Here is a 72089-nt window from a genome sequence, read left to right as displayed (position 1 = left end):
TACAATAATGTTATTGAATGACCTCACTAAAGTATAATAGGTACAATTGAAAATCGACATGTACATGTCATATTCTTATGATTTTCATGCTACACATTTCATGATGAATCTATGTCATTTAGTTATGTCACTATTAGTAATCATTGATGGATTTAGTTATGATTTATATAACGAAAATCATTATGGTTTTATTTACTGGCATAACTAATGGACGAGATTATTTGGATATGTTTGAGGTACATAATGGTAAATTTTGAGCTCATAAAGTCTAACACGTGTGTAAAGTTACATACGTGGCTAGTTGGAGATTGTTAGAATTTTGAGTCACAAATGTAACATTTAATGTATTAGGGCCATTATTTAATTAGTCAAAATTATAATGGTCTGATTAATATTAACTATATGGCTAATGACATATATGTCATGAAATGCAATTGTGTAGATACCATAAGTCAATATCTTAATTTGATGAGGGGGGAAAGTAGAATATTGAAAACTGAGTAGTAACCCTAAGGGAGTTACTTATATGGATTATGGTCCTTATTTGTAGATTAACGATCAATACGGTGTATTATATTTTCTCTTTTCATCCCCATCAAAAAAGAATCAAGAAACCCTAAGTCACTCTACAAATCGGAATATCACATACCTACAAATCTTTAGTGATTTCAATGGCAAACTCAGATATGTTTCCGCTTTCATTCTCATCTTGTATTTGGGTATGGTTTCATAGGATATGAGTTCATAGGATATAGACTCATAAGGATTCTTGTTCTTGATTTATATATGAGTAGAGATATATAATATAAATAGCATACCTAACAGATTGTTCTTCCCGTTCTTAGGGATGAAAAGCCACTCTTAGAAAATCTGAAATTGTCTTTCTAAAATTCGGAAGTATACTTTCGTATGCACCTATACCAAATTCATTCATAAGTGAGTCACACCCTCATTTTACTAAAAAAATGTGGAATTGAATTTCTGGACTAAAATTTAAAAATGCACTTCCAGAATAAATATTTATGTTTGTCTTGCTGTGTATTTTTTTTCCTTCACATGATATTTGTTTGTCTTACTTTTATTTGATTATTGCACACCTTTTGCTTGAATGTACTAATATTTTATGTATTCACTTTACTTCTTAAAGTAAAAGAGATAAACACGAGATCATTTTTGTACACATTCGTTTGTATAATTAATCTCTCCCGAATTATACTGAGAAAAATGAAAACCCAAAAAAATGAAAAATTCCCAACCCCCATTTAACTCTCTTTCATTATTTCAATAAAGTCTTTGTTTGAATGATATACATATTCTCCAATGCAACAACATTTTGATTTATTGCTAATAAAACCAATTTGAAATTCTATGAGAATAGTTATGCAAGCTATTTGTTGCAAGAATATTGATCCAGACTTCGAATTCTAATTCAATAGACCTTGTGATGAAAAAGCTTCTTTAATATTTCCACTATCAAAGAAAAAATTAAGGCAAACTTAAAATAGGTTATGACAAATTATCTGAAGAATCTAAACATAAAAAGTATGTTGAAAATGACTTGTAAACAATTTCATAAACTTATGAGACTTCTACATTATAAGAGATAAGAAAAGAACAAGCTCCTTTTATTTGAAAACAAATGTGAAATGTGAGAGTAAGAAATAAATAGAACCCATCTTACATTAAAAGAGTCAAAAAATTATGAGACTTGGAAGATAAAAAACAAGTAGCAAGCTTATTCTATATGCTTAGTAAAAACTAAAATAAACCTAAAACAAATAGTTTTCATCACCTAACATTGCTCTCAAAACAGTTTCTTTCTGTAAACCAATTCTCCTTAGAAAGAACCGTGCATCTGTTCTTAATTGTTGCGAGGAGTCGAGGCTTCGGATGGACTATTTGATGAGTCACTGGTGAGGGAACCGTTGCCACCATCGTTCTCAGAGACCACTGGTATCTTCACAGCGGCTGCTCTTTCCATCTCTTTCTCGAGTTCTTCCTCTTTACGCAATGCAGTAAACTGTGTATCCAATGACTTGGCTGCTCCTAACCAGGCAAGAACAATCACTAGAAGCACACCTCCCAGGTATGGAGTTGAATTGGCGAGTGATCCGAAAGTTAGGATCATGAATTGTTGGATAAGGGCGCCTCCGGATTTTCCCAATGGGTTGCAAACAACATCAATAGCTGCTTTGCCTTTGACCTGCACCAAAGGAATGCAAAGTATGTTTCAATGAACTCTTAATGATAGCATATACATAAGCACTTATATAAGTATGTTTTGTTTTGTTATGTTCTTCTACCAAACACTACCCAAATATATGTGCATGTTTGACGGCGAGTTTGGCAAAACCACGGTAGTACCGTAATTTTGTTGAAATTCCAAAATGAAAGTTTTAACAAAATCACATTGGCACATCATAGCCTGTTAAAAAAACGCCAAACCAAACCGAACTGAAGTTAAAATAACCGAACCGTTATGTTTGGTTATTGAACCAAACCATATTGCACAAACAATTCTAGAACCGAGCCAAATGACCAAAAAAACAAACCGAAACTGAAAAAGAAAAATGCTAAACACAAGTTTAAAAAATTGTATTAAAAAAATTTGAAAAAAGGTATAAGGGTTTGTTTTTTTAAGAAATGGTTCGATTCGGACAAACTGTCTTCTAATGGTTTGGTACCGTTCAGAATTCTGAACCGGTATACCAAACCAATAATTTTGGTTCGGTTCGGTCTAGGTAAATTTAAACGGTTCAGTTCAGTTCATGACGTTTTTCTATAGGCAAGTTCAGCTCGGTTTTCTGACTGAACTGTACCATGAACAGCCAGCCCTAAACCCTAATCATGATTCTGTTAAACTTGGTGTCAGCTCAAATATGCAATAAGTAAGTATGACAGTAGTAATAAAGAAATCCAAACCTTGGTATCCTCATCCAAGGGAATGTAAGCCATTTCTTTGCAGGGATCGAACAAGCTGTACTTAGCACTCTTGCTAAAGATGTTTTGCAAGGCACCGACATAAACAGCTGCTAGCAGTGGAGTCATTCCAAGTGATGCAAGACCGGGTGCAATTGGACCTCCAAACAATATGAGAGAGAAGAAACCGACTCCGGTTAGAAGCAAGACGGTAGGTGTGATCTTGGCAGCAACTCCCCAACCATATTTGTCAAATATATATTGACTTAGAAGCATCATTATGAACGTGGCAATTCCAGTTGCAGTCGAGAAGTCACCCATGAAAGAAGAGTACTCGTTGGGGCTAGGAAACTGCAGTTTGCAAAGATTTGTGTGAAAAAACAGAAGAAAAAGCCCCGCAGAGAATGGCATAGCGAGTCTTAAGACCAAAACTAAGAACAAGATTAACTTTTTGGTATATTACCTGAGCTTTGAGCTTAGACTTCCATGTAACCTCGACAAGATTGATACTGATTCCGTAAGCAACCACTAAAGTGGCAAGATCTCTGATGTATCTTGAAGACACCAAGAATTTCAAGCTCTCCATTGTTCCCATTTTGGGCTTCTTCTGTAAAAGCGAATAGCAATGTAAAATGTTAGTTAATAGGTTTCAGAAGGTTTATTTTATATAAGATTGCAGAAAATAGCTGGTACCTTCTTCTTCACGCTACGTTCTGGAAGAGGGACGAAATTATTCGTCCACCAGTACAGGCCACAGATTGCAAATCCCATGAGCACAACTATGCTCATCATTCCCTTTAGAGAGATGGCCCAACCATCAACACCGGGACCTAAATTCTTCCTCATATTAGAAAAGTACTTCACAGTACGACCAGAGAAAATAAGAGCTACATTGGCACCAAGTCCAAACAGTGGGTAGAATCGTTTTGCTTCGTCAATGGTAGTTATCTACGCAAAACAACAAGGGTATTAGGTTTACCAAGAACAAACTCATGAAAATAATATCCATTATTTGCTTAATGTTTATAACGATTCAATAATGGATTTATTTTATCATGCTGATTGAACAAGGAAGATGAAAATTGGAAAGCATAAAATGGATTCCACCTTCAGACTATAATTATAATCATCAAAGAGTTGATGCATAGTATTGTTATAAAACAAGCATCTAATAGCCAGCAGTAGTGCTTTACTAGCATCACAGGGACTTCACAACTGTCAATTTTGAAAGTTTTGAGCCTGGAATCAAGATTATTATATCTATCGTGACTGAAAGCAATGAAGCACTAGCAAAGACACCTTATATTGGACTTTACACCAACGCATATAATGACTCAAAGCAATGAAGCACTGGCAAAGACATACATTGGACTTGACACCAACGCGTATAATGACTCAAAGCTATGAAGCACTGGCAAATACACATACATTGGACTTGACACCAACGTGTATAATGACTCAAAGCAATGAAGCACTGGCAAAGACACTGACATTCAACTTGACACCAATGTGTATAATGACTCAAATCAATGAAGCACTGGCAAAGACACTGACATTGAACTTGACACCAACGTGTATAATGACTCAAAGCAATGAAGCACTGGCAAAGACACCGACATTGGACTTGACACCAACGGGTATAATGACTCAAAGCAATGAACACCGACACGTATAATGACTCAAAGTTATGAAGAACTATAACTGGAAAAGACAGACATTGGACTCAACACGAACGCGTAAGCACCAATAACAATTTGAGAAAATGGAGGCGATTGAATATAACCCCACACGTGCAAGTTTCGTACGAGTATCGGACACTTGATGCATCTTCAACCTGAAGTATCAGGGCTACATAGCTACAATGATTTATATGTTGTACACAAAGTAAAGAAATAATGACTATATTATGCTAGTAAAATAACAACAGCAGCAGGAGCAACAACAACAACAACCAAACCTTATACCAAAAGCACATGATCAAATCAAAAATAAATTAATGAAATAAAAAAAAAATACCTGATTAGCAAAACCCCAAAAGAGCACAGAAACAACCACACTCCCCCACAATTCAGCCATGACATAGAACAAACAGAAACTCCAAATTCTGATAATTGCAAGAGGACCAAGAAACCTAGGACCAAGAACACTAAGAAGCTTGTCTGCAAAAGCCTCAGGGTGAATATAGTTGCTAAGAGGATACAAAACAAAACCAAAAGCCCCAAAGAAAGCAATAAAAGGGAGAATCACAGTGTAAAAAAGTGCCTGTTTTGACAAAACATTAGACAACTTTGTATACAACAACATAAACCCAATAGCCATAGGAAGATTCACCCATGTTTTCAAAAACGGTATAATCTCAGCACTACTCCCCTTTGCAGTAACAACCAAAACATCCTTAGTATCCCTCAAAATCGTATAATTAAAAAGGATGCAAAAGAACATCAACCCTAAAGGTAAAATCTTTTTCATTGTATCAACCTCAATCCCCAAAATTTTAGGTTTTTTCTCAACCTCAGCCTCCCCAAAAACTGGTTGTTGTCCATCAGAAGCAGCAGCCGCCTCTGCTTTACAGATGAACAAATTCCTCTCGTTTTGACCAAAACCATTAACTTTTGGTGAAAACGAATTGAGTTTTGAAAACCCATTTGAACTGAGAGAAGAACCAACAAGGGTTTGGGGTTTAAGTGATAAAAATCTATGCTTTAAGCCATTGGGTTGAACCAAAGCCCTTGTTTTAGGGTTTGCAGGGAGGGAGAGAAGCCCTCTGGTTTGAAGAACAGCCACCATGTCTCTCCTCTCTTAGAAATTCCTTCAAGAAAAACCAATGAATTCGAATGGAGAATTTATCAAGAAGAGAACATGAAAGAGAGGAAGAATTTGAGATAGAAAGATAAGGTGGTGGCTCAAGAATGAAACTTTGAAATATCTATTGCTTTTATATTCTTGGAGAAGGAATCAAAATCTCCAAGGGTTTATTGAAGAACACAAAAAATAATTAAAATAATTTTTTTTTATAACTTTTTTAAGAAAAAGTAATTAAATTATTTTATTATGTGGGCATTTCGAACATTGAATTTAAACATGCATTCAACAATAAGAAAAGGTTAAAGCAATCTATTTGCTGTAAAAACAATGTAACAATGAATTTAGCATATGTTTCTATTAGTTATATATTGGAAAGTCAAATTTATCAACTTAATTAATAAATTATTATTTATGAAAATATTTTAAAAATAAATAAATATATTATAAATTTTTTATTAACTTTTTCCAATAAAAATTCTATAAAAATAATATATAAATCAGCTTTATTTTAGACGACAAAACTAATACTCTTAAAAATTATATTTAAATATAATTCTGAAAAACACATTATTTACCATTTTTTATGAGATAAAATATCATCTAATATATAAATTTGAAGTGTATAGTTATGTTATTTAACTATGAATACTTATTTAGATCTTTTAAAAAATTATTATATATTATTTAAAATTATTAAGTGAAATATTAAATAATTTTGAAATTTATAAAACCGTAAATTTTATATATTATTTTTAGTTTGAATGATATTATTATAAAAGTCAATGTTTATAAAAAAAAGTTTAGTAATTATTTCAAAATTTTAGATTAAATCAATGTAATGTTACGTATTAAGTGCGTGTCGTTTGATAGATTCAAAATATTCTTTTGGTAATTACATTATTGTTTTGTACTATTTTCTAATTTAAATGATGGTTTCTTTTATCAAAAAATTTACCGACGATTTATTAATAAAATTTTATCTTTCAATCATAAATTTCTAAGTTTTAAATTAATTAAATAAAAATACTGAAAATTAATTGTAATAATTTTTTGATAATGTATTTTATATTAAAATGTATTTTTAAATAATTCTTTTGAAATTTTATTTATGCATATTTAAATATATTAAGGAGATAAATTGAGAAACTATCAAAAAAAAATTATGAGTAAGATTAAATACATGAATTTGTTTAGAGATTATGAGTCCATATCATTTAGGCCACCAACCTATTGTTGGTTGGTGGATTCAAAAAATAAATGTTAACAACTCAAATATAGTCAAAACTATTATTATTATTATTCTAAAATACTATCATTTAATTATGAAACAAATTTTCAAGTAAAACTAAATAAAAATATATATTAATTTAAAAAAAATTATTATATTAAAAAATATATAATATGAGGAATTATGAAAGGGAGGACGGTGAATGAAATGGGTAGGTGTAATGAAAAAGTGCATATAAAAAGAACCAATAATAGTAGTGATATTTTTGGATTGATTTGACAAAATATAGAAATATTGTTCTTTTCCAATATAATGACGAATATACCCCTTAGACATTTGTCTTTGTTTCTACGTTCACGCATCACAATGTAAAATCTGATAGATACACGAGCGATTCAAAACGTTGGAACGTGAACTGCTGATAAAAAATTGCATGTAACCAACCATATGGCAATTTGCCTCCTCACTGCCACTCCTTTGCAAGTTGTCACTAACAAAAAGAACAATTTCAGCATTACCACCATGCAACATGCAACCTCTTTTCGTTTTGTTACCACTGTGGTAATTAAGTAATGTACTAGTATTAATTGTTGTTTTAAACACATTAATTAGTAGTAGTATTATGTTATTAAACATTGGAGTTTTTAATGTCAAAAGACTTAGAGCTAGGGAGGGTTAAGATTGTATTTAAATTCAAAACTAAATCTAAATCCTCTTTTATAAGTAGATTCTTTTATTGGAAACTCAAACTCATTTAACTATATCTTGTAGTTGGTCATCCTCAAATTCTACTTGTTTTTTTATGATAATTTAAGGGTAAAGGGTTGAAAGATTCTCTCATATTGAAATTTGATTTTGTCTACAACTTTTATGACATTCATATTTTTTTATAGAAAATTTTCACTCTTTTATATATATATATATATATATATATATATATATATATATATATATATATATATATATATATATATATATATATATATATATATATATATATATATATATATATATATATATATATATATATATATATATATATATATATATATATATATATATATATATATATATTATATTTAAATAAATAAATGTCATGAGAAAGGTAAAGAATTTATATCAAATTGTCATGTCCGAGGTAATATCTCAACCGCGCTTTTGATTTGAAAAAATTCAATTCGGTGCATAATATTGGATTTTCTTTTGGTTAAGGGAATACACATAAGGGCATGAATGATCTTCGATTAAAATTAGAGAATTTAAAAATCAAAATTGATATATTAGTGTCATTTGTATTTTGTTGGATCTTCATATCTTGATCGAACGGTCAATGATGTTTGCAATACGCGAGTGTGTGTTTTTCTGAACTTAACGAATCCAATCTGACTTTAACGAATCCAATTTGTTCACAATGCATTTAATGGGATATGCATTTACACATTTAGTGCATCAATAACCATTTGATCAAGATAGGATAGTTCAAAATCAAGTTTAACATATTACATCATAAAATAAAATAAAAAATGTGTATTTCGTTTTATTAGTCTATCTTTATCATACAATCAGCAGTATCTCAAATGCATAAAAATGTATCTTTTTCGACTTTAGAGATTTCAATTCTGGCACCCTAAAGATAAGGGAATACACATTCAGAACATCAATGATTGTTCGATTAATATTAAATTATTCAAAATAAAACTTGATATACTATATAAAAGAAAGTCATAATTAGTCACCAAGTCCATTAACTTAATTTAATGTTCTGTTTTAGTTCCTTGACTAAAAAACGTTATAAGTTAGTTCCTTAACTTCACATTGGTTATCCTATTGGGTCCTTTCCATCAATTTCTGGCAAAAAAATATTAAGTTCTGGTGACGTGACATGACAGAAAGGTCATTGGTATAAATCTCAGTCAGCATGTGTAGTTAAAAACTGATAGGCTGTTTAAACTGCGGAGGTTTTATTTGGGGGATTTTTAACCTCCGAAAACAAAACCCCCATAATTTAAACAGCGCATCAGATTTGTACCAATGACCTTATTGTCATGCCACGTCACTAGAACTTAACGTTTTTTTGCCACAAATTGATGGAAGGGACCAAATAGGATAACATAAATAAAGTTAAGAGACTAACTTGTAACGTTTTTTAGTTAAGGGACTAAAGAGACACATTAAATTAAATGAAGGGACTAAAACATGCATTAAACCTAAAAAAAAATATAAATATTTTTGTTGGATAGATCAAATTCACAGTGATATCTCAAATGTGTGCTTCCTCCAAGTTCAAACAACCAATTCCATTTAATAAATTGTTAGCAAATTGATTTGCCCGTGCTAGTTTAACAAGCATAAAATGATTATTTTTTTGGTCAAATGATATTTTTAAAATTAGAATTATTAATTAATATTTTATTTCAATGAGAAGAAAAAAGAGAAATTATAACTAAATATTTTAATATTTTATTTCAGTGAGAAAAAGAAAAGGAGAAATTATAACTAAATATTTTAATTAAGGTTCACTCATTTTGTCTGCTCCATTGAACTCAAGTATAAATACAATTACAAGAGAGTTTAGGTACACAATCTCTAATCTCCATTCTCAATATGATTATCTTGAACTCAAAACTGACTTAGGTGTAGAAGTGTTAACCATGCAGGCACCCTTCTAGGTCCAACACACCGGAGATTAGCAACGAAAGTTCACGATCAACGTCTCTGATACAAGATACCATATGATCGTAATCTTTGGTCCAAGAAATTGTATCACTGAGTCGCCTACAAAGCTTCGCTCCACCTTAGCTTCTGCAATCTCTCCATTCCTAGTTCCGCAACAAAATAGTGGCACCGTCTATGAGAATTAACTTTTAATTCCTATATTTTCCATGAGAATCATGTTCGCTTCATGTCACCGATTCTAGACCAAATCAACCTTCAATTCATGCATTTTCCATTTTCATCATTCACGACTTCTTTAGATATGAGAATCAAGAACGTTTTAACGCGAACACTGGGACTTGTTGCATCAAATTCGGTTAGCTACCATATTCGCTTCAGTTTTTCGCTGTCAAGATCTCTAGTTTCCTTAAAAGTTTTTCAAAATAACGAAAGAAATATTCTAAAATCCAGATTTTAGGTTGAATCATGGACCAAAGACAATTTTTGTGATAGTCGAACCGAAGACTCGCGATCCACCATTCAACCTGATTGTGCCCATACTCCTCAGCGTTGTTGGGGAGATTACGGGACAGTGTTAGAAAAATATTGCAAGTTCATAGTTAATGGATCATGGATATCACAAGTTTATAGTTAATATCGGACGCCGATCCAATACTATGGTGCATCTTGCGAAGGCTACAAGATTTCCAATTGATGCACCGAGATCTCCTCCAACCAGACCAAAGAGTAGAGGTTCGTCAAGCATACATGTCATACCCCAAATTTTGCCCTACCTATTTTCATTTCACCTGGCTCATGCCCCATGATTCATCTGCACACATCTACTATAATAATTCATTTTCATGTAACATCATTGGTTCAAAAGTTTCCTATTACTTATGATACAAGATATTGGGTTATGCCAAGGATGCTATCAATCTTCTTGGATTAGGGTTTTGATGGTGTGTACTTATGAAGCAAGCTTGTGGATCCATTGTGCTACGGTTTACCTTTAGTATTCAGTTTTCTTGGCTTAAGTTTTGGGATTCTTAATTTTGGTCAAGGCACTTTGATTGTGTTGGAATACATCATGAGCAAAAGAAATTGGGAGTCATTTTCACAAGTTTGACTTTTGGTCAACAAAGTCAGTCATGGAAGGTTGACTTTTTGTTGACCAATTTCTTATGAGGTTTTTACATGGCTAGCTATGGATGTGCCATTGCTTTCTTGATTAAGGCATTTCAATTCAAATTTCAAAGATTCAAAATTCCAAAATATTCAAATTATGTAAAGGGAGGGATATGTTATTTCTTAAGGAACAAGTTATGTACAAGGCCAAAATCCATGTTCAAAATCACAAGAATATATTACAAAGGGTTACAAATGCAAATTATACAAAAATCCTAAGTTTAACCTAAGGTTGACTTTTGGTCAACTATTTATTTTTTGTCAACTGTTGACTTTTGGTCAAACAGTTGACCAAAGTTAAACTGAACCATAAGACTACTTTTTTCTTCATCCTTATGATCTGTCATTTGTGGCTCCAAATCTTTGTCATTTTCATGTTCAAGATTCACTATGCCAAGCTTTATGACCAAAGTTCATCCAAGCATTCATGTCATGCCATGACTTAGACTTTGTGTTTTCATCATGCCAAACTTGCAACAACCCTACAAAACCTAAACAACATTCGCATTTGAAGCTAGCGGAAATATACCCGAACGTATCGCACGCTCGAACATACAACAGAATCGCTATCAAACTTTATTTATCCCCAAAGGGAAGGGAAAACATCGATAAAACCCATGGAAAAGAGATATACTGGGTAAGGAAGTTGGTTATGCAAGGGGAATGTATTAGCACCCCAAACATACATGGTACTCCATGAGAACCATTTTGATTGTTCTCACTTGAATAGGTGTGTCATACCCCAATTTTGTCTGGGCCATTCTAAATTTTCATAAATTCGATTTTAATTTCAATTTGCATCAGTTGAATAGCATAACATGCATTTCATCGTGAATAATACCTAAAATATCAGTCGGAATAAACTCTCGAAAATACAGACAAATTGGTTAAATCATTCCTCAAGTACGCGCAAAATCAGCAGGTAAAAAGTTTCAAAGTCAAGCTTGCAGACGTCAGTATTATTAATCTACGGTTCACGTAGTTTAACCGGGTGTGCTCGTTATATTTTTCGACGACTTTTTCAGTCGCATTTTGACCCGCCTGAGCCTTTTAACCGGTCAAGAATTATTTCAAATTTAAAAAAAAATGCTGTATTTTTTCAATAAGTTTATTTCACATTAATCATTGTGGTATAGTTATTTTATTCTTTCGGACATTTTTGCGCCCGATTTTTATTCATTTTTATTCCATTTATTTTTATTTTTTAGTCAAAATAATTGGAGAGATTATTTAGAATTAATCACACTTTTAATTTGGATTTTGATTATGACATTCATTTTTAAATAATTTTTGAAGCTCCACTATTTAATTCAATTAATTAAAGGTAAAAAATCCAAAAAGGGTAGAAACTTATCTCTCATTCTTTTACTGCCAGCTAGCGCTAGGTCATTGTGGGTTGCTAAATTCCTGATTTAATCCCTCCCATGAGGGACACATGTTTATTTTATATGGGAAAATGGTCTTTAGAGCTTAAAATTCCACTTTACAACTATTGACAGTTGTTAGTGATAAGGAGAGTCTACAAAAACCTCTCTCTGACTCTCAACAGACAAATAAAAAAGGGAAAAAAGATTTAAAAAAAAGGATAGTAAAGAGGATCTTCTTCTTTGAAAAGGAGGCGGCCTTTACGTTTTGAAAGGAGAGAGAAAGCTTCTCTCTGCTCTCACAAAAAACACGACACCCTTATCTCCTTCACTCACCACCATTCCTCTCACCTTGCTGTCTTCCCCTCAACATTGCTCATAACCCTTACAATCGCGATTCACACCGGCAAAAACTTTCTGCCTCACATCCCTCCTCCTTCCTTAAACATCTCCGAACAACCATTCGTCGTCATCTCCTTCATCTTCTGTCACAAATCGGCGACGACACCGTCTACATCGTCGTCGCTCCGACCCTAATCGCTTCACCTTCTTTGTTCCCTTCATACTCACCTCCATAAAATCACCTTCGCACGCCTTCACCCAACAACAACACATCTCCTCACCACCGCGATTTCCCCTCCGTTTCACCCTTAAATCGCGATAACCTCAACAATCCTCCATTCGTGTTTCCACCATCTTCTTCAACGCCACTCACAAACGCAACGACCTCGATCAATCGTATTCGTCCACTTTCAACCCAACCTCTGAAACCATTATACCACACCAAATAAACCATTTCATCCCCTTCTAATATCGGCGGCGGATCCCCCAATCCTCTCTCTATCCTCAAGCTTGTCCTTATCATGTCTGCAAGCAAAAACGTTCTTGCTATAGGTTTCACTTGAAGTTGATATAGGCATTATTGTTAAGTGACATGGAAAGTCGGTTTACACCAAGCGCGCAAACAAATAATGATGTGCAGTTAGCCAACAAGGTTGATGTTGGATTTCTTTGTGACCCTTAGCAAGATTTTGAAAGAGTTAAGAATCTAGAATGGCTTTTAGGAAGGGACCCGCACCATACAAGCTAGAGGTACCAACTTATTGATCAGTTGAAGACCTTGAGTTGCTCACGAGATACACGTCCATTCAACTCAGCTTCAACAACGCGATAACAACGAGTAGCTTCGGTAACGCTCAATACCCAATTGATTCTTTCTGTTTCCATTCTGCTATGATTCTAGTTATGCATCGCATTTTATTTCTGATAATTTCGGTATCATTCTGTTCAAACTATTGTTGGTTGTTTTGGATTTTTTTAAAATTATGTTGGATTATACAACCGTTTTGAATATTGGAAGATGTGTTTGCGTTGTGTTCGTCAATTTATTGTTGTTTGTTGGTTGGATCTGGTTTTGATTTGGTTCGTTCGTCAACTCATGTCGTTGATGGGCTCGGTCAGTTTCGATTAGGTTGTTATTCAATTGATTTGTGCTTGTTTTTTTGAATATTCGTTCATGGTAATTTTTCTTTTTATATTTGTGATGGTAAACAAATTACATATCTTTGAAGAAAACCCTTAAAAATGAGATGAGTTTTGTTTGTTTTAACATAGAGAAAGATAACTCTCTGTTCTTCATGATAGCACGTTGGAAGAGGAGAAGAGAAATTATTCTCTTATATTTTTCCACTACATGCCACATGTCGATTGCTAATTGGAACAAAAAATAAGTTGCATAGTCCAACTTTTCACCAGCATGAGCGCTTTCCCCACCCTTATTAGCTTCTTTATTTATTTATTTTATTATTATTACTTTTATGAACATTATATGGATTTTTGTTAAGTGATAGGTTTTTGTCACTTAGGATTGGATCCATTAATCATTATAAATAGTATAAATGATGTATATAATATTGGTTTGTTGTTGTTTTTTAAAATCGGGATTGCAATCCGCGGATTCGGTAATTTCATGCCGACACGTCGCCAAAATTTCAATAAATTAATAGAACATTCACCGCGTATGATCTTGCGAATGACATTAATCATGTTGTCATTTCGTACAAACCGGTTTTGAGCATATCAATTCAATCAATTAAATCGACATCGTCATTTACTTCTTTCTCTTTTAATTATAGTTAATTAATTAATTATGATTAATTAATTTTAATTAATTTAATTATTTAATTCACTTAAATAATTTTGATAGTTAATCTTAATTAATTCAATTAATCAATTTAACCGAGGTTTAATCAATTAATTTTGATAATTAATCTTAATTAACTCAATTAATCAATTTAACCGAGGTTTAATCAATTAATTTTGATAATTAAATATTGATTGATTTCTTCCACTATCATTTCATAATACAAACTCGATTCTATTCAATTTCATCATCAATCCCAAACCACTTTAAACCACTAAAATCACACAATTCTCGATTCAATGTTGAGCCTGTTGGTTCTATGTGTTGGCATCAATTTTGGTAGAACTTAGAGTTATCACAAGTTCAATGTCATAACCGGTGCAAGTGGAAGCAAGGATGAATCTGAGGAGGTTGCATCCGTTGGAAGGGTCTGAAGGGACCCCCCTTGGGGACTATCACATCAACTTGTACAAGCACAATGACCCCAACCCGACGGTGGATACAGAGGCTAATCATGCCAACGATATTTAGATTGTTCCATCATTTTCATTTGTAATCTTTCTTATTTGTCAAGCACTATTCATCTGTAAAACTTGTTTGTTTTTTAATGATATTAATAATGAAATGAATATGCATGTTTCGAATCAATCCATTTGTGTTCACTCATACTCTATTCATCTGTATCAAACTCTTGTTTAAGAAAATATCAATGGGAGAATGATGAAATCAAAATACACGAAAATAATATATGTATGCTTTTGAATAAAACCTTTCTGACGATATAAGACACTATTTCAATTCCTAAACATTGAAGGTATAAGGAAGATAATCTCTAGTTAACCCCTTTGAGCCTAGGAGTATGAGTTTCTTTCTGTATGAAAAACCCTCAAACTTAACCAGGGGAAAGGCAATCTTTAGTTGGTTTGACCATGCGTTCAATTTTTTATAAAAAAAATGAGTATCCCATTTGAGATCAACCACATCTAATCCCTCATGTGAGGTCGAGAATCACAAATCCACAATGATTGTCCCTTACCAACAGAAGAAATGCGGCAGTCACAACCCCTTCAACAAATCAAACGAACAAATGTCACATGCCTTGTTCCAAAAAAATGAGAAATTCAAAATCAACAAAAAAATAAAAGAGAAAGTCCGCTAAGTTGAAAACTTTAAAATAAGTGACTTAGGCAAAAATTAGGCCATCTCGATGGACTGCAAACTCGGAAAAACCAGTCTAGGTAAAAATTAGGGAAAATAAAAGGAACAAAGATGAATCAAAAGAAAAAGTCCTCAGCAAGAACAAATGTGTGTGACTACAAAAAAATGAGGGTAATTGTCACTTCAAAAACTGCATTGGTTCCTTAACCATCATTTCTACTATTAAAAATCTTTTTGGAAAATGAACATTTATGTCGAACTAGTTGAATGTAGGCCTGGAGAACATTAAGGGGGATGGGTGGGTTAAAATAAATTTTGAGCTATGAATCCTTATCTTTTTGAAATAGTGAACCAGGCCATGTTACGACCCTCAAAAGACCTAATTGAAGTAAGGTTTATTTCAAAAGCATACTACGACAAGGTTGCGTTAAAACTGACTTCTAAAGTTTTACTTATCATTTGTGTTGGTATCGATATGGCATTCTAATCGGTGACTCGTTCACTGAGTGTCACAACATCATTTCAGTGAAAAAACGTGGATTTCGAAACTGGCATAAGCATAGCATTATAATTATCATTTTCAAAATATAAATAATATTATTCATGAATAAGCACATGAAATCAAGAAAGTTTCCACAATGAAAAGTTGGATCACACTGAGGGGAAAAACACCTGGAGACTCCGCTGAGCAAAAGGGAAAGTTGCTTCAAGATTATTATGGTACAAATGTCCTATATTTCCTTTTGAGGAAAATTCCTCCAAGCACCATACAAATTGGGGCAAGACTGGCTATAAAGGGGCAGTTCTTCTCCATACTTTCAAAGTTGTTCAAGGAATTTCTATCGTGCATAAGCAACTACTAAGTTTAAGATGAATGTTAGGAAATCATGCTAAGCACATCCCATAACTTTTCAACAAGAAGTCTTGTATCCAAGCAAGACACTTCCCAGTGTCAGCCATACATGACCCACCTCAGGGGCACTTTTCGAACCCCAAAACTACTGCATAAATCATTGCCATGCATCAATCATGTCGCTTGACTCATGCATATCATCGCATTCATCTAGCATAACAAGGATCCTTGTAAAATAAATAAGAAAAGCCAAAGCCAATATTCATTGGCACCTTCAAATCCCAATCATAATTGGCACCTCTATAAAGCCCAACTTCGCTTGGCACCTCCACAAAGCCCAACTTCGCTTGGCACCTCCACAAAGCCTAACTACACCACCATTTTGCATATAGTAATCATCATCGCATAAAGCATTACATCTTCAAAACACGCCATACAAATTCAAACATGCATATGAAGCATAAGCCAAACTTGATACCTTGTACAAAACAACCTGTTTTCCTCAACACTCGTCTGTGTTGACCTTTTTTTCAACACCCGCCTGTGTTGACCTCACTTTTCCAACACTCGTCCGTGTTGACCTATTTTCCCAACACTCATCTGTGTTGATCGTAGTTTTGAACACTCGTCCGTGTTGACTGTTCTCTCCCGACACTCGTATGTGTCGACTGTTTTTAACACTCGTTTGTGTTGACCTTTTTTTCTAACACTCGTCTATGTTGATCCTACGTCTTTGACACTCATCCGTATTGATTTCTAACACTCGTCTGTGTTGACATTCTCTTTTCAATACTCATTCGTATTGATTTCCAATACTCGCCCGTGTTGGCATTCTCTTTCAATACTTGCCCGTATTGATTTCCAACACTCATCCATGTTGACATTCTCATCTTCGATACTCGTCCGTATTGATTTCCAACACTCGTCTGTGTTGATGTTATCTTCTTCAATACTCGTCCATATTGATTTCCAACACTCATCTGTGATGACATTCTCATCTTCAATACTAGTCCGTATTTATTTCCAACACTCGTCTGTGTTGACATTCTCATCTTCGGTACTCGTCCGTATTAATTTCTAACACTCGTCCGTGTTGATATTCTCCTCTTCAATACTTGTCTGTATTGATTTCCAACACTCTTCTATATTGACATTATCATATTCAATACTCATCCGTATTGATTTCCAACACTCATCCGTATTGACATTCTCAATTTCAATAGTCGTCAGTATTGACTTCCAAAACTCGTTTGTGTTGACATTATTTCTTCTATACTCATCCGCATTGATTTTCAACACTCGTCCGTGTTGACATTATCTTTTCAGTACTCATATGTACTGATTTCCAACACTCGTATGTGTTGACATTATCTTTTCAATACTCGTTCGTATTGATTTCCAAAACTCGTCAGTGTTAATCTTACCTTTTCAATACTCATCCCTATTGATTTCCAATAGTCGTTCATGTTGATCGTACCTCTTTAATACTCGTTTATATTGATTTTCAATACTCGCCCATATTGATTTCTAAACTCGTCTGTGTTGACTTCCGACACTCGTCTGTATTAATCTCCAACACTCGCTCATGCTAATCTTACCTTTTCAATACTCGTTCGTATTGACTTTCGACACTCGTATGTGTTAATCACTTTCCAACGCTCGCCTGTGTCGATTAATTTCCACAACATAATGTTCTAGTCAATCCTCAACAGATCAATCTACACGATCTTGTCTGTCGTTCCATATCCCCAATAAACAAATTCCAAATACACTTACATTCCTCACATTACATCCACCTCATTCTAAACAGATAAATTTTTGGATATTCTTGCATTTAATCCTCTTTTACCTTGAATGTCTGAAAAGTTGTCGCCATTCGTATATTCAGGTCCAAGATAATTAAATAGGGACACCTGTCATACCTCTAAAATATGAAGATTCTGTTATTTTCCCCTCTCAAGAAATTTATCCAACAATAACCTATTAAATATCATGTAAATTTTAAGAATTTTATACATATTTTGCCCCTTCCAAATTGACGATTTTTAAAAAATCCCTCTGCCATGTCATTATTTTTCATGATTAAAATTCTTGAGGGGGCAAAACAGGAGAATCTTCATATTTTATGGACGAATTCAAACTTTTTTCTACATGAGTTTTTCAAAACTCGCCTATATGGCAGAGGGCGAAATACCCATTAACCCTTTATATATATATATATATATATATATATATATATATATATATATATATATATATATATATATATATATATATATATATATATATATATATATATATATATATATATATATATATATATATAAAAATATATATATAACTAAAATTAGTAAAAAATAATGTGGAGTTAATTATTGCAAATGTGGTAGTGACACATCATCTAGTGGATTCTCATGTCATTAAAATTTGAGTTTAAATTAGAATAAATATTAAAATCATGAAAACAAATATTTAGAGATTAAAAATCTGAATTTTAAAATAAAGATCAATTTTATTTTGTACTTTAATTATAGAAAAAAGTTTGTACATAAATTGATGGTAAAACTCAAAACAAACTGCGCTGATACTTCTTTTTTGATGGCAAAATCAATCATCTTAAAAACTATATTCATAGACCTAAGAGATACAACATTGTTATTCATAAGTCTTTGCACTCTATGTAAAAGATCAACTGTTTCAGGTTCTAGAAAATCAAAAGTGTAAAAGCTCCCTACAATGAATAAAGTGTTTCTCAAATGTATATAAACACACCTTATGACGAATAAGACAAACCACATCAATATGAAATAAATGAATCATAAGGCAAAAATATGTGGGCCTAACCTATCAATAAAAATAGCAAAAATAAAAATAAAAATTGAACATGTATGATTTTTGCAGACAACCAAAAACTATTTTCTTCGTGTGATAATGTTAAATTTTACATCCTCATCCTTAACAATTTTGCTAAATTGCAATTAAAATAAAAAGTAAAAATTTAAAAAATAAAATAGAGAATAAAATTGCAATTAAGTCTAATTTGTTTTACAAACATGTCATTAGTTTGTCATTAGTTGTGTACACCTAGATTGCATGAGATAACCTCACTAACGATTTGCTTTTGTGAGTGGGTAGAACCAATTGATTAATAATAATGAATACAAAATATTGATCATGCATGGTTTTGTTTGTTCTTGAAACCTCGTGGTTCATCCTCATTCTAAACAGTCATGGTAGGACCCTATCATTTTCCTCGATAAACACGTGGTATGTTAACAATAATGCAAATATTGAAAGGGTATGTGTTATTTATTATCCTTCCGTTCCTTTATAAGTGTCACTTTCTTGCAAAAAAAATTTGTTTCTTTTTAATTATCACTTGTAAAGTTTAAGACAGTATTAATTGTAATTTTGTCAAAATTATCCTTAGATAATGATTGCAGAGAGAGAAAAAGTAAAGTGAATATAATAAATAATTAAGGATATTATAGGTAAAAGAAGACTTATTGTTTGAAAAGTAACAATAATGATTAACTTCCTTAGTATATATAAAAAATTAAAAAAAAATGACACTTAAAAAAAAACGGAGGAAGTAATATTTTTCTATCTACTACTAATTTAAAGAAATTACTACATCCATTTTAAATTGAATTATATATCTTTAAAAATAATTGTCTTCAATTGATTTTTTTTTCCAATTTTTAATATCATATTAATGGAGTACTTTTAATTAATACTATTTTAATTCACACAGTCATAATATGAATGACAATAAATAGTGTTTGCATCGAGTACTATATACCAGTCCTATATTCGGAGTTTTAAAATTTTTCGGTATTTAAGATCATATTTAGGTGGACATCAATATTTGTATTCTTACTCATACCATATGGCTAGTTAAATACTCATACATACTCACATCTTATAGATAATTAAGTATTCATACTCATATCCTATAGGTAACTAAGTACTCATACTCATTTATGCATATTTTTAATGAAATATTATCGATCAATTATAATTTATCATGTCATTTTAAGATTTTGACAACTTTAAAAAAATTCAAAAATATTATTGTTGGGTTAAGAAATAAAGAAATTGATAAACATGAGACGGGTTGGATACTAAGGTATTATGCCCACATATTTTAGTTGATAATTGTCTTTGCTCATGACCGTACCCATTTTGCGGGTTTTTATCCTACCTATTTCGAATAATTTTTGCGGTGTTGATTTTCAAACTAACAATACCAACTTTTCGTTAATTGAAATAGGATTCACGGACCAAAAGTTTTAATTTTATACTTATTAAGTTTTAATTTTATACTCCCTTTCTCTGTCTCACAATAGGTGTCCTCTTTCCTATTTTTATTTGTCTCAAATTATTTATCTCTTTAGAATACCAATGTGATATTTATTCTTTCTTTCCACTAACTTACTTTTATTTATTATATTTTAATTCTTATAACTACTGAACAACCTATTATTATTCTAATAAATCACACTCGTTTTCTCATTGAAATCAATACAATTAATAATTATCTTAAAAAAAGTGAAAACATCATAGAGGACACCTATTATGAGAACAAGAGAGTACTTATAATAATTGTGAATAAAATTACTCTTCTCTCGTCAATGAAATACGCATGAGCAATGGTGGTGTGACAGGGCTGACGGTATATTGCTGAAGCCCAACTAGAGTCGACGATGGAAGGTAACAAAGTCGGTATCAGATGTTTTAAAATTTTAGTTGACCTATTTCCACCCCTTATTTGGGGAAATATCCCAATTATATATTCCCTCCGACTTTATTTATAAGGAAAAATCTTCTAAAATTTTTGACCTTAAATATAGACAAATGTCAACAAATCTATGTGTATTTAATGTCTTTATTTTAAAATTATCCCAACATTAATTACTTAATATTGTTAGTAATTATATTATCTGTCTTACATGAAATCAAAAAAATTAAATACATTTAATTATCTTTCTTAATAACCATGAAATTTGTTTTTTTTTCTTATAAATCAAACTAGAATAATAATATTTACATGAATTTTTAAAATTGTGACGTGAAAAAATTTGCTCACTTCACTTTACTTCCTAATGAAGAAATTAATGACCTATGGGTTAGAGTGTGGATTGCAGCTTTTTAATAAGCAACTTACTCCTTCCCGCTTTATTTATAAATAAAAGTCATTATAATTTATAAAGAAGTTTATTCAAATAATTCAATTTTTAAATTTTTTTAAAAATAGTTCACATTTCAGATTAATTCCCTAACTACCTCACTTTTCCCCCAAACAAATATCAACATATAGGTGTCAGATGAATTGGCGCATACCCTTAAATATTCAACATATAACAATCAAAACAACAGATATCATTTGTTTTGATATCTGTTGTTTGTGCTGTTTATTCAGACCTATTCGTTTTTAAGTGTGTTTAAGTTGGGGTGATGTTTGTTGTTAACATTATTGTAACAAAAAGTTATTAATATATCAAAATTAAATATTACAAAATGGCATCCATATCTAAACTTGGATCATGACCATGAGTGAAATCAACGAACAAGATGCATCTGTTTGGACTGCATGCACACCGATCATAAGGTTCACCACTATGAAGATGCACCATAGTGACCATGTTAAATTGCAATTCGGTATGCTTCAACACATCCCAGATCCCCCGATAAACCTCAGAGAATGACATCTATGAAAAGTTAACTATCAATGGAACTTTAATCCTTGGCAAAGCTTTGCTAGATCTGAGTGTCGAAAATGGAAGCACCGCCAAGATCATGTCTTAGCTGATGCTGTGATGTCAACCGAAGAAAAACCAACTCGTAATTATATGGCTTGGTACAAATCGGTTGAATTTGAGTTCCTCACCGAGGATATGTACCAATACAACCCACACTAGGTAACACACACAAGAATGTTCAACATTTAACCCCCTACAACATTTTCTAGACCGATTATTCACAACCCCATACCCATCAAAGTTATCGGCCCACAAACAGACAAACATACGACCTTAACATGTCAAACACCCAACCACAATACCAAGAGCATACCCCGTACCACCACGAACAAAAAGATCATCATAAAGACACCCAACATCAGTATGCATCCAACACATCACTAGAGGTGTAATCAGTTCGGTTTGGACCGGTTTTTGGTCGAAAAAAAGTCTGAACCGATGATATCTTCATCGGTTTGGTTTGGTTTGGTTTTTAACAGTTTTCAAAAATGGATCCGAACCAAACTAATGAGTTTGGTTTGGTTTGATTCGGTTGATCAGTTTACTATATTTTTTTTCAAACATTATATTCATCAATTATTTTCCACTTTGGTGTTTTTTGGCATATTTTATGCTATTATTTTTTAATATAATATATTTCATGTAATTTATTCCATACTCTATTTTTCAAACAAATTACAAGTTTCTCTTAATCCATATGAAATAGTGACATGATTTCCATTGCATCATGAAATGAATTCTCTATCATAAAATGAATATTAACTAAGACTAGAAGGAATAGAATACGCCAAAACACACATCAGTTAATATGTTTCACACCTCAAACACACATCAAAACTATTTTGTACCAAGACTAGAAGGAATTTTGTTGAAGAAGAAGAAACAGAAAAGAAAACCAAAGATGAATATTAACTAAGAGAACTTAAACACAAAAAAGACGGCCATAACATATTAGAACGACGGTAGAGAGAGAAACACTTGTGATGAGCAGTGATAGCAACAGTTCAATGAAAACAAGTTTGACTTATGGTTTCTACTTTTTATTTTTAGGAGTTTGGTTCTAGATGTGTGTTTTGCTGAAAGGAAGGAAGTGTAAACAAAGATGAAAAATGGCTGGACTGATACAAATTTTGGACTTAATGATGGGTGAAATAAAATATTTAGAACGTAATTATATCAATTAGTTCGATTCATCGGTTCCTAAAAAATAAAACTGAGAACCGAACCAAACCACATTGGTTTTCCTTGATTCGATTTAGTTTTAGAACCGAACAAAAAACTATCAATTTTATTTCAGTTTGGTTTGGTTTGGATTGTCGGTTTAATTGGTTTTTTCTGATCCGCTTACACCCCTACACATCACCCTACCATAGCCGTCTTAGCCAAAATACTCAGCGATTATTAAACACCAACAGTCCCTCCTCCTACTATAGCCAAGAAGCTCAAACATCACAAAACCAAAACATGCAACAATCATATCGCTATCAAACACCACAACAACCATTTCAACATTTCCTCGACGCATCATCCACACCAATGTCGCCCTTCAATCGTCCCGGTCGCCCTCCAATAGCTCAAACACATCCCAACTACTCTGCCATGGATCACAAACTCAGCTATGGCGGTAGCGCTTCATTACATACACATGATTACGCGAGTTTGTCTGAATATCTTAAAGAATCGATGAATCATCAATGTGGGTTAGGATCACGCGTTCGGGTAGTTAAAGGATGTGGTACCAGAGGTCGGTTAGGTCATCCCGTACATTATTTTTCAAAAATAATTACACAACACACATATATGTCAGACCAATTGTCGCCTCCTCTTAAACCTAACACATATGCGCCAATTGGATTGACAACATCAACACTAAGTGCAGAAGTCAATTCAATTGGCGCCACCTCTTTAACTTAGAAAGCAGACGCCAATTGGATTGGTAGCACTAGGTGCAGAATTCAATCTAATTGACGCCGCCTCTTTAACTTAGAGAGCATGTGTCAATTCATCTGGCACCAATTCTTCAAAGTGAGTTATTTTGAAAAATTATCTTAAATGTGGGTTATTATAGAATTTTTTTAAAAAAATATGTGTCATTTTTAATAAAAAATTCTACTCTATAAGTCTCAAATATAAGCAAAACTTATTAAATTCAATTCTATTTAAAATTATTGTTACAAAAATAGTCTATTAAGTCTTCTATTTTTCAAAGATGAGTGTAATGTTGATGTGATAGTTATTAAAATAATTGATTTGTTAGTAAAATATATGTGTGAAACAAGAAACTTTTATTTATAAATAAGGTCAAAGAGATGACAGTTTTACCTCATAATACTTTCTGCAATTAATTCCTTACCTGTCAAAAAATGAAGGCAAGGATGTAATGACTAATGACTACACAATAATCAGTTAAATTTTTCAATAAGGATGAAGTATAGTATGTACTAGAACAAAACATAAACTTCAGTAGGTAATATCTTTTCCAATTGCAACTTTCATGGAGTCCAGAATCAGCACAGGGTAGTTTCCAATAACAAAGTCATCACCAGAACAAAACAAGACCAAGCTTTGGCGGGGGGGGGGGGGGGGGGTAATACTACTTTTGTTGTACAGGTCATACAGAATCATGGAGTAAGAAAAATTATTAGCAGAATGTGCATTCAAATGCAGCATATAGCAATTAGAAAAAAATATTGGTATTCTTCACAAGCACCAAAAATTGAAGGGTGGTCCAAAGCATGTCGCCAAAAAAATCTTTGACAACACTTTTTAGACAACGATTATAAGCATTATATATTCATGCGGCACAAAAACGAATAAGTTGTAAGCAATGCATACAACTACTATTTATTGCGATCACCAGCATGCTCCACTTCCAGGATCATTCACTTCTTCTCGAATCAGCAAATAGTATAAAAGAAAATCATTAAGTCAACAGTGAAATCATACTCTTGATCACAACCCATGTATGAGTCACACATGAAATAAAGTAGGTATGATTTCTTTCCAGCAGCAGCAGCAGCAAACTCCTGTTTGGCTTTTAACTTCCGCTGCAAGGAAACTCGTTTAATTGCAAGCAACAAGCTGGTTTTGGTATCACCAACAACAAGCCATCATCCTTCCTCCTTGGCTTTTGGATACCTAGGAGAATGTACAGGTCCTACTTCTATCCTACCCTCGAGATCCCTCTCCAAAGTGACATATACTGTTATATCCTCCTCGATCTGGACAGTGTCATTGTGCAAGACTTCATAGGACAAATCAATATTAGGAAAGTGATTGCAAAATCGAGCAATATCCAACAATTGTGAATCTGACATGCTTAACAACTCACGCCTTTTAATATCTTCCATCTCTAATAAATCAAAGATAGTTTCTATACTCTTCCCTGGGTTCTCCTTGCATTTCCTAGCCAATTCCTTTGTGAAATGAGGAAGTTGTAGCAGCATAGAATCATGTTGCCACATTCGTTGTGTCAGCATTTGACTAACTTCCATAGCAAGAAGAGCCAAACCTTTGGTGATTTACTAACTTGCGAACTGCCTCTTCTTCTCCAAGTCGTATCGGAAGGTAAGCATATTCTAATGCAGATGACAGAACCTCCAAAAGGCCCTTCATTTTTGTATTTGAAGTAATAGATAATGAAAACCTTTCAATTATTGTGTAACGAATGTGATAGTATGATGATATACTTCCAAGATTAAGAGGAGACAAATGTATATCGTCCTCTATAGCAACACACTTGCTTGTTTCCAAATCACTCAATGTATTTTCCACCATCTCTGAGAGGTATTCAGAAAGATGTCCGTGACTAACTCCTTGTAAATTGTAATAGTTGGGATTCTTGGTGAGGCGCCTGTACATAAATGTCCATGTACGATAATCTACAGCGTCTTGCTTGTTTTCAGCATTCAAATTATGATGTAAGAAGTGACGAAGATGACTTTCAACCCGGAATTCTTCATACAAAAACTTTTTGTAGTACTCCTTACGAGGTGCCCGGCAGAAGATGACACACTTTCCAGAATTGTCCACCAAATGACGACTTGCAAGACCCATCATCTGCAGAATATCAGTAACAGGATAGTCTATTTGTGCATTCTCCCGCCCATGATAGTATTGTGTGCCCATCACAACCACCAAATGAGCTGACAAAGTCACTTTGTAGCACATGGAACTACTTAAAACACATACTTGAATCCAACCAGCTTCAAATAATTGTGCCACAATGTCATGATCAAGATTGTTCAAACCCTCGTGCAAGTAGCCAACCCCTTCACGTAATGTGACTTTTAACATTTTATCACTAATCTTGTTAAGAAAAAGTTCAAGTTCTTTTCTGCACCGCAATAAAACGACTTATCTCCCGTGCCTGCACTTGAGTATGTAATCAGATCCATAGCAGTCAATCCGACATGCTTTCTTGTAGGTACAAATACAAGGGCAGGTTTCTCATTCTTGGCATGTTGAGAAATTGCGGCATAAGTTGGTTTTGTCATTGCCTGCATCCTCGGACACTATTAAGCCCTTTTTGATGATTTCTCAAAAATGCAAATTCTGCACATATAGTCTTACCACTCCCGGTTGGAGCAGCAACTAAGACGCCGTCATCAGAATTATACAGAACTGTGAAGACTTGTGTCTGTCATTAGTCATTACATCCTTGCCTTCATTTTTTGACAGGTAAGGAATTAATTGCAGAAAGTAGCATTATGAGGTAAAACTGTCATCTCTTTGACCTTTTCTTTTAGAAATAACTTTTATTTTTGAACTTTTATATAGCTCATTTTGCTATTCATAGGTGCATTGTGAATTGAATTAATATACACAAAGTGCTCAAGAGATAGAACAAAAAAGTTGGTTATGAATTAAAAAATTAATCTGAGCCATCATTTTCATCCACGACTAAAATTAAATATTCTCAGTCCTCAATAAAAAAAATGTCCTACAATAGAGAGCATCAAACACAGCTAAAACAACAAAATTGCTTGAAATAGGCTGAGAAAACCTTCCGGCTCAATCTTAAAATAAATTACCTATGCAGAAATCTTCCAAGTTATAGAAAAAATGGGATTGTCGAATTAGCAACTCCACTGTTATCACTCTCTTTGCTCTTAGCAATTTCTTTTAAACTGGTCCATGATTTTTTCCGTCTTTTGCTCGCAGTGCTCTGAGTATTTACTCTTGCAGACATGCTTGGAGTTTCAAACGCATTCTTGGACGAGGATTTGTTTCTATTTCTCTTCTTTGCTTCTAACAATGTTGGTGTACTTGTACTAAACGGAGTTTCCAGACCCTTCATAGGGGCGACGTCCTTAACTACAACTTCTGAACCAACAGTGTGTAATTCACCGCCTTCATCTTTGCTTACCATGTGTTTCTCTAATTTTAAAGATTTGTGTACAATTGGTTTTGTGGCGGGTGTTGATTCTAAGGATGGTTTATCTTTTGTCGGGCATAGTTTTTTCAAATGTCCCTTAGGGGTACCTCTCTTGATATTCTGATGTGAACAGAAATGGCACTTGTACACGACATTGTTTTGGGCGATGTTGCCAAACTTCTTTTGCCTGTGTCTGACCTTTGATCTATTTTTCTCAATTCGTACAGTTGAATTAAAGCCGGGATGAAGAACAGTTTCACACCTGCAGAGAAATCAAACAATGATAAACATTTTTTATGAATCATAGGAAATTTCCAAGTATCAAATGCTTAAGGAGAACCTAAGAAGAATATAAGATAAAATACTCGAACAAATCAATAAACAAATGTTAGTAATAGAGTTAAAACATTTTAAAGCTATTGGACCTCTCCATGATTATCAAATCGAGATTTAGTTCATAAAACAAAAGATGTATTTTCCAAATCTTGAATCAAACCTTATAATGAATTACTATAAGATACATGACCAGTCAAAACCTAATAAAGTCTACTGATAAATCAAGTCAAGAACAATCTAAGTTTCTCCCACTAGACCTATTAGGCTACACGAACTACTATATGTCATAAATCAATTCTACTAATAAACATTTCAATCAAATGTCTGTTGGTTTAATTTATAACTTTTCTTGGTATCCATTTGATTGTAACTATTGGTGCTTCTACCGCTGCATGCAAAAACCACCTAAAACAACACCAATCATATTCTCTACCATGAAAGCTATATCACAACTTTCTCACTAATGATTCCATTTCTAATTCTATCTTTGTACACACTAATTCTTCCTTGAGTAGTACATAAGCTGAAACTGCTTTCATCAGGTTCATGTGTCTGCATTCCAATTCTATATTAGATAAGATTCACGATGAGGAGTACACGTTATCCATAAAAATATGACATTTTGAAGTAAAAATATGTAACATGTGCAAAAATATAAGTTAATATATTTTATCTTATACAATTTACAAACCAAACCTATGATTTGAAGTCATGAATAAAAATAACATGAAAAGTGGTTGACTACACATAAGTGACAAAAAGAGAGGCCAGTGGTTTCCGTCATAGTCCGCAATAACGGCGCCGCAAAGCGGCCAATATGGCGGGATTTTGGCTCTCCGCCATCGACAACACTGGATTCATGATGAGATTCATGTCTATAATAGATACGCATGGAGAGCGTCATATCAATAAGGTACAGTTATGTTTAGAATTAGATAAACTTCGCGATTCACAATGAGATTCAGGTCTAAAATAGACATGCACAAAGATAGTCATATCAATAAGGTTCAGTGTTGCTCTGAATTAGATACTACCCGCATCTATCTTAAGATATAGATAACCATTGTCTCACATACATGCTTTGGTTCAATCAAATTATTGCACTGTAAACAAATAATTCAACAATACATGCTTCAAGATTCACATCAACTGAGTTCAACTTTTTTTTCCAAATCGATATGCAACTGACATGTATATCATAAGATACCAATAACCAAGGATATCACATTCATGCTCTTTGATTCTATCAAAATTCTATCAAATTACATAGTTAACAAAAAAATCAAAAGTATGACATATGAATGCTAACTCTAACACTTCAAACCATATGATAAGTAGACACATCAGGATGAAAGCACATACACGAAAACAGGACGGGTACACTACGGACACTGATACACACAACTAATAATATAAAAAATGAATAAGTTATACATAATCACAAGTTTCAGTATCGGTTTCGAAGGCATTCGGGGATACCGGATATCTAACTAAACATAGAGAGAAAGAAAAAAAAAGAATACGCAAACCTTTGGCAAGTGAGTAGAGAAGGATCAGGAGGTACACCAGCAGCCTCTGAAACGGTGGCCAAATGCTGACCATAGAAGGCACTCAGAGACGGTATGTGAGGGTTAGTAGTGGTCCACACCGCAAGTTTTTTCAAATGATCGATTTTCAGATGTGACTTTGTGTTAACGATTGGCTTCGTTTTTAATTTTCCAGTGGCTTCTTCTCTCAGTGTAATAGAAGTGTGAGATTTTGATTCCGGTTTTGGGAGATTTTTCGCTCCTCCTTTCTTCCCCATGGATCAAACAATCAATATATTCGAATCGAACAGAATTGAAGTTAGGGTTTAGTTATCGGAGTTTGTGATGTTGAAGATGGCGACGGAGGATGATGGAGACGACTACGAGAAGCGGCGGCGACGGCGATGTCGGAGGTTTTGGTAAAACCTTTTTTTTCTCAGCGGCAACGAGGTTTTGTTAAATCTTTTTTTTCTTTTTATCAGAACTATCGAATGACTTATATGGTGAAAGACGATTATTTATTTATTTATTAATTTTTAATGTTTAAAATTTTATTTTGATTTTTAATATTAAAATTAAATGTTACCTTCTTTCTTAAAATAAATAAGTGTTATAATGAACAATTCCACACATTAAAAAATGTGATGAATAAAAAAATAGAATAATATTTTATTATTGATGGATTTAAATATCATAAATAAAAAGTAAAAAATAATAAATTGATAGTATTAAATAAAAATATAATTGAAGGATAAAAATTAGAATTCTATTTTATTTTTGAATAACTTTTTTTACAAATGACATTTTTTTTTAACAAAAAGGGTAATTTATAATATAAGAAGATGATATTTATAACACAAGATGATATCTTTTGGTAAAGTCTATTATGCCATTGCCAAGCAACTTGCCACCTCTTCAATTTTGGAGATTTATTTGTCTAAATATTATTTTTTTCAACTCATGTTGCACCTAGATTGAAATGAATGACTAATAATTTTTTCTAGATTTTAATTGAATTATTTTATTCCAAGTTCAAAATTGAGTCCCTGTCAAATCAATCAAACTCCTTTCTATCAACTATTTTCAATTTCAATGTTTTAATTTGTAGAATTTTCATACCCACATAACTCTCTTAGATGCTTTATTTCTCTCATCCATTAAACCAACAATATCATCTTTTTCATCTCTCAAAATGATTTTTATCCATCAATGCTCTAATTTTCTTCTTCAACCTAAATCTATATCAGTTTTTCATTTTTTTCTTCTCTTTTTCACCTTCTTTTAAACATATTTTCCCCTTTTTTCCAGGTTATAGAAAGATTAAAGATGCGGAGAAGTAAACGCGTATAAAAATAACATCAACAATATATGTGAAAAATCGAGACCTACGTTTGACCTGATTTTTTATTCTTAATGTTTTAGGTGTTGTTTTATGCTCATGAGGTTTTGGGTTTCTTCAACACAAAGTATGATTTAAGTGTTTCAACTTTATATTCATTGGTTTTGGTTATAATTTATGTGTATACTTGCAGTGTTTGGAGTTTCTTATGGATTTATGTCTATCTCCCTTTCAAAACTTAAAATTGGTTTTTTATGTTTCATAGATTGAAGCTCGTGTCTTTGTTTGACTTCCATTTTCTTCTTCAGATCTAGAAAATATTGTGGATGACATTTTGGATGTGGAGTTAATAACAAATATGAAGTTTATCATCAAACTCAGGTGATTTACTATTTAATTTTCAAACTTTTGTGATTTGGTTCATACTCATTTTGATTATTATGAACTTTAAAAAAAAGATATTTTCTTTTATGCAGAAGTGTTTATTTTGTGAGTGCAACCTCCTGCTAGATGTATTTTGTATGATGTCAAAACTAGCATACTTTAGAGTTTATGTATATTGGATGGTATCTCTCTAAGTCTTAATGTGCATGTTAGTATTATGAAGCATAAAAACATTTTGAAATTATTTAGAAAAAGTTTCATGTATTAAAAATAGGTTTTTATGGGAAAAATAGTCTATGTGTCGACACATACGTCATATAGGTCAACACATAGAAGAAAATTTTTCCTATGTGTCGATACATTTAAGTCATTTTTAAAGCATGTAGCTTTTGTTTGATGTGCCGACTGTATGTGATGACACATGACCTATATAAGGCGACACATGACCTATACAGGTCGACACATGCATTGAATGTGTCGACACATGACTTATATAGGTCGACACATGCAACATATTTTTTCAAAAATTCATGATTTTTTCATATCTTTTGCATTCTTTTTGCCTTCAACTTGCATACATATAAATAATTCATACATGCATCATTTCTTTTAAGTGATTTTGAGAAAATCACAAACGAACTCAGGATTTCAAAGAGTGCTCATCATCTTCAACCTACATTCTATTGCATACACACAAACAAACTACACATAATCATTCTTTGTTTGGGTGTCATTTAGAATCAGTGTTGATAACGTCAATTTAGGTTGTTGAATTGTAAATTGGATTGAGATCTTTGAGGGTTTCAAATAAGAAAACCAAGTTGGGGTTTTCCTTCAAGATCAAATAAGGATTTAAAGGTTTTGGATAAGATTACGTAATTTGGATCTGATCGAGTGAAAGCTTTGAAGAACAGGAGTTTCTTGTAAAGGAGTAGCGTGACACGGTGCATCATATTGGTAAATCTTATGTTATAACAATTCATAATTTTGATTCGATCGAGTGAAAACTTTGAAGAATGTATTATTCTTGCAAAGGAGTAGGGTGAGACAGTGGATCAAATTGGTATTGTTGGGTGACTTGATCAAGCTCAGATCGAGGAAAGAGAAAGTGTTATAATCAACATCAAACATAGGGTTTGTAGGATTGGATTGTTACATTTCTCTTGTAAACTAATTTTGTAAAGCAAGGTTAAATTTCATTATCTCAATTCGAGTTTGAATTGAGGGCATACATACTCATAATGAGACCGATTGGAGAACTACCTAAATTGGTGAGATCAATGGTGAATCTGTGTGAAATTAACACGTCCATGTATTAACATTGATGTGTGATTTATTTCTAGTCAATTTGGGTGTTCTTGGTGTGAAATTGGTGCTTCAAAAGAGCTCCAATGGCAGAAAATGCGTTTATGTGTTCTGCACAGGGGTGTCGATCGTGACATGCGTGACGAGTAACCCGTCTAGTGAGGCCCTTTAGGAGGAGGAGTCAAATCTGGTGTATTATACTCGATATGCTTCTATTGTTCTTGTCATTGGCGATGCCTTCCTATTTGAACAACGATGCAAGGAGAAACGGTAGCGGGATGCGTACCTGCAGGAAATATAGAAGGCCTATATTTTCTTTACAAGGATAATTGATGCCTTGCGTGCCATCAATCTCCCTGGTGAGAGGTGTATCAAGGAAGGATAAAGCTATGACTTATGTGAGAGCCATTTTATCTGCTACTCAGGCGTACCTTTCTTCAGTTCAAGGAGATATTGAAAACTTTTGCCTTCAGAATGTCTCCCTGACTCAAAGTTTAAATGAATCATTTATTGCTAGTATCATGGTCGTCTCAGAGTCCTTTGAGAATGACTTGTAGAAAGTAGAGCACTTTCACTCCCCTTTGAGTATTTCTAGGAACAAGTAAGGTCGAACCAGATGCTTAAAGATAGGAAGATCATCTCCCTTAAGGATTAACGATCCTTTTTCCTTTTTGTGTATCACCCTACACTGTAGAGCGTGAGTGAAATGAAATAGATATCGTGTCATTATTTTTACCTGTTTAGGGCATATGTATTTGATCCCGAGTAAATTGCTCTGGAATTTGAGTGAACTTACGAGGTTTCCCCTTAAAGTTTATTGGATATCTTTGGGTCGTGCCCGACCAAGGGTCGATATCACTTTTTTCCCATATGAAAACCTGGTTCGAGGTTGACGTGTGACCAATCCAGCGCGATCTCTGAAGTGGCTAGATACCAGAGGGTGGATTGTTATCGTCATTTTAGTTGCATTGTGGGGTTTTGATTGTTGTAGTCGCACGCTTGTGACATTTGCGATAACACCCTCGAGTATTTGTGTTGGGGTTTCAATCTCTTTGGTTGTATCCCCGACTCGTCGTTACCTTACACAATCACAAATTTTTTCAAAATTTTACAATTTCCTTATTAAAAATTAGGTGTTTATCTTACATTTTATGAAAAAAATAGTTATAAACATCAAATATAAATCTTAAAAAATAATGAGGTAGACTAACCACCGCTTATTTTTCCTGTTTTACATCTTGTTGGGTTAGTCAATATATTAAGTAATTTTGATTTGTTTTCTACAATTATTACAAATTAGAATATTATGATTAGCCAACTTATTTTATACACTACTTTGTGGTTAGAAACAATGTCGGTGAAAAACCGTACAAATTAGATTATTGCAGGTTTTGACAGATTTACATTTTTTGGTCAACAATTTTTAAAAGGATATATATATATATATATATATATATATATATATATATATATATATATATATATATATATATATATATATATATATATATATATATATATATATATATATATATATATATATATAATCATTTTGGTCGGTGAGATGTTTTAATAATAGCCTTTTAATGTAATAAAGTTATACATCTAAGGAAACAAATATTTAAAGTGAAGGTTAATATATACACACAAATCATACTAACTTTGCCTTAAATACCTTATTGTTTTTTATAAAACTAAATTATTTATTTATAGGAAAATAAAGAAATGATATTACCTTTATTGAATAGAATATTGTGTAGTTTTGACTGATTATAATACAATTCAACAAAGTTCACGAGTATTAAGAAAAACAACTGTAACAATAAATTTGGTAAAATTTTGAGAATAATTATAAATAAAAAAGAAAAGAAAAAATGTAAAAAGAGTCTTGTGATGAAATGCATAGGAAACATGTAGTTTAATGAGATTTAAATTTATGTTTTAATTCTTTAATTAATTATACACTACTTCCTATAAATCAATATTCTTCATTCTGTAATCTTCATACTTTGAACCATGACTAAGTTTAACTCTTTGGTTATTTTAGCCCTTTTCACAATTCTCTTTGTAAAGGTGATAGGTCGCATGCCCATTGACTCAAGATGGCACGATGCACATGCAACCTTCTATGGTGACATAAATGGTGGCGAAACTATGCGTAAGTTCTCAGAAATTGATTTTTTTTAATAACTAATCATATTTGTGATTGTATCTGTAATTTAAAATCATATTTTTTTATTAAGGTAGTAGTGACAAATGATTCTTTATTAAATAGTCAGAATTATTCAATTATTTAACTTACTTTTAGATCGATTGATTATACATATAGATATCGAATTCGATTCTCAACAATAAGGTGATTGTGAATATGAAATAAGTATAAACATTTCATGTTTTGAGATATATATACTTTAAAATGATTTTGGAAAAAATAGAATATAAATCGCAATTTGAAATCTTCATTTGTTTTTCAAGAGTTAGGTATCAAATTTTAATCTCAAACTCATGTTCTCTTTATAAAAAAAATTATTTTCTATCTCATATATATATATATATATATATATATATATATATATATATATATATATATATATATATATATATATATATATATATATATATATATATATATATATATATATATATAAAATGGTTGAGGTATAACGATTGAGAAAAGTGAATGTGATTTAAATGGAAAGAATCAATTTTGTTATTTTTTTTAATATCCCAATCACATATTAATTTATGGATTTAAATTGTGGTTGAGATTGTTGTGCCTTGTGGTTGGTGCCACATGAATATTTATTGGAAATATTTGGTTGAAATTTGATTGAAATTATAATTTTTATTGAATTCGGCAAAGATTTGGTTCTCAAAATTTATTTATTTATAAAAAATTATTAAACAAGCATTGTCAGAATGATTTAATATATTTGATACACTCACATATTTTATTTAAAAATACATTGTGATTGTGGTCTAATACGTTGAAGAGACCATAATATAAATAATATTGTCCATTATAGTTGTGTGTCGCAATTTAAAATCATACACATGTTTTTAATGTTTGATTTCTAAAAAAGAAGTTGTATTCAAATATTTTATTATTCCACTAATGTGTTTTTGGTATATAATTATAAGCAGAGGGGGCATGTGGTTATGGGAATCTCTTTGAACAAGGGTATGGTCTTGAAACCACGGCACTAAGCACATCACTCTTTAATGAAGGCTATACTTGTGGTGCGTGTTTTGAGATCAAGTGTGTCAACGATCCTCAATGGTGCAAAATAGATGTGGGTTCAATCACTGTGACTGCAACAAATTTTTGTCCCCCCAATTACTCCAAACCTGATGGAAATTGGTGTAATCCTCCACAAAAACACTTTGACTTGAGCATGAAAATGTTCACAACAATTGCCATTTACGAAGCAGGGATCGTCCCAGTTCAATATCGACGTGTTCCATGTGTCAAAAGTGGTGGTGTTAGGTTTGAGCTTAGAGGAAACCCTTACTTTTTGATGGTTTTGGTTTACAATGTTGCTAATGTTGGTGATATTGTACGTGTGGCCATCAAAGGGAGCAATTCTAATTGGGTTCAAATGACACATAATTGGGGACAAGTTTGGCATACCGGACTCAATTTGGTGGGACAAGACTTGACATTTTGGGTTACTACAAGTGATAAAAAGGCTTTGCAGTGTATTTCTCTTGCTCCTTCCAATTGGCAATTTGGACAAACCTATGAGGGCTCAGTAAATTTTTAAATGTGTTGAATTTTGGTTATAATTCAAACTATTAGATACATTAGGTATATTATGTAATTTCAATTCTTGTGCTCTGAACGCTATAAGCCCATTATGTCCCGATGAAGAGTTTACCTCTACCAAAAGACTAGGGTTAACCAATACACTAAAGAAGTAAATAAACCAAAAATAAAGATAAACACTGAATTGTTATATCCATTTGAAAGAACACAATACACTTTAAATGTTTAGTCAAATTCAATGGACCTTAGTACTCGTGGCTCACAAGCCTAGTAAGGAAATTCAAACAAACACTTATTGAAAAATATAGGGAACTATATTTATTAAGGAATAAAATTCTTTTAAAATATAGACTTATTTATAATTAGTTTAGCCAAACCTATTTGCTATCATTTATGCTCGGTCCAAATAAATCATTTTCCTCAAGGTTTTGGGTAAAGGAAGTGGTAATCGGTCCAAGGATTAGACCATGGGAGGAAAGTTCCATAAAAAAGGAAAGAGTCGGTGAGTGAGGGTGGGGAGGTGGAATGGTGGGTGTTGAACTAAAAATAGATGTCTTGATGTGTAGTAATTTATGTCAACAAAAATCCATTAGTAGTGAATGTAATTATCGTATCCACATGAATTGTTATAATTTTTCCAAGATAATAGTAATTTTACTTATTTTAAAAAATATAATAATAATAATAATAATGAAAACTGTGTTAACAAAAAGCATCGAGGGAGAGGGGGTCATTATTAGGGACAATGGAATTTGGGATGTCATGCAAGCACCAAACTTTATCTTAAAAGTATATGGTTAGATTTGGAGCAGCAAACTTTGTTTGTAAAGCAATGAAGTGAACACAATTTGTTAAATGATCATAGATAACTCAAATGATTTTGTGACCAAAGAATTTTAGTAAGTGTGTGATGAAATCCATGGTTAAACTTCCCATATTTGTTATCAGGTTACAAAAGGTTGTAGTAACCCTTGTTTTTTTTTCCTTCTATTTATAAGTGAAGTTGTTTTTCCCTCTAGAACTTCGGTTTTGTTGCTTCTAGGGCTTTGATTTTGTTGCTTAACTCCTTTAGTATTGTTTATCATTTATCACTTTTGTAATTGAGTCTCCTTTAGTTAGATCTTTGCAAATATCTTAGAATTGAGTACATTGCTTCTTAAATGGTGTTTTGTATTAAATAGCATTTTGCATGCATAAACCAAAGTGTTTATATTTGAGTATGACCATTATGCTTTAACTCAATTGGTTGAGTTAATGGAACAAGAACCATATTTGAGGTCTTTTTAAGTTATGTAGCAAGTGGAATCTAAAACTATAAAAAAACTTAAAAATTTGAGAGCCCATGCGTGTGACTCGAATCACATACAATATCTGACCCAAATCAAATCTAACATGGGAAAATAAGAGAATCTTGTGTCTGTCATTCGAATTACTGTTTACACTTGATTCAAATCATGTAACATAGTGACTCGAGTCACAAGTTACACATGATTTGAATCTCACAAGCTTATGTTAGCCACTGCTCAATTTGATTTGAAATTAAAAATAAATTAAAAATCTTAATTATTAAATTTTTTTATTTTAATTAATTTAATCAATTATAAATTAAATACTAATGATAAAATATTAATTATAAATTTGTTTGATAGAAAAAGAGTTAAATTAATTAAATTAAATAGGCAGGGATAGGCTTACAAAAGGGGGCGTGAAAAGCCATTAGGGAGAGACCCATTGGCTTGGAGCCCAAGGCGTCACATGGATCAACCAAGGAGAGTCAATAATTGACTCTCAACTGGGGGCATCAGATCTGTTGACTGGGAAGTCAACATGATTGAATGACACGCGTTGGATGGGATGACTTGGAATAATAAGCAAAACGGAGAGATGGGATTGATAGTTAACTAAGGGATCACGGTGTGCTAGGCCTTACTAGATGAGTCAAACTTAACTCATCTTAAGGCTTTGTGGGAGGTCATGTGTATCATATCAGAGGGGATGCGGAGGGGGTATAAAACCCTTCACTCCATTTCATTTTTCTCTTCTCCGATCTCTCTCTACTTTCTCTAACTCTCCGATCTCTCTCTACTTTCTTTAACTCTCCGATCTCTCTCTAACTCTCTTTCGAAACCCCACCTCCAACCACCCTTCTTCTGTCCGGACCACCATCCTAGCCACCACCTTCATCGTGTTCTTATGAGCACGATGAAGATCCAACCTAGAATCTTGGCATCAAGCTAAAACAAAGGGTAAACTGGCATCAAGCCAAAAGTAAGGGATAAATTGGCATCAAGCCAAATTGAAGGGGGTGTTGGTTCAGAGGATGAACACTGGTTACTTGCTCAAAAGTATGTATGGGGCTCAAAGAAATAGTATATTTGGCTTTAAGAGAAAGTATATCTCATGGGTGAATGATTGGTAGAGAATATTGGATGTAGGTAGTGAATAGTGAATAATGGAAGATGAATGGAAGGATAAAGAGAACTAATTAATGTGGAAAGAACTGAAACGTTTCGTATAAGTGACGAAAGGTATAGTTTGGTATCAAGATAAACAACTTTTGGTTCAAAGGTGGACACTGGTTATTTGTCCTAAAAGGGTATAGGTGGAATCCAAAGAAAAATGGTATTCGGTTCCAAAAAGACAGTATATCACTGAGATAAATGGTTATGACCGAAGATAAATGATAATGGATCATGAAAGATATGGATGGAGCTCTAAGGCAGAAGAAGGAACAAATATGCTCGCCAAAGATTCAAACCCTTGTGCCTACGTATTCTCATCATGCAATAAGAAAATCAGAGCTCCGTAGTTCGTGGAACTGACGCAGAACAAAGAAAAAAGGGATTTGATAGAAGTGATGAAAAGTATAACTTTGAACCAAAAGACAATGGTATTGCAGGAACCTATAAAGGAAATCAACTCCGAACCAAAAAGTAAAGCAATCATCAAGTCAAAAATAGAGGGATGAAATGTTTGGCATCAAGGCAAACAACTTTTGGTTCACAGGGTGGACACTGGTTATTTACCCCAAAAGGGTATGCATGGGACCTAAAGGAATATGGTATTTGGTCCAAGGAAAAAAGTATATCATTGTTGGGTAACAAGCAATCTGAAACCAAACGATAATGGTATTATCGAATCCATGAAGGAATAAACTCTAAACCAAAGAGTAAATAAGCATCAAGCCAGAAAAATAAAGGAATTAAGTGTTTGGCATCAAGATAAACAACTATTGGTTCAAAGGATGGACACTGGTTATTATCCCAAGAAATTATACATGGAATCCAAAGGGATACGGGATTTGGTTCCAAATAGAAGACAATATAATATTGTTGAGGAATGGTGAATGATGGATGCACGACACTTGACAGTCATTTGACTGGAACCATATTAAAGTCTACAAACTAAGGCGAATACTTTGAATAGCTATAACTTATGCCCCGTACACAAAGGTACTCTAGACAATGGTCAAAATGATCCCTCTCATCATTCTTCGTTGCTTAAGGCTCATGGCATATGATACTCATCATAACTGGCAAACTACAGAAAAAGACTCTCATTGTTGCTCCTTATGGTGAAGTGTTGCTTGGGACGAAGAAGAATTGACAATCATTTGATTTCCATTGTACTAAAGTCTATGAACAAAGGTGGATGCTTTGAATAGCTATGACATACGCCCCGTACGCAAAGGTACTCTAGACAAATCCATCTTATCATTCTTCGTTACTTAAGGCTCATGGCATACAACTTTAATCATGATTCACAAGTGTTGATGCACATTTGTTATGCTTGAACAATAGTTCATTCTGTCTGCAATGTGAGTGCCTTGTACTGACTTTGAGGTCTTGAACTCTTGATCTTTGAATTTTGAGGTCTTAAGCTCCTGAGGTCCAGTACAACTTGAACACAAGGGACTCACCCTAAAGGGTCTTTTGATCACTTGAACAGGCTTGAGGAATTAAGCATAATGCAAAAGGGTTTGGTTGATCAAGTTAAACTTTGATCAACATAACCAATGGGAAAAGATCAGTTGATTTATATGCAATAGAATGATTTAATCAATCCAACTATCTAAACAAACTCTAAACTAGGGGAGCATGCAATGGTTAAGGTACAATTAATCAGAAAATCATATCAAAGTTCATAAGAAACAATGTTTAATTAAACCCAAAAGGATTAATTCTAATCGACTAAAATCCTAATCATATAGAATTAACATCCAAACATGAAAAAATTAGCAATCACATCCAATCAAGTAAGCAAAAATTATCATGCACATTTATATCAAAACCTAATCATGTAAACTAGGTTAGAACATATATTTTTAATCATTTTCGTTCAATCAAGAATTAAACCATGTCAAATTAATTCCAACTTAATCAATTAATCATGTAAAAACTAACTAAATCTATGAATTAATTTCTACATCAATTCATGAACAAAAATAGCAAACAAAATATAAAGAACAAAAAAAGGATATAAAATGCAAAACAAAGCCAAAGAAGGGGGTTTGGATTAGGAACACAGAGGTGTAATTAGTCACAATGCCGCAGGGCCATTACAAGGCCCAAAGTTCTAGTCATCCATGGGACACGGGGTGAAACGCTGGGAGAGGTGTGAATAGCTCAGGTTGGGCCAAGAAGCCCAATGCCACAAACAAGCCATGAAGGCTGAAGGGAATGGTGGAAATGTGATTCAGCAGGGGAGTACGTGTATAATTGACCATTATGGAACACATTTTTCACGTGCCAAAATCTAAATTTAATGAAAATCCAAACGTGAGTCAGAGTGGCCTCCCTCCACCTGAGCTCAGTCCCTCTTCCGCCGCATCGGAGGTCGCCTCTGATGGCAGAGCTTTAATGACCAAATAAAGCACATCACCTCCTCCAGTTTAAAGTCCCAAGCTTGAAAATCACGGTTAAATTGCCTAAATCTTCAAGAACAACATGAATCAAAGGTAAAAGTGGAAGAACCCTAGAAAATCAAGTGGAAATTAAGGGCCTGTTTGAAACACTTTTCAATTTTAGTTCTTAAAATTTGTTTTTCAAATCTATTTTAGAAAACTATTTTTAAGAAGAAAATTAACAAAAAATTTGTTTGATAAACTAGTTTTTAGAAACTATTTTAAAAATATGAAAATGAAAAAACTTGTTTGATAGTATAATTTTTTAATAGTATTTTAAGAAGAGAATAAAAATATATATTTTATCATCTACTCTTAAAATCTATTATATTTTATAAAATATTACAAACTTAAGAAAATTAATTGATATTTGTTCGAATACAAATAATTGGATAAAAATAATTTTTTAATTTTACAAATCACATAACACTTGTTCGATGAATATTTTTCTTTATTTTTTTTATATTATTTTTAATAACGTTTTTCTTAAACAAAATAGGAATTAAATATTTTCAATAACTTTGATAATTTTTAATAGTTTAAAATTGAGATTAATTATTATACGTTGTCAGTGTAAAAAGTTTTACACCGTCGGTTCATCACCATCATCCGTTTGTATTACTTTATAGATTTTTAAAATAAAAGTCAAACTTCTTTTAATATCCAACGTCTATAATTAAGTGATGGTGTAAAACCCTTTTACACTGACAGTATATTTCAATTAATCTCTTTAAAATTTTTGAAAATATATAAAGTTGTAATGACTATGAAGAATGTGATATAAAGTATGAAGGAGAAACCATTGTATTAAAAAAATAATAATTAAATTTAAATAAATTATAAGAACATTAAAAAAAGAAAAAAAATAGTATTAATAAGATTTAGCTATATAATATTTCAAAGTCAAAAAGATAAATTCAATGTTTTAGAAATCGCATTGGACCTGTCGATTGAACCAAACCAATCAAATCGGTAAAAAATGAAGAACCGACGATTTTTATAAATCGACGGATTAACTACTTTCTCTTTTTTCACAAAACACGACGCCGTTTTGATAAAAAAAATTAAAATATAAAAAGATTTTGCTTAAAACTTAATTGAAACACCTTTCACCCCTTAAATCTAATTTGTCTAGACAATGCATTATATTGTTATTCGAGTTTATTTTATTTATATTTGTATTATGTACTATTTTGTTGTTGAGATGATTATGTTTAGAATTTGAGTTTAAAGAATGAATTTGTTAAATTATGATATTTTAAAATCTTGAAAATTTATAGGTGTCGTAATTTTTTAGAGACGGGATCATTTCGTTCGACCAATTTAATAACTATACATTTTCTTCATGGAGACTAGTTTATTCAATCGAATTATCCGGATTAATCTGGTTTAATCATTCGGTTCGACCAATGACATAGTGGTTCGACCAATAAATTAGTGATTCGGTACTCTTATTGATTTGATAGTCAATCTAATTTTCAAAATAGTAAATAAATTTATTTAAAAGTGAATTTTTTATTTTAAGAATTTAAAATAAAATTAAAAAATATAATAATAATAATAATAATAATAATAATAATAATAAAAGTAACAAATGGGGTTGCACGTTTAATAGAAAAAAAGGTTATATAGTGAAAATAATTAAGAAACAATTTTTTTTAAACTAAAATAAATAAATATATTTGAAAATGTTACTTATGCATAAAAAAAACATACATAAATAAAAGAAATATCATATTCTTTCAAATACGTTTTTCTATTTTATTTTAAAAATACTAAAAACTGAAAAGTAAAAAGTAAAATACAACTAAGGTGTTTTACTTTTTTGCTTTTAAAAACTGAAAAATAAAAAAGAGTTTTTAAAAACACTTTTACAAAATATTATATTCAAACAAGTTTTTAAATTTTAAATTTTGAAAAACTAAAAAAGAGTTTTTAAGATGTATTTCAAACAAGCTCTAAATCGTGCTCTCTCGAAATTAAACCCCGGGGTAAGGGCTTTGATTCCTCTTATCGAACCTCACATCTCAGTAACTTCTATACAGTCAACTAATGAAGATGAAGGTAGAACTTACCGGAGCATCGCCGGAGTCAGGTAAGAAATCTTTGAATCCTCTTGAAACTCATTCTTCTTTTCTGTTCTTCTCTTTTACTTCTTCTTAATTTCTTCTAAAAATTGTCTGAATTGTGAGATTTAACCGTGGGTTCGTGAGTGAGGTCAAGCTCTACTCTGTTGAGTAGAAGCTTCAAGGTGAAGATTCAATTGAGTATGTTAAAGGAGCTCTAGATGAGAGTGCAGAGGAAAGTTCTGAGATGAAAGTTGAATCTCGAAATTCTGAGAAGGGTGAAAACGAACCGTATTCCTCGATGATGAATAATTGCAGAGTATTTATAGATTTTAGGTCCTTCAAATTTCTGTTAGAAATGTCAAATGGAATTCACAAGTTAGTTGGAAATTAGAAATTTTGTTAGAGTGAATATGAGTGAAATATTAGTTTATTATCATTGCAAATTCAGTTAATTGAATTAGGATTATATGTGTGCTGCATTAGGTTAATTATTATGGTTTGCTTCTGTTAAGAGAAATTTTGTAGGGTGGATGTTAATTATGCAAGAGAAACGTATGATTTATGTTTTGTTAAAAGTTAAGCATGGTGTATGCTTTGGTTCTTAATGAACTTGGTGTGTTTCATTAAAAATAGGTGCATGGCTATGAGAATGATGGAACTTCCAATTGGTGTTCCATTAAAAATGTGTAGGGTTCTATTAGTTGAAATTGGAGGGGGTAAGTTGAACATGGTTTTGCTCTATTATGTAATTTATTACAAGCTGAAAATGAAATTTGCACTGTTATGTTTGTAGGTTGGAAGATTTTTTTTGCAAGACTGTGTTGATATGAGCTGTTATGGAATATCATTTTACCCTGTTAGAAGCAAGTGAATGATTTATGGATTGTTGTTTTGAGTTGTTGGGATTGTCTATTGAATGTCATGGATAATGGGAATGTGTGAAATTGACTAGAGACTTAGGATTTCTCAAATGGTTGAATATTGTAAATGTATAAAATGGTGTGGTCTGTTTAACGTGTAATGAAAAGTTAATTGATTTTGAATGTGTATTGAATTTGAATTGAATGGATTAATGGTTATGGAATTTAATGTGTGCACTGAATTTGTAGGATGGTGTATTGCATTGATTTGTAATGGAAAGTTATTGAATGTTAAGATTGTTATGGAAAGTTAATTGAATGAAGGTTTGAATGGTTTATGGAGTTTTACTTGAATGTGTAAAGATTTGGATTTAATCTTATTTTGAAAATTGATTGAATATGGAATGAGGTCTTGTATTTGGCCATGAAATGGTCTATGTATTGCATTTGGCAATGACCTTTGAAATGGACATGTAACATGTGTTGGTTAATGAACATGGTTTAACATGAACATGGTTTATGTGATTTGAAATGGACAAGAACATGAATTATGGTTTGTAAACGAAACATGGTTGAAAAATGAATTGGAAATGGACATTGTCTTAGGGTTTTTGGACGACCTAATATAGGTGATGGATAACAAGAATATTAGGGACTTAGGGATGATGACATGATAAGTTGACTTTGGTCAACTGATTGACGAAAAGGTCAACAGTTGACCAAAAGTCAACTTATGCAAAAAAGTGATGTAATTCTTGTAATATTTCTCAATGCAATGTATATGAGCAATGTGAATAATGGGATGGACTCCTTTTGTTAAACCATGTTCTAATGGACCAAAGAATTCAATTGAAACAAATGTCTTAGATAAATGAAATATAGTGAAACCTAATGATCATGTCATGACTTGTACAAAATGAAACAATGAAACTTGGATCAATGGACCTTAAGCACACCTTGACACACTATGGAACCAACGAATGAACTTGGACCAGATGATGACCAAAAGAGCCAATGGATTAAAACAACTTAGATCAAATGAGACCAATGACAATATGAAATATGATATGAATGTAAGGATGCCTCTGGGCCAATCACAAGGCACTAAGAACCAAGGTTTAGCTAGGTAAAACTCCAAGTCAAACAATAGGCAAAACCTCAATCCAGGTGAACAATCAACAAAACATTAGTATCATGAGCCATGCTATGGTTTTCAACTTTCTTAAAGCAATGCCACAAGGTTCACAAACCTCAAAATCAAAACCTAAGGTTTATCAAGGACTGAACTCCAAAGATCCAATGCCCAAGGCCTCAAGCATCTAACAACTAGGGTTTAGTGGTCAAATTAATTCTCAAGAGTCAATTACAAGATCCCATAGTAGCATAATCAAGAATTAGGTTTTTGATGCACATATGAATGTCAAGATGTGATCCCCTTGAACCAAGGTCCCAAAGATCAAGGAACTAGGGTTTTATCCCAATGATTCCATATGATGAGCCATACCACATCTCTAGGGCTTGTTCCACAAGCAAACCATAACTCTTGTTAGCCACAAGTTTTGAATCTATGATGATTATTAACAATTGTTAAAATAAATTAATGAGGCATGAATGAGTACAAATGAATCTCAAGTCAAAGGTTGGATAAAAAGTTAAAAGGGGAGGGCATATTTTGGGGTATGACAGTTGTCCCTATATAATCATCTTAAACCTGAATACGCGAATAGCGAAAGCTCTTCGGGTGTTCGAGGTAAAAGAGGATTAAATACCGAAATATTTGAAAATTTACCCGTTGAGAACGATTGTAATATGAGAAAGGTGAGTGTATTGGGAATAAAGAATGATAGGTAGGCTTTCATAGGTTCAGTTGCAGGGGGTTGATTGAAATATTATATGGGGAATTATATCAATCTCAAAGGATAAACATGATATGGATGCCATATTTTTCATGATGCATGAATGCTTATATGGCCACATGAGTTATTCTCACAACGACAAGATTTTTCTGGTGTAATACCTATCGGGGAAAGTATGTCAACACGGTTGTGTGTTGGAAAATGATTTACACAGACGAGTGTCAGAAGTCAATACAGACGAGTATTGAGAAGGTAAGATCAATATGAGTGAATATTGGGAATCATTAGGGACGAGTACTGAAAAGGGATTGTTAACACAAATGAGTATTGGAGATCAATACAGATGAGTATTGAGAAAGGTATGAACAACACGGACGAGTGTTGAGAGTCAATACAAATGAGTACTAACGAAGGAAGTACCAACACTAACGAGCTTCGGAAAGCAATATAGACCGATATTGGAAAAAAAGGTATCAACATGGACGAGCATTGAGAATCAATACAGACGAGTACTGACGAAAGGAATACTAATACGATCGAGCGTTGGAAAGCAATATAAACGAGTATTGGATTTTTTTTTGGAAAAACACAAATGAGTGTTACAGAAATATGGTCAACACAGACGAGTTATTTGGAAACATATGTCAGTAGGGACAAGTGTTTAAAACAAGGTTTTTGGATGATATACCAAGTTTGCCTTATGCTTCGTATCCATGTTTGAATTTTTATGGTGTAATGCTCTATCTTGATGGACATGTCACGCATTTTTAGAGATGCAATGCTAATGCAATGAGAATTACTACATACATAACGCAAGTATAATTGAGTTTTGTAATTTACCAAGAAAAGTTTGGCCTTTGGATGTGCCAACAAGAATTGAACTTTTGATGTGCCAATAAGAACTGGACTTTGGAAGTGCCAGTAAGAACTAGACTTTGAAAGTTCCAGTAAGAACTGGAATTTTGGCTTTTCTCGTTTGTAAGGCTTCATGATATGCTAATGAATAATATGCATGAGTGAAGTGACGTGATTAATGCATGATAATGGTTTGTGTATTGGTTAAATCAGATGCTCATGTGGAGGGAGGTGGGAGATTTGAGGCTAGGATAAAGGTTATAAAGACACGATTATCCGACACCTACTTCAGGCTCAATAGTTGTTGTCATACCTATGCACTTGATTTGAAATATGGAGGAAGCTTGTACCTTTGTAGCCTGCCTCTACCCTAGTCTATTGGGTATTTGTATACATTGCCCCAGTCACAAGTTATGAAGCAGCCTTGCCATATGGCGATCTCAAACTGACTTGCCACGGCTTCATGAAACTATATCCCCTTGATCAACCATTTCTGGGAGTGATCGACTTCTCGTGCTCCTAAGATGGTCTGCCCCAGTATGAGCCTTGAACTAACTTTTCCCCTATCTAGATGATTCAGAGAGATATGTTGAATCTCGACATGATTGGCCCATATTGACTGAATCATGAAGAGATATGTGCCTCGGAGATCAAAAGAAATGTTCAATCTTCCCATTATGTAAACTTTCTTGATGTCAAGTGCCTGTTTACAAGTAAAAATGCTTATTTTGGAAATGATAATTGTAATTTCATGCTCATGTCAGTTTTGAAATTCAAGTATGCTCACTAAGATTATGACATATAGTGAATGAATCACTAGTTATAATTCCATATAAGTCTTAATAAAAATGGCAAGCAAATCTTTAGGAGTCATCTTTGACGCCATCTTACAATAGTATGCAATTGAAAAGAACCTTGCTTCAATTAGGTCTTTTAAGAGTTGTAACGTGGCCTGATTTACGGTTTCAGAAAGAAAGGATATAAGGCTCGAAACCAATTCTAACCCACCCATTATCCATGATGTTCTTCATTCCTACGTTAAGTTAGCTTGACACAAGCATTCATCTTTCAGAAAAGGCTTTTGAATAGTAGCAATGATGGTTATGGAACCAGTGAGAGTTTGGAGCGATGGTCACTCACCTTTTTCTTTTGTTTCAACCCACACAGATTTTCTTTTGCTAATGAATTTGTTATTGATCCTCTCTTTTGTTTTGCCTTCCCTTATTTTTTTCCTGGACTGATCCTTTGGGCTTGCAGTCCTCCGGGATGCCCTGATTTTTGCCTAAGTCACGTGTTTTCAATATTTTGACTTAGTGGGCCCTTCTTTTACTTTTGATTTTTTCATTTCTCGTCTTTTTTGTGTTGGAATAATTCCCGTGACATTTGCTTGCTTGATTTGTTGCAAGGGTCATGACTGTCTTACTCCTTTTGTTGGTAAGGGATAACCATTGTGAATTTGTGATTCTATACCTCTTGTGATGGATAAGATATGGTTGATCCTTTTATGCAAGATCAAACTAACTAAAGACCACCCTGCCCTTGGTTAAAATTGAGGGTTTTATGTATAGAAAGAAACTCCTACTCCAAGGCCCAAAGGGGTTGACTAGGGATTATCTTCCTTATACCTCTGGTGGTTAGGGATTTGAAATAATGTCTTACATCATCATCAAGATTTTATTCAGAAGCATAAAGACAACGACCTTGCGCATTTTATTTCATCATTCTCGTTTGATTTTGCTTGAATCAAAAGTTTGATACTAATGAATAAAATATGAGTGAACAAAAATGGATTTATTTAAAACATGTGTGTTTATTACATTATTGTTATCATCTAAAATAAACAAGTTTTACAAATGAACAACACTTAACAAACAAGAAAAGATTACAAATGAAAATGATTGAACAATATGATGTTGTGAAGTCTAAGCTTGAGAAGGATCATTCTTGAGGATGGTCTGTAAAGCACAACATCTTCTGATCAAAGAGTTCTTCAACTTTGTTCTTAGGGATGCAACAATCTTTTATGGAATTCCCTACATGTCCTGCATGATACCCACAAGTGACGTTAAGATCAAACTTAGGATAGTAGGGAAACCTGGAAGGCTTGATCTCCTTGGGCACAATTTCCCTAACATTTATCAGTATAGACAACAGATGTGCATAAGACATAGAAACTGGATCATAATGAGGGCGTCTCCTTTCTTGATCTTTGTTTCCTTTGTTGATTTGTTTTTGTTTCAATTTCTGATTGCCTTAAGCGGGCTGCTAATATGGAAGGAGATATTGTTCTTGGGGAGGAAGTGGCAGAATTTATGAAGTCATACTCTATATGTTGTCCTTCTTCAAACTGTTCTAGATTTGCTATTCAATTGCAACCCAATTTAGGGAGTCTGTTGTCATGTTGTCCATGAATAACCCCAAGACCATGTAAGCTTTTTCTTGATTGTGAACCAAACTCCTCTTACACATGGTGCTTTTATGATTTCCCTGTTCCATGATTCTTTGATGATTGGCATCGGAGAATCGTTGACTTTCTGGTTAAGGGAAGGACAAAGTGAGCTTTTTCTGAGTGACATGCATGAGATGAAAATGAATGAATGCACATGTTGTGAATGGAATGCAAATAATTATGCAACATCCATAGATTCAAAGTCTTGTTGGTAACTCAAGTTCAAAAGACCGACATATATATATATATATATATATATATATATATATATATATATATATATATATATGCAGCGATGTAATAATGATAGGCAATAAGATAGGTTAAGAGTTCAACATGCTCTAGATAGTCTATATATACTGCCTGATGCAGGATCAAAGGTCTGAGTATACATGAGAACAAAGTTTTGTAGAGTCTATGATTTCCTGCAGGAAAACCCATATCCCTCTCACATGTGTGTATTGTCCTTCAAAGGTAACCCTAAAAAGGTTCCTAGAGTCAAAGACCCACTTTGAGATACCATTTCCTGAGACGACTGACTCGTCAACCATGATCGAGGACTAACTCCAAGTAAGTCAAACACGACTCTAGTCAGATTACTATCTTGTGCTTATGCTCAAGCTCGGGTATAAATTTTTTCTCTCATGTAACATAGCCCTAACCCAACATAGAGCATAACAGGTATCCATCATATAATGAATATTTAAAGCAATAAAGAAAATAATAAATAACATGAATATAGAGTGAGTAAAGAGATAAAGATAAACACATAAAGCAATAAAAGAAAGCAATCAAAACTAGGCTCTACTCCTACTTGCAAAAGCAAGGACTCCAAAGTAGAGTCGCCAACGGAAGCTAGCGAAAATATATCCGAGCGCATCGCACGCTCGAAGATACAGTAGAGTCGCCATTAAAATTTATTTATTCCCGAAGAAAAGGGAAACATCGATAAAACCCGGGGGAAATAAAAAGGGTAAGGAAGTCGGTTAAGCAAGGGGAATGTATTATCATCCCTCACATTTGTTGTACTCAACGAGAACTATTTTGATTGTTCTATGCTCGGGTGGATGTTACTATCTAAAGGTTACTCGCAGAAGAATAAAGGGAAAACGAAAAGAATAGATAGAGTGTGCGGTGAGGATTAGGGCCCTCATGCTTACGTATCCTTATAGTGGATGCACGGAATTCATAACTCCGTAGTTCATGGAACTAATGGTGGGAGATAAAAGAAGAATGGTAAATGTATGGTTTGAATCAAAGGATAATGTTATTTGAACCCATAGGGTATATATGTCTAAACCAATGAGAAAACTGGCATCAAGCCAAAACAAATAGTAAACTGGCATCAAGCCAAAGATAAGGGATAAACTGGCATCAAGCCAAAATGAAAGGGGTATTGGTTCAGAGGATGGACACTGGTTATTTGCCCAAAAGTATGTATGGAGCTCAAGAAATAATATATTTTGCTCAAAGAGAAAGTATATCACATGAGTGAATGATTGGTAGAAGATATTGGATGTAGGTAGTGAATAGTGAATAATATAAGATGAATGGAAGGATAGAGAAATAATTAATGTGAAAATAATTAAAAGGTTTGGTAAAAGTGACGAAAGGTATAATTTGGAACCAAAAGATAATGGTGTTATTGGAATCCATAAAGGAAATAAATTTAAACCACATAGTAAAGCAGACATCAACCCAAAAAACAAAGGAATTAAATGTTTGGTATCAAGACAAACAACTCTTGGTTCAAAGTTGAACATTGGTTATTTGTCTTAAAAGGGTATAGGTGGAATCCAAAGAAAAATGGTATTCAGTTCCAAAGAGATGGTATATCACTGAGATGAATGGCTATGACTGAAGATAGATGGTAATAGATCATGAAAGATATGGATGGAGCCCTAAGGCAGAAGAAGGAATAAATATGATCACCATTGATTCAAACCATTGTGCCTATGTATTATCAACGTGCAATGATAAAGTCAGGGCTCCGTAGTTCGTGGAACTAATGTGGAACAAAGAAATGAGGGATTTGATAGAAGTAATGAAAAGTATAACCTGGTACCAAATAACAATGGTATTGTAGGAACCTATAAAGGAAAAAAAAAACTCTGAACTAAAGAGTAAAGCATGCATCAAGCCAAAAAGAAATGAATGAAATGTTTGGCATCAAGACAAACAACTCTTGGTTCACAGGGTGGACACTGGTTATTTTTCCCAAAAAGTATAATTATTAGACCCAAAGGAATATGGTATTTGGTCCAAGGAAACAATATATCACTATTGGGTAACAGGAAATCTGAAACTAAAAGATAATGGTATTATTGAATCCATGAAGGAATAAACTCTAAACCAAAGAGTAAACATGCATCAAGCCAGAAAAATAAAGGAATTAAGTGTTTGGCATCAAGACAAATAACTTTTGGTTCAAAGGATGGACACTGGTTATTTTTCCAAGAAATTATACATGGAATCTACATTAAAGTCTACAAACGAAGGCAAATACTTTGAATAGCTAGGGCCTATGCCCCGTACGCAAAGGTATTCTAGACAAGGGTAGGAATAATCCCTCTCATTATTCTTCATTGCTTAAGGCTCATGGAATGTGATACTCATCATAACTAGCAAGCTACTGAAGAAGACTATCCATGATGCTTCTTATGACAAAGTGTTGCTTGTGACGAAAAAAACTTGGCAATCATTTGATTCACATTGTACTAAAGTCTATGAACGAAGGTGGATACTTTGAATAGCTAGGGCCTATGCCCGTCCATAAAGGTACTCTAGACAAGGGTAGGAGTAATCTATCTCATCATTCTTAGTTGCTTAAGACTCATGGTATACAACTTGAATCATTATTCACAAGTGTTGATTCATCTTATGCTTGAACAATAGTCCACTTTGTATGCAATGTGAATGCCTTATAATGACTTTGAAGTCTTGATCACTTAAACAGGTTTGGGGAATTGAGCACAATGCAAAGGATTTGGTTGATCAAAGTAAACTTTGATCAACACAACCAATGGGAAAAGATTAGTTGAATTATGTATAATCTAATGATATAATGAGTACAACTATCTAAACAAACCTTAAACTAGGGGATCATGCAATGATTAAGGTGCAATTAATCAAAAAATCATATCAAAGTTTACAAGAAACTATGTTTAATTAAACCTAAAAGGATCAATTCTAATTAATTAAAATCGTAGTCATCTAAAATTAACATCCAAACATGAAAGAATTAACAATCACATCCAATCAAGTAAGAAACAACTATCATGCACAGTTACATCTAAACCTAATCATGTAAACTATGTTAGAACATATATTTTTAATCATTTTCTATCAATCAAGAATTAAATCATTTCAAATTAATCCTAACCTAATCAATTAATCATGTAAAATCTAATTAAATCTATAAATTAATTTCTACATCATTTCATGAACAAATATAGCAAACAAAATTTAAAGAACAAAAAATGGAAATAAAATGCAAAACAAAGCCAAACATGGGGGTTTGGATCAGCAACAAAGAGATGCAGTTAGCCACAATGGCGTATGGCCCATTGCAAGGCCCAAAGTTTTGGTCAACCATGGAATAAGGGGTGCAATATTATGAGAGGTATGAATAGCTCAGATTGGACCAAGAAGTAGGGGTGGCAAAACGGGCTCGGCCACGTTTTTCCGCATTTTTGTGCGGGGCGGGCCAAGGATTTAGACCCTCATCTTCAAATGTGTCCGCCCCGCCCCACCCCATTTTTTTTGCGGGCTTTTGCGGGCACGTGTATTTACATAAATTTTTGCTTTTTTAGGCTTAAATAGTGCAGTGCCCGCGGGCTTTCCCCGCCCCGCCCTCACTTTTTTGCGGGGCGGGTCTAAGTTTTAGGCCCACATCCTCAACTATGACCGCCCCGCCCCACCCCATTTTTTTGCGGGCTTTTGCGGGGCGGGCCTAAACGGGGCGGGCATGCCCGTTTGCCACCCCTACCAAGAAGCCTAATGGAACAAACAAGCCATGAAGACTTAAGAGAATGGTGGAAACGTGACTCAGCAGGAGAGTACGTGTACAACTGACCATTATGGAACACATTTTTCACGTGCCAAAATCTAGATTTTATGAAAATACAAACGTGAGGCAGAGTGGCATCCCTCCATTGAGCTCACTCCCGCTTCCTCCATGTCGAAGGTCGCCTCCGGCGACGATGGAGCTTCAATGACCAAATAAAACATATCACCTCCTATAGTTTAAAGTCTTGAGCTCTAAAATCACGGTGAAATAGCCTAAATCTTTAAGAATAACATAAATTTAAGGTAACAATCGAAAAACCCTAGAAAATCAAGTGGACATTAAATCGTGCTCTCTCGAAATCAAAGCCCAAGGGGTTAGGGCTTTGATTCCCCTAATTGAACCTCACATCTTGATAAATTCTACACAATGCCCTAATGAAGATGAAAGAAGAACTTACTGGAGCAATGCCGAAGTCAGGTAAGAAATCTTTGAATCCTCTCAAAACTCCTTCTTCCTATTTGTTCTTATCTTTTACTTCTTCTAAATTTCTTTTGAAAATGATTGGTTTTGTGAGATTGAACTGTGGATTAGAGAGAGAGAGAGAGAGAGAGAGAGAGAGAGAGAGAGGATCGTGAGTGAGGTCAAGCTCTACTTTGTTAAAGCTTTAAGGTGAAACTTCAATTGAGTATGTCAAAGGAGATCTAGGTGAGGGTAAAGAGGAAAGTTCTGAGATGAAAATTGAATCTTGAAATTTTGAGAAGGGTGAAAATGAATCTTGATCCTCGATGATGAATGATTAAAGAGTATTTATAGATTTTAGGTCCTTTAAATTTCTGTTAGAAATGCCACATGAAGTTCAACTAAAATTCACAAGTTAGTGGGAAATTAGAAATTATGTTAGAGTGAATATGAGTAAAATATTAGTTTTTTTCATTGCAAACTTAGTTAGTTGGATTAGGATTCTATGTGTGCTGCATTAGGTTATTTATTGTGGTCTGCTTCTGTTAAGCGAAAATTTACAGGGTGAATGTTAATTATGCAGGAGAATCGTATGCTTTGTGTTATGTTAAAAGTTAAGCATGGCGTATGCTTTGGTGATGAACTTGGTGTGTTTCATTTAAAACAAGGGCAAGGCTATGTAGACGAGGAAGCTTCCAATTGGTGTTCAGTTAAAAATGTGCAGGGTTCTGCTAGTTGAAATTGGAGGGCGCAAGTTGAACTTGGTTTTGCTCTGTTATGTAATTTATTTCAGACAAAAAATGAAATTTGCACTGTTATGTTTGTAGGTTTGATGATTTTTTTTGCAAGACTGTGTTGATATGAGCTGTTATGGAATATCATTTTACCTTGTTAGAAGCAAGTGAATGATTTATGGATTGTTGCTTTGAGTTGTTGGGATTGTCTATTGAATGTCATGGATAATGGGAATGTGTGAAATTGACTAGAGACTTAGGATTTCTCAAATGGTTGAATATTGTAATTGTATGAAATGGTGTGGTTGGTTTAATGTGTAATGAAAAGTTAATTGATTTTGAATGTATCTTGAATTTGAACTGAATGGATTAATGGTTATTGGATGGAATGTGTGTAATGAATTTGTAGGATGGTGTATTGTATAGGTTTGCAATGGAAAGTTATTGAATGTTAAGATTGTTATGAAAAGTTAATTGAATGAAGGTTTGAATGGTTTATGGAGTTTTACTTGAATGTGTAGAGATTTGGATTGACTGTTATTTTGAAAATTGATTGAATATGGAATGAGGTCTTGTATTTGGCCATGAAATGGTCTATGTATTGCATTTGGCAATGACCTTTGAAATGGACATGTAACATGTGTTGGTTAATGAACATGGTTTAAAAATGGTTTAACATGAACATGGTTTAGGTGATTTGAAATGGACAAGAAATTGAATTATGGTTTGTAAAAGAAACATGGTTGAAAAATGAATTGGAAATGGACATTGTCTTAGGGTTTTTGGACGACCTAATATAGGTGATGGATAACAAGAATATTAGGGACTTATGGATGATGACATGATAAGTTGACTTTTGTCAACTGATTGACCAAAAGGTCAATACTTGATCAAAAGTCAACTTATGCAAAAAAAGTGATGTAATTCTTGTAAACTTTCTCAATGCAATGTATATGAGCTATGTGAATAATGGGATGGACTCCCTTTGTTAAACCATGTTCTAATGGACCAAAAACTTCAATTGAAACAAATGTCTTAAATGAATGAATGATAGTGAAACCTAATGATCATGGCATTACTTGACCAAAATGAAACAATGAAACTTGGATCAATGGACCTCGAGCACACATTGACACACTATGGAACCAATGATGAACTTGGACAAGATGATGACCAAGGGAGCCAGTGAATTGAAATGACTTAGATCAAATGAGACTAATGACAATATGCAATGTGATATGAATGTAAGCATGCCTATAGGACAATCACAAGGAACCAAGGACCAGGTTTTATCTAGGTCAAACTCCAAGTTAAACAATAGCCAAAACCTCAACCCAAGTGAACAATCAACAAAAAATTAGTATCATGAGCCAAGCTAGGGTTTTCAACTTTCTCAAAGCAATGCCGCAAGGTTGACAAACCTCAAAATCAAAATATAAGGTTTATAAAAGACTGAACTCCAAGATCCAAGATCCAAGCCCCAAGGCCTCAAGCATCTAACAACTAGAGTTTAATGGTCAAATTAATGCTCAAGAGTCAACCACAAGATCCCTTTGTAGCACAATCAAGATTTAGGGTTTTGATGTAGAAATGAATGCCAATATGTGATCCCCTTGAACCAAGGTCCCAAATATCAAGGAGTTAGGGTTTTATCCCAATGATTTTATATGATAAGCCATACCACATCTCTAGGGATTGTTCCACAGGCAAACCCTAGCTATTGTTAGCCACAAGTTTTGAACCTATCATGATTATTAGCAAGTGTTAACATGAATGAGGCATGAATGAGTACATATGAATCTCAAGTCAAAGGTTGGACAAAAAATGAAAAAAGGAGGGGAAATTTTGGGGTATGACACAGTGCCAACGCACGGAAACATATCTAAGAGGAATGAAATGCCTTTGAATAAAATCCTTGAAGTTGAAACTTTTTATGTATGGGGTGTTAACTTTATGGGACCATTCACTTCCTCTCTAGGGAACCAATACATTATAATAGTCGTCGATTATGTGTCCAAGTGGAATGAGACCATTGTCTCTCTGACAAATGATGCTTGAGTTCTTATAAAAATGTTTTAAAAATCATCTTCCCAAGGTTCGGGTCCATAGATTATTGATTAGCGATGAAGGGTATCACTTCATCGCTAGACAATTTGAAAGCCTTCTTAAGAAGTATGAGGCGAGGAATAAAATCGCCACACCTTACCACCCACAAACAAGTGGCCAATTAGAGGTCTCTAATAGAAAGATAAAAACCATTTTAGAAAGGAACTATCCCTCTCTAGGAAGGATTGTTCTTCTAGATTCGACGACGCATTATGGGCATACCATACTGCCTACAAAACCCCTATTGGGATGACCCATCTTTAGTTTATTTATGGAAATTCCTGCCATTTGCCTGTTGAGCTTGAACATAGAGCTTATTGGGCCATAAAAACCCTAAATTTCTATTATCAGGCAGCAAGAGAAAAAAGGAAGTTACAGTTGAGCGAGCTTGAGGAACTAAGGCTTGATGCATACGAGAACGCCAAGTTTTATAAAGAAAGAACCAAAAGGTGGCATGATAAGAGAATCTTGAATCGTGAATTCAATGAAGGTGAATTAGTCTTGTTGTTTAACTCAAGACTTAAGTTATTCCTCAGAAAACTCAAGTCTAGGTGGTCATGCCCATTCGTTGTGAAAAGTGTAAAACTGTATGGAGCGATAGAGGTTTGGAACGAGACCACGGGCTCGTTCACTGTAAATGGACAACACTTGAAACATTATGCTACTAGAGATGTAGTTGAGCAAGGGTTTTATTTGGTTATTAAGGAACCATATTGAGTGGAAACACTCAAGAACCATCGATCCATGCGATGTCAAACAAGGCGATGCGTGGGAGGAAACCCGCCATTTTTATTGATAATATTTTGTTCTATTTCTGTTTGGGTCGTTCTTGGTTCGCATGTGTAACTGATGTTGCATTTCTCTCCTCCTCAGTGAGGATACCCATGAGTTAACCCTGCCTTTCTTGTGCTAAAACATTTGAGGATAATGTTTGTTTTAAGTTTAGGGGTGGGGGGGGGGGGGGGGGGGGGGGAGGGGTGTTACCTGTTTTCATTATTTTCTTGTCATTTGTTTATTTTCTTGTTTATTTTTTTGTTTTGTCATTTTTTTCTATTTGCTTCTATTAAGTTTTATTCCCTAAAATTTACTTTGGAAGTCTCTCCCAAATTAGGATAGTAAAAAAAATATATTTTGAAAGCTTTGATTTTAAGGGATGTTGAGAAAGTATATAGAGTTTGAGGGAAGAGAGGCTAGGACTACAGACATTGGGAAAGTTTGAAAACTTAGGTATGATCCAAACACCCTAGGTCTCCCTGAGTAGGAAGTGAGTCCAACGTGTAGATTTGTTCCATAGTACTCGACTCAGAGAAGTATTTCCTAATTATATTATATTGACAGTCTGGTATAATTAAAAAGACTTACATGTATGTATAGTTGGTTGAGAAACAAATAATTTAGGCACCAAAAGGATGAAATAAAAAGGCAACAAAGATAACCAGTCCTTCTAAGTTGGGTAACCCTTACCCGTTTACTTAACCTAACAACGATTGAGTTTCAACTGTCGACCTAAAATGCACAAATAAACACTATGTGCGTAAAATCATCTGGAAAAAATACAATAAAAAGGTGCCTAGAGAAAAATTCTCAATCGACCTTGTGCATGTGACGAAAAAATAATTGTAAATGCCTTAATATGATTGTTCGAATGAAAGGGGAAGAAAATTTAAAAAAAGAGACTTAAGCCCAAAGTATAGTTTGAGAGGTGTCCTAAAGGGAGATTTAGGTCCGTGGTTTTTTTGCGGTGTGTATTATTTTAATACTTTCATTGGCAGATGATTACCAAGAGAACTCAGCCTAGCCAATCAGAAATAAAACTCACGTATCAGTACCGACATGTTTCATTTTCACAAGCTCTTTCATTTAAAATAAACTGCTTGATCCAAATATTTGTTATGCAAGCTATGTTGCTTAAGGACAATCAATATCTAAGTTTGGTGGAGTTTAATAAGTGGTTTTCATATCGTTTTTATTAGTTGTTTTTCCTTCATATTTTACCATTTTCATTTGTGTTCCTTTCATTTTACCATGTTTTATGCTTTGGTATTGTATTTCCTTTGTTTTCATGTCAAAATAAGCATTTAAAGCGAATGAAGGAAGAAAGATGGATAAAATGCGGAAAAAGGCGAAAAATCGGAAATTCTCCATACAAAAACCAGGGGCCTGTTACGGGCACCCGTAATGGCTATTACGGACTGTAACAGGCTTGGCCCGCTAACCCTAGTTTTAAAGCGCCCCAGTACAAATACCAGATGCCTGTTACGGCCATGTGTAATGGCTATTACGGGCCGTAACAGGAAGGTGAACTTTCCCCTGATTTATTTCCTTTATGGCCTAATTCCATCTGCTTAAAGGCTTTTGATTGCTTGGATATGATCTTAATTGGTTGTAATTTGCATTGAAACTAATGATATTCTTTCCATTTTTAGTATTTGATATAAAAACTCATAGGTAGTCTTGAGTTTTTATCCAGTTTTACATTCTAGTTTATATTTCACGCTTATTTTACCACATTTTATAAAAGTCTCCATCGGATCAGCTGGATCAAGTTTCTTAATTCAAGTATTTTTTCCCTTATTAAGGTTTTTGTTTATTGCTTTATTTATCTGTTTATCAATTATGACTTTGTCTGTAGTAATTGTCTTGATTAGATTATTCCTCACCGTGAGTGAGTAGTCCACTAGAGACTAAGGGTTATAAACCCTATCGTATGGCTATTCGCATGAACTTAAGCTACTTATGATAATTCAATCCTTTTTATTTTAAAATTATGAATTTTAAACTCAAACCTCGCTACGAAAGTATGAGTGTTTTTAGACGTTCTCCTTACGCTGAAAGGGTAGAAGCGAATGCCGAAAAGTAGTTTTTAAACAATCAAGTCCGAAGTTACGAAAGTGATCAGATGAAATTGAGAAAAGTTTCAATTTTTAATCAATACTTTTTTACTACTCTAACATTTGTCATACGCTTGTGGCATGTCAAGATTATTTTGGCAAAAAGAGAGGACAACATTCAATAGACTGCAGTCATTGAGGATGTCATTCCACCTCAAGTAAACGACCTTGCTCAACCTCAGCATGTGCGAGTCTCAGTTGAGAACTCTACCGTACAAGAGTATTACACTGTCCAAGATGGGTGTTCCTCATATCATGATTTCATTGAGTATCATGACTTTTCCTTCTCCACACCAAATTCCCAAGGGGCAAGCCCCATGGTGAATACTGAACATCCGCAGGATGTAGAGATTACTAAAAGATGTCGCGTGATGGAGAAAAGACTTAAAGCCATATAAGGGTGAGGTACTTTTGATCTAGATGCTTTAGACATGAGTTTGGTATATGGCATGATAATACCTCCAAAGTTCAAGACACCTGATTTTGAAAAGTACAAACAGGATAGCTGCCCAAAGCACCATTTAGTTATATTTTGTCGAAAAACGACCTCTTATGCTCACGACGATAAGTTGATGATTCATTATTTTCAGGACAGTTTAAGTAGGGCATCATTTAGTTGGTAACAAACTTTTGAATGTGGAAGATAAGTAACTGATATGCAGTTGTGTGAACTACAAAATGAATCATATTGGTTATTTGTAACATTGACTTTCATATTGCTTTCATTAGCATTCTATTTCCCTTTTGCACATTGTGTATCGTATTGCTTCGTGTGTGCTACAGTAGAATACTTTCAGAATGCTTTTATTAGCATTCTGTAATCGGTTTTGTTCCTTATGTTCACATCAAAACTTTATTTATTTCTTCATGGTAATAGGAGAACCTTTCAAAATGGGTCAAAAAATAGATATGGTCCACCGTTTGTTCCTTTTAAATTGGAAACTTATCTAATCCATCAATTGTGTAAACCTTATAATAGAATCTTACATAACAATTTTGTCCTTATTTTGGAACTATTAAACATAGCTTCTTCCTCTCGTCGCATATACTAGCATGTCTCATTCCTCTTTTGGTTCTTGCAAATATCGATTTTCCATTTTTACTTTTTTAAAATCATTAATGACACATGTTAATTTTGGGTGAAGCCATTAAATGTTGAATCAGTCAAAAGGTCAAGGTACAATAAAAGGTTTCAATGCAACATGATTTTTTTTCGTTTTAAATAAATAAAAATTGATTACATGAGTGTGGATTGGAATTTTTTTTAATCTGTCAAAAGCATGTGTGGCTGAAAGAGGGAGATGGGGTGGAGATCCCCTCTCTCTTCCTATTCCTCTTTGTTAGTTTTAGGGTTTAGTGGGTTTCTGGTCTTAGGTCTTTTCACTTTTTGTTATAGCTGCACATACTTATCTGAGCGCAAACACTCCTCCAAGAAGCCCAATTGTTCTTTTTTAGTTTATGTTTCTTCATTTTTACGTTAATTGAATAGTTGATTATTATTCCTTCTATAACTAGATGTTTGTACAAGAAAAGGAAAATGAAGAATGCTAAGAAATAGACACATGCTAACAAAGATGATGAGATAAAGAAACAGACACATGCATAGAAAGACGTTGAGATAGAGAAACAAACGCAAGCTAAGAAAGTTGTTGAGATAGAGACAAAGAAACAACTTGAAGTTATTGATAATGATGTTGAGAATGAGATAGAGACACATAAATAGAGAGGTTTTTGATGATGACGTTGAGAATGAGATAGATATTAATGATGATATAGATGCAGGGAAAATGTGGAAACATGATAAGATTTATTTGGTTGAGAATGCGAGGGAGAAATTAAAAGTGAAACTTAGAAGTTCCATTCAAGCTGATTAGGAAAAGGTTAAGAAAGCATCAAGGGTCCGGAGAAAACCAGGTTCTATAAGAGATAAGTTACAAAATGAGGAGAAGGAGAAGAAAGGAAAGAATACCTTGAGGGAGGCGAAGGAAAAAATAATCTGAAGGAAGTTGAAGGAAAGCCCTCTAGCCCTAAATCCAAATCCCTTCAAGCCGACCCTAAACCCTCCAAAACTGGTAGCACTACTTCATTCACTTCTACCAACCTCTCTATGGCTATGGCTATCACGAATCTGCAGGAAGAAGCATCTGAAGTGAAATCTGGCCTTCAAGTGTTTACCGATAAAGTCTCTAATAATATAACTACCCTACATTAACTTGGTGATAAAATGGACTATAACACAAGAATAAGGGGATCACTCTCAAATGTAATGGAAGCCTTGGTAATAGAACTTTTGAAAGAGGAAGATAAGTAACTGCTCTGCAGGTGTGTGAACTACAAAATGAATCATACTGGTTGTTTGTCATTGTCATACCCCAAAATTTGCCCATTAATATTTTAAGACATTTTTCAGGGCATTCCGACTCATTTTTATGACACTGATCTTAAAGGAACAAAGGCCCAGCTCACGAATGGCCCAATCCAGAAAATGGCCCAAACTGGCCTGTTCGCTACACGTTCGCTACACGCTCGCCTAGCGAACGTTCGCTACACGCTCGCCTAGCGAACGTTCGCTACACATTCGCTACACGCTCGCCTAGCAAAGCTGACAGACAACAGAAAATTTCGGGCTTCATTCTGAGCCCATTAGGTCATCAAAGGAGTATTATAAATACCCCAACTCCAGAACGAAAAGGGGAGGACGAAAACAGAAGAAGACGGACGGAAACCCTAGCATAGAAACCCTGGAGAGTAGCCCAGAGAAGTCGGAGTGAAGAAACCCTGACGGCCGCTCATCCGCACCGAAGTTACCGCCGCCCAACTCAACCCGATACCAAAAGCGACTTGCCAATTCAGTATTACCACTCCATTGCAAACAGGTTTGTGTATCATTATTGTTTTATGCTTCCAATTTATAAATCTCTAAATACATAATGCATCATGATTGAATTTTTGGATATGTAATTAGACTTTGCATGTGAATTCCAGTACGCCTGAATATCCTGAGTGTTTGACTATATTATTTCTGTAATTGAATGCAATAAGGCATGCAGCATGCTGAGATCATACTGTTCTGAAATTCAAAACCCGCAGCCGCTCGCTAGCACATCGCTAAGCGAGCATGTAGCGAGCATTCGCTAAGACCTCGCTAGGCGAGGCAGAGGCGAACGGGACAGCCGTTGATATTTGTTATGTCCTATGCGTAACCTGATCTATTCTATGTTAATTATGCACTGTTTTGCCTGACATTCATGCTGCTGTGTTTTCTTTTGCGGTGTAATCCTCGATTGCACCCTGATTGGTAGTCTAACCCGTTTGCTGAATTTTGTAAAGGTTCACATATCCCAGGAAAAGAGTGCTGTTTAGGCCTTCCACTTTATTTGTGGGATACCCTTATGAAGATCCATCCTAAATTGCTTAATTAATTTTAATGTATTAATTTTAATGTATTAATTTTAATGTATTGATTTTAATGTGGAGATTCATCCTAATCACCTAATTGACTTTAAAATATGACCTTTAAACATGTGATTTTGGACCTCTTTTTGCTGCCCTACGGTATTACGGTATAACGGTCATGTCCCGCGAATGTAGGGATACACTTAGCAAAGACCCTTCGGTTAAATCATCATAAAATAAATCATGGTCCCTCGGATGTTGCCTTCGAAAACACGATTTTGTCCCTCGATGACCCTTCGGTGTAGCCTACGATTAAATGATGATCGTCCCTTCGAATGCTAAGGTATCCTTACAACTGTTGCCTTCAATGACCTATCGATGACCCTACGATGACCCTTAAACATCCAAAGGGTAAAATTACTTACTTCTCAATAGTAAGGACAGTTTTACCCTCATAAGGATAGGAAACGTTCATAACGACCTTAGGAAGGTATAACTCTCAATTGCTGGATCATAACCTAAAACATTTCCCACCCCTCACACTTTGCAAAATCCTAGAAAATCACCACTTGGTATACATTCATACTAGAATCATTACCAAGTTACATTTTTCTAAATCGTTTTCAAAATCAAACGAGATAAATACTTTGTATACATTCATACGAGAATCATTACAAAGTTAAACTCTCTTTTCGAAACATTTTTTAAACAATTCACGAACACTTTTCAGACAAAAATATAAGTGATCCAGCAATTAAGAGCCCATGGATAACCATGGATACAAAGGGTGCTAACACCTTCCCTTTGTATAATGTACCTCCCGAACCCAAAATCTATTGAGGTCTTTCCTGTTCTTTTCCACCTTTCCTTATTGGATAAAAGAAAAGTCGGTGGCGACTCTTGCTATCCGCGACATTGCGATAAAAAGCAAAACACCCCAAGTCAGTTCACCGTATGACAGAACTGGCGACTCTGCTGGGGACAATTTAAAAAGAGAGGTTATCTTAAAAACAAGATCACTTATTCCAAATTGTCTGATTTACTTTTAAGGGATTGCTTGGGTATTTTTGAGTGAAAGATCCTACACCCGGATCTAGTGTACCTTAGGTAAGTAGCAATAGATCATCGCGACTATCCGGCGTATACTGAAATGGTTAAAATGATGGCTACGGTTAATGTGACACTTTGGATGTCCTGATGTTCCTCATGTTCACTTGAGGAAAAATTTGGCTTCCGCGTGGTGTCATTAAAGCATTAACCAGACCTTTAGAACCCTAATTGACTCATCCTGGCCATTAGAAAGTAGTGAGATAACTGACTTCGGTTCCGACTGGGGTTGGTTGAGACTCGATACTACACTCTTTGAGATTGGACTTTAGGGAAGCTTCGGTCAACCACTTAGTGTTGCACTGAAGTGGACTTAAAGGAAGGTCGGTGATTTGAGATCCTTCTAGAACCCGGTTACTATTCTAGGACAGGTTGAACCAACTAAACTTCAGTGGGGAGGGTACTTACCTATGGAACTCCTGCAAGCCTTAAAACCTAGGAATGATGGTTGTGTGACTTGCTTGTGCTTGTTTAACCTCATAACATCATAACATCATGACATCATAACATTGTACTAACCATTTCAAGGACTTAGGGATTTAACTTTGCTCTGTTTTGTAAGGCTATGGCTCCCAGGAAGACCATCCGGATTAATCTTGTAGCAATCTCTCCTCAACTCAAGAACTTAGTGTCAGAACTTTCCGATCATGCGCAGTTCATCAAGAGACATGGTTCTCTTCTCAATTTAGTTACCACTGGGTTCAAAGAAGATATGATGAGAGTTTTATTCCAGTTCTTCGACCCTAAACATCATTGCTTCACATTCCCAGATTATCAGTTGGTACCCACATTGGAAGAATTCTCCAGACTGCTTGGGATACCTATCCTTGATCAACTACCGTTCAGTGGTTTAGAAAAGGTTCCGAAGTCTGAAGAAGTTGCCGCAGCTTTACACATGACGAAGTCCGACATTGAAGCTAATTGAGTAACAAGGAGTGGAGTTAAGGGTTTACTTGCCAAATTCCTGACAAATAAGGCCCGAGAATTCTTAAAAGTTATGAATGTCCGTGCTTTCGAAGACATCCTGGCATTGCTAATCTATGGCTTGGTGTTATTCCCTAATCCAGACCAATTCATAGACATGAATGCTATTAAGATATTTCTCACTCATAACCCTGTACCTACCTTGCTGGGAGACATTTTGCATTCCCTCCACACTCGTACCATGAAGAAGCAAGAGACTCTCATGTGCTGCATACCTTTGTTGTCTAGGTGGTTTATTTCGCACCTTCCTCAATCAGTCTTGAAGAACGAGCAGAATTTGAAATGGTCTCAAAGGATAATGTCGCTCTCCCACCCAGACATCTGTTGGTGTCCTCAGTTCAAGGAAAATGTTACCATCATTGACCGTTGTGGCGAGTTCCCTAATGTACCACTCCTAGGAATAAAAGGAGGTATTACTTATAATCCTGCTTTAGCTCTGCGACAGTTTGGTTGTGCTCGACGAGATGGTCCACATGAAATGATCATCGAAGGCATTGTGTTCGACTATGACAACGATTCCCAAGGCCTCCGTCAAAGATTTGTACGAGCTTGGGGCATGGTGAAGAGAGGTACGTTAGGACAGAAAAATTCTATTCCTATGGAACCTTATCTCAGATGGGTACGCGCCAGAGCTCGTGAACTTGTCATGCCATATCTTGCAATCGGACCTCAGATTGTCGAACCTGAAGCTGAAGGAGGTGCTCCTCAGATCATTCCTTATCCAGATATGCCTACCAACGTTGAGGAACTAAAGAGATCCTGGATCCAGTTGAGAGAAGAAAGGGATACTTTCGAGACTCAGTTCGTCGCAGAAAGGAAGAAAGTGTTAGAACTTACCCGTCAGCTTAATGAGGAACGAAGACTCAATGCGTATCTTCGCCCAAAAAGAAGTCGCCCTTGGGAGACTTGAGCTTTCATTGTATTTTTATTATTATTCCTTTTGTAATGAACATTGGTCGAAGAAATTAGCAATAAACGTTTCTCTCTTGTTGGTGATTTACGCAAAGTTAAATTCCAAAAGTCCTTGAAAACATTTCATGCATTGCATAACATAACATAACACTGCATAACAGATATTCTACAAGTTCAATGTTCTCACGGTCTTCATTACAAACAGAAAAATGGATCTCGAACAAACTGTCAAAGATCTCCAGACTCAGAATGCTCAATTCAAGGAGATGATGCTAAGCTTATCCAAGGGGCAGGAGGAACTGAAGGCTCTTTTGCTCGAAAAGAAGAAAGACAAGAAAGCTGTAAGTTTCATTAACCCGGGAAGAAGGCGTAAAGGACAGGCCGCAGGAGTCAAGTTTGGAATCCCGAATGGTCCAGAAGAGGGGGCGGAGAATGATTCAGAGGAAGAGAATGCTGATTTCTCCAACCCTGAGGATGACGATGAAGATTATGAAAATGAACAGTACTCTCCAAGAGATGATAAGTACAAGTTGCTGGAAGAACGTATGCTAGCTATGGAGGGTCAGAAGGCGCCTGGTCTGGATTTCGAAAGTTTGGGTCTGGTCTCCGATGTGACCATTCCTCGCAAATTCAAAATCCCCACTTTCACTAAGTACGATGGTGCGTCTTGTCCTCAGATGCATCTGAGAGCTTATGTGAGAAAGATTCAGCCGCATACCACTGACAGGAAGCTATGGATCCATTTCTTCCAAGAGAGCCTGTCCGGCACACAGTTGGAATGGTATTATCAGCTCGAGAGCTCTGACATCCGCACCTGGACTGATTTAGCAACAACTTTCTATAAACAGTACCAGTATAACTCTGAACTAGCACCTACCCGGCTACAGTTGCAGAATATGACTATGGGATCTAAAGAAAGCTTTAAAGAATATGCTCAAAAGTGGAGAGATTTGGCTGGCAGAGTCAAACCCCCTATGACTGACAGAGAATTGGTGGACATGTTCATGGGCACACTGACCGGCCCATTCTACAGCCATCTTATGGGAAGTTCTTCATCAGGTTTCACTGAACTTATATTAACAGGTGAACGTGTTGAAAGCGGCATCCGAAGTGGAAAGATACAGGCGGCTGCCTCTGCAAGCACCAAAAGGTCCTATCAGGGGAGGAATGAATCAAATGCTGTGTACGGTCAAAAGGGTCGTAACAAGAAAAACCGTGACCATGACATCGGAGCAGTTACGATTGCAGCCCCACCATCTCAAAACTTCCAGCCCAAACAAGACAGGCCAAGAAGGCAGTTCACCAGGATCAATATGACCTTGGCACAGGCACTGCAGGGAATGCTAAAGGCAAATTTGATCACCCTCAGAGATCCTCCTACGAATCCCAACACTACTTCTTCTCGTTATAACCCTAATGCCAGGTGTGCATATCACTCCGATAGCCCCGGGCATGATACAAACGATTGTTGGTCATTGAAGAATAAGATTCAGGATATGATCGAAGCTGGAGAAATTGAGTTTGAGCCTCCGGAGACCCCTAATGTCATCACTGCTCCTATGCCTAATCATGACAAGACGGTTAATGCCGTGGATGACGACGATCACGTTTCCAATGTGGCGGACTTAACATCTCCTCTCCCGATCATAAAGAGGAATTTATTGCAAGCTGGTTTATTTCCAGGTTGTGCTGAAGATTGCAATCTCTGTATATCCCAACCAGATGATTGTTGGGAATTGAAGAATGGTATTCAACGGCTGATGGATGATCGTACAGTTCTCTTCGAAAAGATTCCTAAGGCGGAAAACCCTATTGAAGAAATATCTGTGATTGCTAGGTCCAAAGTTCCAATGAAGATTACCGCTACTAGGGCGCCTGTGAAGATTACTGTTGAGCCCAGGGTAGCTCCCCTAATCATTACTGCACCTGGCCCGATCCCGTATTCCTCAAGCAAAGCTATTCCGTGGAATTATGGCGGTGATGTTTACGTCCATGGCGTAAAGCAAATTGACAATGCTACTAATCCTAATGGCATCATTGGGACTAGTAAAATTACTCGAAGTGGAAGGATCTTCTCTCCAGAAATCTCACCTCCTGTCCTTGAAACTCGAGGAAAGGAACCAGTCAATCCTTCTCAGTCAGAGACACCGGTCGAAGTTACTCCCGAAGATGTTGCCAAACAGGAAATGGAAGAAGTGCTGAAAATCATCCGCAAGAGTGATTTCGATGTGGTAGAACAGTTGGGGCATACCCCGTCTAAGATCTCGATGTTATCCTTGTTGTTATCTTCTGAATCTCATGCCAATGCATTGATAAAATTCTTGAAGACTGCTCATGTGCCTCAGGAAACATCTGTCGATCAGTTCGAAAATTATGTTGCTCATTTGGCTGTTGACAATGGCCTAGGCTTTTCCGATGCTGACCTGACACCAGCGGGAAAGAATAAAGCCCTGCATATCTCCATTGAGTGCAGGGGAATCACTTTGTCTCATGTGTTGATCGATAATGGCTCTTCCTTGAATGTGCTGCCAACAGCTGTGCTGGATAAGCTGGACTGTAAAAGCATCGAACTGAAACCTAGTGACATTGTGGTACGTGCTTACGATGGTGCGAAGAGTGTTGTCCATGGCGAAGTAGTCCTCCCTATCAAGATAGGACCTCAAGTCTTCAATACTACCTTCCATGTAATGAACATTCGTCCTGCCTATTCCTGCTTACTGGGACGCCCTTGGATTCATGGGTCAGGTGCTGTAGCTTCGTCTCTCCATCAAAAGCTGAGGTATCCCACAGAGGGCAAAATTGTCACCGTGTGTGGAGAAGAAGAGTACATTGTCAGTAGTGTGCATGCCTTTAGATATGTCGAGATGGATGGTGAATTCATTGAGACTCCTTGTCAGTCATTTGAAGTAGTTCCTCCGACCAATCCTGTCCTTAAGCCAACTTCCGGTGGGCCCAAGGTTATTCGGACTCCTCCTGCTATGATTTCCCTGAAGGACGCTCAAGCTGTGGTTGAAGATGGTGGCTGTACTGGCTGGGGTCAACTGATCGACGTACCGTACAAGTCTGACAAATTTGGCCTGGGGTTCAGCTCTGACAAGAGTCAAATTAATGTTGTAGAAGATGCTGACAGCGATTGCAACCTGGATAGCTGGATTTTCCCAACAATTGGTGACGGACTCAATAATTGGAAGGCTGAAGACACTATTCCGATTTCCTTTAGTCAGGAGTAATTGTTATTGTCTATTTTAGTGTTGCAAATTTTTGTTTTTTTTACAATTGAACTTCTCCAAGCGTTGTGTCTATGCCCGGGGCACAATAGCTAATTTGTTAAGGGTTTTGTCATTTTCATAAGCATATTCATATTCAATAAATCAATGGACTTTTTGCATTCAAATATTGCGCTCTTTGTCTTTTCTGTCATCTTCCAAACAAGCTATGTTTTCTTACACACACTCACGTAACAAATTGCAGATCCATACCCACTCTGGATCCTCTTGACAATAGTTCTACTACTGTTCATTATGACTTTGAAAATCCGATCTACCAAGCCGAGGATGGAAGTGTGGAAGATTGTGAAGTACCTGGAGAACTTGCCAGACTGTTACTGCAGGAAGAGAGGACTATACAGCCGCACGAGGAGTCAGTTGAGATTGTAAATCTGGGTACCGAAGTAGACAAGAAAGAAGTCAAAATAGGAGCAGGCTTGGAAAACAGTGTCAAAAGAAGGTTGATTCAGATGTTACATGACTATGTAGAGATTTTTGTTTGGTCTTATGACGACATGCCAGGACTGGATACTGATATAGTAGTACATCGACTGCCAACGAGGGAAGATTGTCGTCCTGTTAAGCAAAAGGTTCGTCGCATGCGTCCTGAAATGTCTGAGAAAATCAAAGCCGAGGTGATGAAACAGTTTGATGCAGGTTTTCTGGCTGTTACTTCTTATCCTCAATGGGTTGCCAATGTGGTACCAGTGCCAAAGAAGGATGGTAAGGTGCGAATGTGTGTAGATTACCGAGACCTGAATAAAGCGAGTCCCAAGGATGACTTTCCACTCCCGCACATTGATGTTCTGGTAGATAACACCGCTCAACACAAGGTGTTCTCATTCATGGATGGATTCTCAGGTTACAACCAGATTAAGATGGCGCCTGAGGACATGGAGAAAACTACGTTTGTGACGCAATGGGGCACGTTCTGTTATAAAGTAATGCCATTTGGTTTAAAGAATGCAGGGGCAACGTACCAGCGTGCTATGGTGGTTTTGTTCCATGATATGATCCATCATGAAATAGAAGTATATGTGGATGACATGATAGCCAGATCTCATACTGAGGAGGAACATCTCGATCATTTATACAAACTGTTCGAGAGGTTGAAGAAATACAAGTTGAGGTTGAACCCGAACAAATGCATCTTTGGAGTAAGATCCGGCAAACTCTTGGGCTTTATTGTCAGTGGTAAAGGGATTGAGGTTGACCCGGCCAAGGTGAGAGCTATTCAAGAAATGCCAGTTCCCAGTACAGATAAAGAAGTCAGAGGTTTCTTGGGACGCTTGAATTACATTGCCCGATTTATCTCCCATTTGACCGCCACCTGCAAACCCCTCTTCAAGCTATTGAGGAAAAATCAAGAGATGATATGGAATGAGGAATGTCAAGAAGCTTTTGACAAAATCAAGAAGTATCTTCAAGAACCTCCAATTCTGATGCCACCAGTTGAAGGAAGACCTCTAATCATGTATTTAACCGTGTTAGAAAATTCAATAGGGTGCGTGTTGGGACAACATGACGAGTCTGGTCGAAAAGAGCATGCCATATACTACCTTAGCAAAAAGTTTACCGACTGTGAAACAAGATACTCACTGCTCGAGAAAACTTGTTGTGCTTTGGCCTGGGCTGCTCGCCGACTAAGACAGTATATGTTGCATCATACCACTTTATTGATTTCTAAGATGGATCCTATCAAATACATATTTGAGAAGCCCGCTCTCTCCGGGAGAATAGCAAGATGGCAGATGATTTTAACAGAGTATGATATCCAGTATACTACCCAGAAAGCAATCAAAGGAAGCGTGCTAGCCGATCATTTGGCTCATCAAGCGGTGAATGATTACCAATCTATGAATTTTGAGTTCCCGGATGAAGATGTCATGCTTGTTACTGATCAGGAAGAACATGGACCGGATGAAAGACCCGAACTTGGATCCCGATGGACTATGGTTTTCGATGGATCTTCTAATGCATTGGGCCATGGTGTTGGGGTTGTAATTATTTCTCCCGGGGGTTACCATACACCTTTCACTGCTAGACTATGTTTTCATTGTACCAATAATATGGTTGAGTATGAAGCATGTATTTTGGGACTCAAGGCTGCTATAGACCTGCGAATCAAGTTTTTGAGTGTGTACGGAGATTCAGCCTTGGTAATCAGTCAGATTAAAGGAGAATGGGATACTAAACATCCAAATCTCATCCCTTATCGAGAGCGGGTGTTAACATTAATCCCATACTTCGAAGAGATTACATTCGAACACATTCCACGAGAAGAGAATCAGTTGGCAGACGCATTAGCTACCATGTCATCTATGTTCAGAGTCAGATGGGGCAGCGAAGCTCCCATGATCACCATTGAATGGTTAGATGAACCAGCGTATTGTTATGAACTTAACGCTGATGGAGTAGAGGAGAAACCTTGGTTCCACGAAGTAAAAAGATATTTGGAAACTCAGGAATACCCTGAAGAGGCATCTATCAATGACAGAAAATTTCTGAGGAAGTTCTCCGCTAAATTCTTTTTGAGTAATGGATTATTATACAAACGTAATCATGATTCGACTTTGCTTCGCTGTGTGGATAAAAAGGAAGCAGAAAAGATTATGGAAGACATGCATGATGGTATTTTTGGGACTCATCCTAGTGGGCATACGATGGCCAAGAAGATTCTGAGATCAGGGTATTATTGGTCTACCATGGAAGCTGATTGCCATCATCACTCCAGAACCTGTCACAAGTGCCAGATATATGCGGATAAAGTACATGTGCCTCCTGCTCCATTGAACGTGTTGACAGCACCTTGGCCCTTTGCAATGTGGGGCATTGATATGATTGGAGAGATTAAACCTACTGCTTCTAACGGGCATCGTTTCATCCTTGTTGCTATTGATTACTTTACAAAGTGGGTAGAGGCAGCCTCATTCGCTTCTGTCACCAAGAATGTGGTGGCCCGATTCATCAAAAATAATCTCATCTGCCGATACGACATTCCTGAAAGAATTATTACTAACAATGGTACTAATTTGAACAACAAGATGATTACTGAACTCTGCACGCAGTTCAAGATACGACACCATAACTCTTCTCCGTACCGGCCAAAGATGAACGGCGCCGTG

At 34.8% G+C, this 72089-nt stretch overlaps 3 protein-coding genes, 2 long non-coding RNA genes and 1 pseudogene across 5 annotated transcripts; 3 read left to right on the top strand and 3 right to left on the bottom strand.

The window, feature by feature from the left end:
• Positions 1 to 1604: 1604 nt before the first annotated feature.
• Positions 1605 to 5863, bottom strand: LOC127107627 (plastidic ATP/ADP-transporter). The gene is made up of 5 exons (XM_051044923.1): positions 4936 to 5863; positions 3613 to 3867; positions 3383 to 3526; positions 2923 to 3270; positions 1605 to 2203 (listed from the first exon to the last, which is right to left on the bottom strand). The coding sequence occupies exons 1-5, from the start codon at positions 5704 to 5706 to the stop codon at positions 1862 to 1864; spliced, it is 1860 nt and encodes a 619-aa protein (XP_050900880.1). The 5' UTR covers positions 5707 to 5863; the 3' UTR covers positions 1605 to 1861.
• An 18868-nt stretch (positions 5864 to 24731) lies between these two features.
• Positions 24732 to 26728, bottom strand: LOC127107625 (DExH-box ATP-dependent RNA helicase DExH12-like; annotated as a pseudogene).
• Positions 26729 to 26916: 188 nt separating this feature from the next.
• On the bottom strand, positions 26917 to 29797 carry LOC127107624 (uncharacterized). Its single transcript, XM_051044922.1, has 2 exons — positions 29318 to 29797; positions 26917 to 27714 (listed from the first exon to the last, which is right to left on the bottom strand). The coding sequence occupies exons 1-2, from the start codon at positions 29590 to 29592 to the stop codon at positions 27129 to 27131; spliced, it is 861 nt and encodes a 286-aa protein (XP_050900879.1). The 5' UTR covers positions 29593 to 29797; the 3' UTR covers positions 26917 to 27128.
• A 672-nt stretch (positions 29798 to 30469) lies between these two features.
• Positions 30470 to 33166, top strand: LOC127107623 (uncharacterized). Its single transcript, XR_007795777.1, has 3 exons — positions 30470 to 30780; positions 30962 to 31034; positions 31130 to 33166. It is a non-coding gene; the product is annotated as an uncharacterized LOC127107623 (long non-coding RNA).
• A 1113-nt stretch (positions 33167 to 34279) lies between these two features.
• Positions 34280 to 36231, top strand: LOC127107622 (expansin-A23). Its single transcript, XM_051044921.1, has 2 exons — positions 34280 to 34500; positions 35487 to 36231. The coding sequence occupies exons 1-2, from the start codon at positions 34359 to 34361 to the stop codon at positions 36104 to 36106; spliced, it is 762 nt and encodes a 253-aa protein (XP_050900878.1). The 5' UTR covers positions 34280 to 34358; the 3' UTR covers positions 36107 to 36231.
• Positions 36232 to 53122: 16891 nt separating this feature from the next.
• Positions 53123 to 54810, top strand: LOC127107621 (uncharacterized). The gene is made up of 2 exons (XR_007795776.1): positions 53123 to 53586; positions 54152 to 54810. It is a non-coding gene; the product is annotated as an uncharacterized LOC127107621 (long non-coding RNA).
• The last annotated feature ends 17279 nt before the right edge of the window (positions 54811 to 72089 follow it).

This window comes from Lathyrus oleraceus, chromosome 7, assembly GCF_024323335.1.
Source record: "Lathyrus oleraceus cultivar Zhongwan6 chromosome 7, CAAS_Psat_ZW6_1.0, whole genome shotgun sequence".
Taxonomy (NCBI): Eukaryota; Viridiplantae; Streptophyta; class Magnoliopsida; order Fabales; family Fabaceae; genus Lathyrus; species Lathyrus oleraceus.
Note: the sequence above shows the minus strand (reverse complement) of the source record. Positions and strands in the feature narration are given on the sequence as shown.

Excerpts from the sequence above, each read along its gene's own strand:
- LOC127107627 (XM_051044923.1), bottom strand. The coding sequence starts at position 5,706 with ATGGTGGCTGTTCTTCAAACCAGAGGGCTTCTCTCCCTCCCTGCAAAC. Across the intron at positions 3,271-3,382 it reads AGTCTAAGCTCAAAGCTCAG|TTTCCTAGCCCCAACGAGTA; the intron begins GTAATATACCAA and ends TGCAAACTGCAG. Across the intron at positions 2,204-2,922 it reads CCTTGGATGAGGATACCAAG|GTCAAAGGCAAAGCAGCTAT; the intron begins GTTTGGATTTCT and ends CCTTTGGTGCAG.
- LOC127107624 (XM_051044922.1), bottom strand. The coding sequence starts at position 29,592 with ATGGGGAAGAAAGGAGGAGCGAAAAATCTCCCAAAACCGGAATCAAAA. Across the intron at positions 27,715-29,317 it reads TCTCTACTCACTTGCCAAAG|GTGTGAAACTGTTCTTCATC; the intron begins GTTTGCGTATTC and ends ATTTCTCTGCAG.
- LOC127107622 (XM_051044921.1), top strand. The coding sequence starts at position 34,359 with ATGACTAAGTTTAACTCTTTGGTTATTTTAGCCCTTTTCACAATTCTC. Across the intron at positions 34,501-35,486 it reads AAATGGTGGCGAAACTATGC|AGGGGGCATGTGGTTATGGG; the intron begins GTAAGTTCTCAG and ends AATTATAAGCAG.